General features: G+C 40.0%; 2 protein-coding genes and 3 pseudogenes across 3 annotated transcripts; 2 read left to right on the top strand and 3 right to left on the bottom strand.

Annotated features, from left to right (window-relative positions):
• Nucleotides 1-7,189: 7,189 nt before the first annotated feature.
• LOC149104735 (uncharacterized) lies at nt 7,190-11,978 on the top strand (annotated as a pseudogene). The gene is made up of 5 exons (XR_016201198.1): nt 7,190-7,311; nt 7,670-7,944; nt 8,510-8,572; nt 8,748-8,817; nt 9,324-11,978. The product of XR_016201198.1 is annotated as an uncharacterized LOC149104735 (transcript).
• A 39,695-nt stretch (nt 11,979-51,673) lies between these two features.
• On the bottom strand, nt 51,674-54,040 carry LOC149104734 (uncharacterized). The gene has a single exon (XM_089270875.1). It carries the CDS (start codon nt 53,960-53,962, stop codon nt 52,703-52,705), a length of 1,260 nt encoding a protein of 419 aa, XP_089127001.1. The 5' UTR covers nt 53,963-54,040; the 3' UTR covers nt 51,674-52,702.
• On the top strand, nt 54,026-55,415 carry LOC149104733 (uncharacterized; annotated as a pseudogene).
• A 2-nt stretch (nt 55,416-55,417) lies between these two features.
• Nucleotides 55,418-59,682, bottom strand: LOC149104732 (uncharacterized; annotated as a pseudogene).
• Nucleotides 59,683-62,036: 2,354 nt separating this feature from the next.
• LOC149104731 (uncharacterized) lies at nt 62,037-66,566 on the bottom strand. Its single transcript, XM_089271338.1, has 3 exons — nt 66,428-66,566; nt 62,506-62,768; nt 62,037-62,210 (listed from the first exon to the last, which is right to left on the bottom strand). Exons 1-3 carry the CDS (start codon nt 66,495-66,497, stop codon nt 62,037-62,039), a joined length of 507 nt encoding a protein of 168 aa, XP_089127464.1. The 5' UTR covers nt 66,498-66,566.
• Nucleotides 66,567-72,089: the final 5,523 nt, after the last annotated feature.

The raw sequence follows: 72,089 nt of genomic DNA, 5'->3' as shown, positions 1-72,089 counted from the left end.
CCATGGGTGTACGCTGCTGACGTGTGTGCTAATGTTTACAAATCAAATCTTTTGACATACATTGTTTCCAAAGTAATGGCCGACGTTCTTTTGCCAGAAATGCGAAACTGTCTTCACAGTTGTGTGAAGATGAAACTTTATCGAGTTACTGGTGTGCAGTCGGTTGTCATGAATGAATTTTCGCGCGCTTGTTTTCTCTTGTCATGTAAGACTACACGAACATTTTTTTGTGATGTAGCTCAATAAAAGGACTTCTGTTGTTCCAATGTCTCAATGTTATGTTATAAAACAAATGGTAAACGCCATAGCGTGTACTATTGAGTTATGGATGCACTTGGGAGGTTTGCTAAGCACTCAAGAAGCTACAGTCGCACAAGGCTATCGCCTCGTGCGACTCTTATGCGTCTTTCGTGCTTAGCAACCTCCCGCGTGCATCCATAACTCAATAGTACACGCTATGGCGTTTACCATTTGTTAATTAACCATTTGCCGGAGACAATAAGTTAACTACATGTCTACCCTTTCTATCTTAAGAGTCCCTGTCCATAAAAATGGAAAATAACTCGGCAAGGGTCAAAAATTCGATTTCGCTCATATTTTCATGGTAGATAGGCTAGGGCATGACAAAAACTACTGGATAGTTTTTTTGGCAAAATATCCTTTTATTTCAAAGAAATATGCAAATTACCAAATTCCGTTAAAATCGTCATTTAACGCACCATTTTATTAAGCAAGTTTGAGAGCCTCGCATGCAAAACCACATCATTCTTCCGTCTTTAAAACACTCAAATATTTTTGTGCAATGTTTAAATGTGTACTGGGTTGATTTTAGGGAATGTTGCGTTGTCTTTTTGGGTGCAAAATAATTAAATTTCGAAGACATGTATTTTATTCACTAAAAGTACTTCGTGAATATAATTAATTTTCACTATGTGCGAAACCTTCAAATGGATCAAGCTTCTGGCGGTTGAATTGTAGAAGGATGGTCTACAGATTCCTGTAAAAATTTCTTTGGGGAAATGATTGTGAGCGACGCGAGAGCTTTTCAAAGTACGTCAAAAATGCAAATATTTGACCATCCGTCGTCAAATTTCAATTTACGGGTTAGACGTATATTCTAGCATGCGCCACATGATTTGACCTATGTTAAATTGAAATAGACACAGAGCTGATAATTTCGAAATGTTCTAACCTCATTTGTTGTAAAAGGCAGGTGCAAAACGGATTTGACATGTTTCTCTCACCATTCGTCACACATAAAGCAGAAGTTTGCTTTTGTTTACATAACGTCCGATGTACATCGCCAACTGTCAACTTATTTAACGGTCGAATACCATGAATCTGTGACCCTCTTTCGACACATATGATCACCACTACATCTAAGTCTAAAACGGCTGAGTCATTTGCAGATAGTTGCTTGCTTTGCACTACACCAAAATATTACGTTTGATCATCATGGTTTGATGGCTTGAATCCTTGCTTGCAGCGGTTCCTTGTTCGTCACGCAATGCGGTCATCCCATTTTAGGGGGTAGGGGTAGGACAATTTCTATCCTAATACGTAAGGCTGCGTAAGGCTTGGAATCACTGGGAGCACACAATCGTGTTGTGTAGGAAGAGATTGAATTTAGAAATGAAGAGAATGAATAGTTTACCATTGCCCCTGTTGTTATCTTTTACTCGACCACCGCTACCTACATGCCCTGCGTAATACTGTAACGCTAAACTCATACCTAGGTCTTTTCGCGCTATGCAATTATTTTTGGTTTACATGTAATACAGTGGGCTACCCTCGGGGAAATGGGTGGTGACCGCTTAATGGGGGTAGCCGCTTAAACAGAGGTTGGTGTACCTTGAATATTTGATTTGTCACTGTCGGGCTATAAATTTCTTGATGAACATTCAAGACAATCATGATAGACGTGTGTTTGAATTATCACTCGTCATGCACCTTCAATTTCAGACTCTTATCTGCCATCGCCCTTTCCAAAACAAAGTTCTTAAATTTTGGGTGGCCGCTTAATAGGGGTAAAGACAATAATGAAACCCTTATCGGAATGACCAAATGGTGGCCGCGGAGGTAACCGGTCAATAGGTGTTTTATTTATAATATTTTACTGACGATAATTTTGGACTGTATTGACAACAACATACCAATGCCTCGCCACTAAGCAAACAAAATACGCCAAATAAAATGGCATGGCCAGGGCTTTTTACTCACGTAATTACTAATTAAATTTAGTCTGTTTTTCTCACGAATTAGACACGTTGTGATTCCCTATTTTTATTTCAGCTAGTTCTTCCTTCATTGATCTATAATTTGCTTATGGCGATTGTCTTAAAATTCTAGTGAGTACAGGCACTAGCTTTATCAGCTGTTGTCTGAAACGTCAGAACGTACAACAAACGTGATGTGGACCGACGCCACGTACACTATAGAACACGATTATATAAATATACACATATTATTATATATATGAACAAACAGATGAACAATGATTAAATTGTTTCAGTTATCCCGAGAGTACTCTATACAAAATAGATCAAAATGTGCAGCATATGCCGTGACAGCATTGCGTGACGAACAAATAACGGCTGTAAGATTGTGCTGCGCCGACACGCTTATCAGCAATGGTCTGCAATCGATCAAACGTAATATTTTGGCGAAGCGTAAAGCAAGTAACTATCTACAAATGACTCAGCCGTTTTAGACTTAGATGCAGTGATGTTCATAAGCGCAGAAAGATGGTCACAGATTCATAGTATTCGACCAATAATAGGTTGACAGTAGGCGATGTACATCGGACGTTAACGTTGTGTAAACAAAAGCAAACTTCTGCTTTATGTGCGACGAATGGTGAGAGATCGACTAGAAACACGTCAAATCGGCTTTGGACCTGCCTTTTACAACAAATAAGGCTAGAACATTTCGAAATAATTAGCTCTGTGTCTATTTCAACTTATTATAGGTCAAGTCGTGTGGCACATGCTAAAATATACGTCTAGCCCGTAAATTGAAATTTGACGACGGGTGGTCAAATATTTGCATTTTTGACGTACTTTGAAAAGCTCTCGCGTCGCTCACAATCATTTGCCCAAAGAAATGTTTACAGGAATCTGTTGACCATCCTTCTGCAATTCAACCACCAGAAGCTTGATCCATTTGAAGGTTTTGCACATAGTGAAAATTAATTATATTCAAGAAGTACTTTTAAGTGAATGAAATACATGTCTTCGAAATTTAATTATTTTGCACCCAAAAAGACAACGCAACATTCCCTAAAATCAACCCAGTACACATTTAAACATTGCACAAAAATATTTGAGTGTTTTAAAGACGAAAGAATGATGTGGTTTTGCATGCGAGGCTCTCAAACTTGCTTAATAAAATGGTGCGTCAAATGACGATTTTGACGGAATTTGGTAATTTGCATATTTCTTTGAAATAAAAGGATATTTTACCAAAAAAACTATCCAGTAGTTTTTGTCATGCCCTAGCCTGTCTACCATAAGAATATTAGCGAAATCGAATTTTCGACCCTTGCCGCGAAATTAAGAATTTGTCTGATTTTTACAGGCAGGCACTCTTAAGTGAACGGCTAACCATATAAATCTTCTCGCAAAGCTCTGTTGTGCTAGTTCTTGATCCCAAACAATGTTAAATAGTTTTTAGTAATTCCTATGAAGCGGAAAAAGGTATAATTCGAATGACACGAAGCAGTTTAGAAGCAAAATATTTTATCCGGTGACACTTCCAAAACCGACAACAAACCTCGCTCTATACGCGTTCCGGTATTGGAGAGCAAAACGAAGAGAGACAGGCCTAATTTAATCGCGTTTAGGTAGCAGCAACGCTTTATTGCTGTCCAGTGATAAACTCCGCGAGCGAGCAAGAAGGCGAAAATATTCACTTTCTCGGTGCCCACTGTTTCAACCGAATTTGCATCATTTCTGTTTCGCTCGAATCAACCACCCCACTAAAGAAGTAGACAAGATCATTTTTTCAGTGCAGGAAATAGAAACATCCATTTCAACACAATATCTTGCGCATAGTTGGATTTTAGGGGCGAACAAGTGAGCCATTTGCCCCTTGAGAAGCAATAGAGGTTTATGTCACGGACTTATCGATCGCCTACCGTAGAAGGTCATTTAAAACGATGACTTTACATTCTTTGGCGCCTTCCCAGGTAAAACTTGTCGTTGCATGCTGTTTCGTTTTAGTAGCGCTCGGTAGCTGTACCCGCGAGATGGTACAACTCCCCCTTTTCTCCAACTTGTTTTACAGCGAGTGGTTTGACATTCTTTAAGGTGGCCGAACACAGTTTTCGCACGCGCTTTTGCTGATGCAATTCAGCGCGCGCACAAGGATTGCAAAAAACAAACATGCCGTCAATAGAGCGATCATTTTATCCACTCAACAACTGCAGTGTCTGTGCTATTTTTCTCTATAACTGAACGCGGCGTATTGATGACTTTAGTCTTTTATTACAAAGATATGTTAGAAAAGCTAACGATGCAAAGAACCCAGTAATTTTCAGCTTTTTCTTTCTTTCCGAAAGAACCCAGTTAAATGTAGCGCATGCGTAGTAAGTCAAAAAATTGCGATTTAATGAAAATTGCACTCTCGGAAATAGGCCTATTTCTCGAGAACCACTCATTAGAATTTCACGAAATTTGGCACGACAATACTTTTGGAAATAAGTAACTGGAGTATTAAGAATAATTGAACTTTAACAACGGAAATTCTAGATATTCCAGTGAACCTTCAACAAGGGATAATTAAAGATCTCTGTGTTAAATTATTAGCGAAATGGTGTTAACTTGTAAGAATCGTTATAAGCTTGTTGCATGCAAATTATAATGTAAATTATAATATAATGACTAGATTTTCTGCAAATAAACAAAACCGATTTTAAAGGTCGGTTTATATTTATTCATGTTGCCATGGTAACGGGACATACGTCAGCTTAACCATCAAAAACCCAAAGTTTGTGTTGTTAACTAGCTTGCTGCCATTTTTGACGACCGAGGGATCAAGGGTTTTAGAGAAAAAGGTGAATGAAACACAGGTATCAAAAACTGTGTTTAGCCACCTTAAATTCTTCTTTCAGACAATTCCATACAAAAACGTTGGGACACAAAGCAAGTTCTCCCCTCCCCCCTCCCTCCCCCGCCTCTCATTCACTTACAATGTTGATAATCAGGTGATTTTGTCCCTTTTTTGATGAGAAAAACGCGACATTTTCCAGCATTGATTAGGGGAGATGGGGGATACGTGATCTACTGCAACTGTCCCAACTACTTTTGTCAGGGATTGCAGAAGAGGTTAACAAGCGAGACACGGTAACCTAGCACTGTGTGGTGTTGAACTGTTAAACGAAACTATTTGAGCTACATGTACTGTAAAACCATTGCATTTTTTAGCTGTTCGTCCGTCGCTTATTGCAATTTAATGTTCAGGCTTTTAAAGTAAATGCTGGTAAAGTAAGGAGGGGTTGGAGGTGGGCAGGGACTCCCATTTGATTTCAAAAGGTCAGTGTTGCTCGTCGTCTCGCTTAGGGGTGTAAATCACGGATTTTGGTCTCACTTAGGATGTTCACACTACTTTTTGCGTCAGAGTATCTTTTAGGGTGCTCTCTCGAGAGGAAATAAAAACAGAAAAGTAACAAGGAAAATGTTGTCATTTCCGTTTTAAATGGTATTTTTGGGGGGTCAAATAAAGCTCGAGCCACGCGTCATGGGAAGAACAGACCTCATTTTAAGAACAGATTCAAAAGATGGCGGTGTTTGCTGAGAGGAGGGCTCTTAGTTAAGTCACGATACCTGAACCGAACTATCGCAATGGTCAAATTTCTAATTTTAAGAATCAGTACACAATGGCCGAGTACAAAAGAGCAGTGGACGTTCAGGTGAGAGTCGAGTCGAGATTTCTTACTCAGCGAGAAACAATGAAATTAAATAGTAAATGGTTATTGCGTTCGACTTAAGCTGACAGTGGATGTCTGTTGACTGTCTTTAAGTTGTATTCTCCTGTCTATGTTTGCCACTTAGTTATGGCTGGTTTGCAGGGTCACGCCATCAAAAATAAAAATCATAACCATTCAATAAACTAAGTCAAGAAGCTAGGATATGAAAGATTATTGATGCATAAACAACCTCGTCAAGATTTAGGTCTGTGCAGTTTTTCATTCTCCCGCTATTCGGAGAAGTGTTTCACACAAATTTATTGAGCTTTGTATGGAGTCGCCATGTTTGTGCCCCTCGGAGGGACACAAACATGGCGGCCGTAAAGTAACAGAAACATCTGTCATTGAGTTTTGCCATTGAAACGAAACGTTTTTACTCTAGAGCTCCGACACATTGAAATTAATACTTTTTCTATAGCAACAACTGTTTAGTTAGCAAAAACTTGAGCAATAACTCATCTTTTTAACTATCCGAGAGCCTTATCGGGTCGCCATTTTAATGTCACACAACGCATAAACTTGGAAATTCAAACGTGCCCTACTTCAAAACTAGGAACCCTGTAGAGCTTAAACGCTGCAAAACATCAAGTTATTAAAAGGTCTTACATCTGATGAAACTGAAACTTCAGAAGGATTGGTAATTTCTTATTTTGGAAAATGATGACCACATGAAAAGCGGCAATTGAAATTTACGGCGCTATCTGCCTAGGATTAAAAGTTCCTGAATGTCCAAATCGAGGCAAATGGTACAGAAATGTCCTACCAAAGTCTCTGGAAATTCTGAGAAGTGTTAAATTTCCGAAAAGGGAACCGGCATTCGACTAAGATATTCGAAAAAAATTCTGCGTGCAAAATAAAATGGAACGGAAATCCACGGGAAGAAACCGAGTCGACAAAATTTGGGCATACCAAAGTCTGGAAATTATGAAAAATGTTGTTCCACTCGGGAATTGCCGGTCTGGAAATTCAAACCAAAATTGTGGATGTAGTGGAAAACACCCTCCATCAAAAATACATTTATACAACCGACACTCCGCGGGGGGGTGTGGGGGGGGGGGGTTCTCCGTAACATGAGCTATATAGGTATGTGCGGCCCCTAAGGGTATGGTTTTTGAATCGTTTTGGTAATAAATAGGGTATCGATTTGAGCTGATTTTGGCCCACGCCGAGCTCGCGAGTCCGAGATTCCAGTCATCTCATTTAGCAGCGCAAAAATCCAAGATGGCGGCAACAATGAAGGGCGGATTATTCAAATTTATGCTAAATAATTTCATCTTTCGAAGAGAATTATGGGAAGTCTAAACCTCGTGGCTGAGTTTGACAAAGATGGCTGAGATGCTGGTCAGGTAAGCTTCATTTTGATATGTTTTTGAGCATTTTCCCGCTCAGTTTGGATGAATTATGTCTGTTTTTGTCCTGCAAATTTGTCATCTCAGCGGTGGTCGATATGGCAAGAATTTTTCGAAAATCTTGAATTTAGGAGCAGCAATTGAAAATCTGAAATCATACGTTCCTGCAGACAGGAATGTTGTTTCTTTCAAAAAAGTTTTCGGTCTGGTCGCTCTGCTGGGGTGACAAAATCTTGTACGGCGTGCGTAATTTATGTAGTTTAAGACAGGTATTAATGTGAACTTAACAGAACTTTGGACTTGATGTACTGCAAAAGCTCATTTACCGTATCTGTGCTTTTATTTGGTTATGCAGGTAGACAGGTGTCTCTGATTTTACAATTCCACAATCAAGAATCTTTCAAGAGATGTCTTTTGGGATTAGCCAACAAGTACGTGGGACTTGATTAAAGAGAACTGGAAATGGCAAGGAAAGGAAGACATCGTCGTGTGTCAACAAGAACTGTAAACAAAAGGAGATTTCCAATTGGGGAATACAAATATGGTATGAGAAACTTGAAAGCAAATTACTTGTTGGAGTGCAAGTCATTACGAAAAGAGAAGGAAAAGTTGGATTCTGTTTTGGATGAGGTCAGTCTCATGAATTTATGTGTCTACAGTGCCAGATATATGTAAAGTTAATGTCTTATTTTTCCTGGGACACTGAAGAAGATGGTGTAACTTTTTTTCTCAAGGAACTTGATTGCAACCATATTAAAGTACTGAGCAATTCAGAACTTCCACATGCCCCCCTTCCCCCTTCCCCACCTGAGGCATTCTAATTTTTTGAGTTGTTCCTGCTGGCTGCTGCTGATGTTCAAATGCGGCACTTTATGCTCATAATAGGGATTCAAATGCCCCCATTCCTGGAACTTGGCAAAGCATGATGGACCCATGATGGAAAATTCCCAAGGAGATTTTTAATGAATCATTTTTCAAATGATGTAGACAGCTTTAGCAGGCCTTAATCCTCTAGCCATAACACTACAAAGGACACATTTTCTCTCGTTAAATTCCCCCAACATCTCATTCTTTATCATGATTTTCACACAGCCCAGGCAATTTGGCACTTGATGTGCATATATATTGCAGGACAGCAATGGTCATTTAATTATTTTATCTGAGTTTCTTATTGATGTACTTTTTACTGACCTAGAAACGAGAGGTCAGTGATGCATATTCAAAGGAAAAGACAAAGTTGAACTTGGCATCCAGGAAGGTAAAATATTGAAATGAGAATATATGGATGGCCAATGTCCAATGACCGACTTTTATTTTATAGTGTTTGGTGCTGAAAACATTTGCCAAGATATGTATGTCTAAATAACATGCCTTGGTTGATAACTGATCATTGTGTATAGAATTCTACTCATGTTCTTGCCCTCTGTACACAGCTGAAGAGGATTCAAGAGAAAGAAGCTGCACTATCTTCTACCAAACAACAGCTAGCACCAGAAACAATAAGTAAGGATATATACATTTGTTTTATTATGAACAGCTTGGCAACACTTTTTTTAATATTCATTTATTGTATGTCAAGTTTAGATGTGAGACCTCTTGATGAGCTCTCAGGCTCTGTTTATAGCTATTCTCTCCCTAGTTGCCCTTCAGAAGTGGGGATATAAATGCCAAAATTGGTAATAATGGTTTCCATTGTTTAAACTTGATTTGTTGAAGTTTTGGATATGTAGTATTTTAGTATTTATTCGAAATAGTGTTTCACTGAGGTATTCAGGACTTTCGATCAAGGTGGGCTAACCTCAAGTTGTACGGTTTATTACATGTACAGTAACTTTAATTAAAATCAGATCTATGCATTCACAGTTTCACAACTTACACTGTGACCGAGGTAAATAATAATATTGAGGTCAGTGGTGTTTTTCTCTTGTGTGCCTTAGGTGACTATAAGTTAGAATTTACCGGTTATGGGAAACATTAATTCAATGAATGACATCTTTTGTTCTCCACAGGGAAGAGAAAAATACTTAAAAGGCAGCGTGAACCTACTCAAATCAGTGATACAAATTCAGAAGTACTTTCAGTTCCCAAGACTGAGATTTCAAGCAGACGCAGAAAGAAGGAAACTCTGGAGAGCTGCAAAGAGGTTCATGGAGGCACCTCAGATAACAAAAAGCCTGCCTTGGATGGCATGTGGGTTACTTTAGTAAACAAAGCCTCACCTAAACAGCTTATTGATTATGTTGCAAATTCCAGCAAAGTTGTAAATAAAGTGCTAGGATCAGTTGTTAAATCCTCTGTTGAAAGCTTTGAAATCAGTAATGATAACTCCCTACGCAGTGTAAAAGTACTTTATAGTAATGGTTTGCTTAGTAAGGAAAAGTACAAAGCAATAAGGTCCAATTTGTCCATGTGTTGTAGTACTACTAGCAAGCGAAGAAAAGCAATTCAACTACTTACGATAAAGTCAAGCAGTATATTAAAAGTAACTGGAATGTAGCCAAAGTTCATGATCTATCTGAGTTGTATTATGACTTAGCTGAAAGTGAGAATGTGAATGGGGTTTATAGAGAGCTTACTGATCTTTTACTTGAACTGGCAGACCTCTTTATTTTTATTGATGAATCTTTAGGTGAAAATTCACACCTTATGCATTTTGGTGAGGAGAGGTATCATTTTCATGTGGCATGTGGTGCCGACGGAGCACCTTTTGTTAAGGATGATGAAGCCACAGCGTGGCTTCTATCGTTTATTAACAGTGGAACCCACATTACCAGTGAAAAAGAAAATTTCCTTTTGGCAGGAGCCAACTGCTCAGGAAATCACATTGTCATGAAAAGGTTTGCAAAAAAACTGGTTCATGAATTTCAATCCATCAAATAAAAAACTTTTCATGTAAGAAATTTCAGTGTTAAGTTTTCACTTGAATTGTTTCCATCAGACATGAAATTTTTGGCATCGTATTCTGGAGAACTCAGTAATGCGGCTTTCTTCTTTTCTTCTTTTGGTAATGTAAATGAAACTAACAAACACATTACAAGTGGGTCACTTGGACCTGAGCCAGGAAATACATGGCACCCTTGGGTTTATGCAAAGAGATTAGAAGTGGTTGAGGGTGTGAAACAGCTCAAGGAAAAGCTTGATCAATCATCTTATGTAGAATCAACAAGGAGAACAAAAGTTCTTGATTTTATAAGAGGGAAAGAATCAAGGCAGGAATTCGAACCTTTAATTGGTCCGTATGTTGATCTTGGACTTGCCGAGCCCCTTCATAATGCTAACAATGCATGGCAATTTATCCACAGTACCATACTGCGTTTGAGTCTTGAAAAATCCAACATCCCCTCTTCATGCAAAGATGTTAATGATGTTCCAGAGAATTCGTCTTTTGCCAAGTACCTTTCAGTACTCAAAACAGAAGTTAAGGCTGGAAGGCTAATGAAAAAAGTGACAAAATGGTTCAACAGTGGTCGAAAAAATAGCTTTGACTACAGATTTACAGGCAAAGAAAGTAAGAAACTTAGCTGTAAGTTTATGTACCTAGTTTCAGCTTTGGAGAGTGATGATGATCCACCTGAAACCAAAATGAGACTTTGTGCAATTGCAAATTGTGCTTTAGAGCTGAGGGGGGCAGTTTCACTTTTTTCAAGAGTAAACATAGATGGGGAAGACTTAATGGCATTGAAAGGTCATTGTCAAAGGTTCTTTAATGTTGTTTCCACACTACTTCAAAGTGTTAATCCAACTGTTTAGACAATAGGATATGTTGTACCATGCCACACTGAGTTCTTGTATAAGAAGTATGAAGTTGGTTTAGGCATTAATAGCATGCAAGGCCGAGAAGCTAAGCATGTAAGATTACAACAATATGCCAAGCATGCTAGTCTTGCAACAAGATGGGAGGTTGTTCTAAAGCATGATTTTGTTACAATGTTTTGCTTAGAAGGGCTGACCCACATCACTTTGGCTACACCAAATGTACTGACCAATACATCCCAGCATGTGTCAACAATGACAATCTTTGCTTTTGTGGGTTTCCAAAGGAAACTGATAAAGATAAGTGCAAGATGTGTTCCTCTGATATCTACAGAGAGGTCACTATTACAGCAGGTTTGGGAGAGCTGTCTGAAGGTTTGAAAATGCTCTTAAGCGTCTGTGCAGAATAGATTTCATGTTTCTGTGACAGTGGTTGTAAGATGTTAAGTGACCAAATCACTTAGTCTAGTTTTGCAATAATTGATCGTAATTTACTACCCACATTTTCAGTGCACTGTATGGTCGTTCAGAGATTAGAACAGTGGGTGTCCCATTTACTATTTAATTGCAAACTCAAAGTTGTTCTATTATTGAGCTCTTAAGCATCTGTGCAGAATAGATTTCATGTTTCTGTGACAGTGGTTGTAAGATGTTAAGTGACCAAATCACTCAGTATAGTTTTGCAATAATTTACTACCCACATTTTCAGTGTACTGTATGGTCATGCAGAGATTAGGACAGTGGGTGTCCCATTTACTATTTGATTCCCAACTTACTGTTTTGTGCCTTTTTTCAATTAGCACAAATCATTAATATCACTCTTAAGGTTGACTGTTATTAAAAATGTGTTATTTAACACTGTTTGTAACTTGTCGATTTCCTCATTGGTAATAAAAGGTAATGACAAGTGTGGTGCAGTCTCGTTTTCATTTGTGCAGCCAAACATCTTTACGAATCCAACTCATTCTTACTTAACATAACAGTACAGTTATTAACTGGCATATTCTCTCTAATCATTTTTCATCATATGGAGTTGGAAAAATAATTATATAGATTTTTCATCTGGAATGGCATGGAGAATTCAGATGATGCCTGATGCTGGGGCTCAAGGTTAAGTAAAAATGCAAAGCACTGCATGGATGTTTTTTTTTTTTTTGTGTCTGTTTTTGTTTTAAGCCGGTATTTTGCAGCCTCCTTTGCAGTCATCGTTTGTTTATGCTACCCCCCCCCCCCCCCCCCCCCACTTTGTTGGAAGTGAGCATGTTGTGCCTTGGTAATTCATTGTGTTCTTACCTTTTGAAAAGGGCATTTGTCTTCCCAAGGGGTGGGGGACCCATATAAAACAGATGGAAAATATGGTAGTCCCCCAGGATTCTTCTTACACTAACCATCAACAGAACAGGTATTACAACAATGTTACATAGACCTACAGGTCAATAAAAGCTGAGTCAATGTTTTGTCACAAGTACATTGTGAACATAATGATATCAATTAACTCAACAACCTTCACTGTTCATTCAATTCAAAGTAAACTGAGGCACCCCCAGTCGGTTGTAATGTCCATATCTGGTCTTGACCTGCAGCATTTCCAGTCTTTTAGAGTAGTAAAAGGTGGCAGGGTGAGCTTGATTAATAATGACCCCACTGTAAGAGTTATCTTTTTGCATTTTGAACATCATGTCATCTTCTTTAATGCATTTCGCGTACTTGTTGGCTAACCCCAAAAGAAATCTTTTGAAAGATTCTTCATTGTGGAATTGAATTTCTTCTATGTTCTTAGTATTTTTCGTTAACACGCCACCAGTTTCCTCTGTAAGTGAAGCGGTTTTGAAACAGAGGAACACTTCCAATGGCATATGTCGCTTTAACCTGAAGGTCCAAGGAGCTGAGCCATTTGTTTTTCCCCTCAACTTGCGCACAATGCTTTTGTTCCATTGGACGACTGACCTCGATAACCCTCGATAACATACGGGATGGTTGAGCAAGGTGAAACTTGTACGCTTTCTCCGGGGCAAACGTGTGCTTTTTTACAACAGCTCTAGTCAGTTCTATCAGTTCTCCACCAATCTCCTGAGTTAATTTCTTCTTTGAGCCACTAGACGCACTAACAACCTCGTCAACCATACGATGAACTGCCACAACAAATTCCGCTATCTTATAATTCGACTTGCTGCTGCGCGGTAGACTGCTGAGACCTGGATTGCAGTCTACATTTCCGAAATGATCGAAAATGGAAGCGCGCGAGCTCGGCGTGCCATTTTGGTCATAAATAGGGTATGGGTTTTGCACTCTAGCCTTAATATGCGTATGTTTTTGAGAAGAAGCCACTTTTTCATCATTATCGAAAAGAAAATTAACAAAAGCCGTTCACAAATTATGTTTACAGTAATTTAACATTGGTCTGAACTAGGAAACTAATTAACACGTAGGTCTGAAACAGGGTTTTAAGTTAAGGGTCAGGTCATAAATAGGGTAATGAATGTTGCAGAATTTGGTCATAAATAGGGTAAGGGTTTTGGGAAGCGGGCCGCAGACCCCTACCCAATTTTGCTGGTAGTAATCCCCCTCCCCCCTCCCCTCGGGGGGCGACACTTTTAGAAGTAGAGAATGATTAGTGTTACTTGTTAGAATCAGCAGAGCGACACCTTCTCAAACCCAGCAGGTGTCTTAAGCTTGACTGAGTAATGCGAGGCGTGTCACTGTAGTTACATCATTGTCGTCTTAACGTGGCATCTTCCTTCGTGTTCCATTTCAAAATTTTAGATACGAAGGGGTGAAAGGATTTTACAAGGGACTGGTTCCTAATGTTCTGAGGTAAGATGAATTTTTGACATATACAATAATCCCAAATTACCACTGACAATTACCACAAAGTCTGAGAACATGCATTCTTGTTTGCGTCTCCCCGCGTTGTTGTCAAATCCCAGTAATAGGGACCAGGATTGCAGTTTGGGTCATTCTTGCTGGCTTGACGGTATCGCAGTACAGCATGCATGGTAGGCTTTTGTAGAACACAGTGGAATAGATAATGTATCTACTTTACTCGGGTGTCCGTATTAAGCGGGTTCTCATAACAGACTTAGCGAACACATGTTTTGTCGATGTGTAAATAAATCATAACTTTATTTCTCAGTGCCGATGTATTTAGCTTAACAGAGCTAGTTGAGGACGCTCTAAATTACAATTTATTGTAACAGAAAAAATGGCAAAAAGTATTGAGTATAAGCCTATCTTATCTAAAATTATATACATAAAAATTTATTGAATTAAAATCTATTTCCAAAATATCTATTTAGTCTATGTAACTGAAGAACAAATATGCAAATGTCTCGCACTCAATTTAAACTGAGTCAAGTGCAAGAGCGTCAATACTCATTTATTATAGTAAGTTTAGTGAAATTAAAAGCTTTCAGTTTCTAACAGATTAGAATTGGTGCATAATTATCAAAATCTGCAGTGCTCAGATAACCAGTGTTTGTAAAACGCGGTCAACTTTGTATATGAACTTGTCACTTGAGATACAGAAAAATGTCCGTTGTCGCTATTAAGCGGTCTCTTTATCTTATCTCCTTATCTCCTTGTCATTATTATTGACAGCAGCGGAAAAAAAAATATTAAAAACTTAGTTGAGGTTTGACTGAGCTTCAGAGTTCGCGTGTTTTTTAAAGGCGCAACAATTCAACGACTCTTTCACTTGACGTGGTTAACAATGTTTGAAACAAAAACACCAGTGAAAGAAAGAGCAAAAATAATTAAATGTTACAAGCAACACAGACAACAAAGCAGCAAGATGGAAAAGGAAATAAAAACAAAACAAACAGAGGAAAGAAGCAAACATTAAAACGAGATAACAAGCATGCAAACTAGGAAACAGACATCAAAACAAGCAAAGGAACAAAGAAGAAAGTAACAAACATAAACAAACAAACAAACAAACAAACACGAAAACTGGGAAACACGAAAAAAAGATATTACCAACAAACAAGCCAACTCGAAACTAAATTGTGAAGTCAATAAACAATCAAAGAAGCAACTAGCAACTGTCTGTCATTATTAATATTTTTTTGTTTTTGTTTTTCAGAGTGACTCCAGTTTGTGCGCTTACATTTATGGTGTACGAAAACGTAATTCACGCTCTTCTGCCCTCCAGTTAGCATCGAGGGAATTAATAATGAAATAGAAAAATGCCAGAGCAGTCTGAACGATGCTTTTTACACCTCAAATGTTCCAACTGGACCCTTGGTTTGAGGAAAAGGATTTAGTTGGAAGTGGCCATCGTTCAGGAAAAAATCTAGAAATGGGTGCATACTTTTTAACCGCATTGTGAATATTACGGAACAGCTACAAATGATAAGAAAAGAGGTGAAAAAGTCTCCAGAGACATTGTAATGGAGCTGGAATTTCGTCCGGTTTGATGCAACAACAAGCCTTATTGCTCGAAGCATGTTCTTATTGGTCGTTCGTTGGTTACATGGTTGGTTAACAACTTGAGTGTGGAATGGTCGACTCAGGCTGAATGTTGTCAATCTTGACATTGAACGATCTTTGGAATGCCTCTAAATTAGTATTATTAGTAAAGTGTTGTACATGATATACTTCATTCCGCGCGACATCATTCGAGTGAGTGTAGAGTCACGTGTACTATAGTACTACAGTTTTATAGTAAGAATACAATTGGTAATAAAAAGAAAATCCATTTAAAAAATTCCCGCGCAGCTTGCACTCTCCCCTTCCGTGCCCCTCATCTCCCATGATTTCTACAATATGAAACAGTTTGTGTAGAAATACTTGTACGCCGTAAGCGACGGTCGAACTGAGCCTGCAAAGGTCCAGCATTGAGGCATCACCCCACAATATAATATTGTCTATAATAAACCTTTTTCGCTTGGGTGGTTTGTTTTCCCATAACAGACCACGTGATATTCTCTAGAGAATTGTTCTTTTATCCATCTACAAGTTATTTATTCAAATACACGGGACAATTTGAAAATTTGAAAGGAAGTATTCTCAAGACTTTCATCACATGGTCTGAAATGGGGCAAAAAACCGCCCAGTCGGAAAAGATCTAATGTTAAGCAAATTCCTTCTCTAGTTCCATTTGCTTGTTTTTCGGGTACCCGGGCCTGTTATTAATCGCAAAGAAAAAAAAGACAATGAAAGTAAACGTATACAGCTGTCACTCAATGTCTAGGTTTTACAGTAAGGGCATTTGTAACTGGATTAGTCAGTGCTGCAGTAACGGGCGGGACAATTCCCTGGGTGAAATAAATTGTAAATATAGTAGGAGCCGCAATTCTTTACTTGAATTAAGAATGATATGTCACAACAGGCAGACTTATTAATGCAGAAGTTTCTTGTGACTTTGCCCTCAGCCACTGTAGGATGACTACCACTCAACCAGATAGGATAGGCTGCATGACAACGGTACATCGGTGGACATGTGGTCACCATTTTTGTACCTGCAGCTCCTTGGAAGCGATACCAGCCATTGAGGGTGTTGTCACATTTGTCGTCACATTTGTCGTCACTTTGTCTTTTGTAGTCATATCGTCTTTCTGCATCGGACAGATTTTGGTAATTTCGCCAGTGACATACATCAACTGAAGGAACTACAGAAATGTGTAAATAAATATGTGATAAACACAGAAAGACATTTGAACAAGCACGGAAAAAATCAATGAAGTACGTAATTGAGAATTGATTCATGCTTTAGCGTGGATCATAAAGTTGCTCGATGCGCATTCGAGAGAAGCTCTAGCGTCTTTAATGCTCTCCGATTTTTCATTTAGCGTATGAAATACATGAAAGAACTAAATTTCCATTGGAGTAAATCACGTGAAATACGAAGAGGTGTACTAATAGAACTTTTTTGTATTCTCGTATTGGACTGGAACCGTAACCATTAAAAAATTGTGCTTGAAAATAATCATAACTGTAATATCTACTGAATGAGTATCAGCACCCCCATTCCCCCTTACAATGTTGGAAAATGGTATAATGCAAACTTGTATTGGACTTAAGTGTTATGTCAACATTACACAGGGGTAGGGAGGAGCAAAATGCGAAAAGATTGACGATTTCTAACGCTTGCGACCATGGTTGTAGCTTGGAATGGAGGCTCGTGTTGGGGAATATCATCAAAAGGAGATTAAAGTCATTTGCATTTGAAAATACTCCCCGCCTTAGCCGCAGTCGCAAGCTACAATCATGGACAAAAGTTTTGGGACAGATTTGCACTTTTGGCGCTTTTGCTCACACGCCAGAGGCGAATACAACTTCACCTGCCTAACCTCGCCCCCCACCTCCCATAGAATATTGAAAACTAGTACCTGCAATTTCACCCGATTTTCAACATTGTGTTGAGTGGGGAGGGGGAACAGCAACGCGCTTTTAAAGGATATAGCAGCGTTTTATTTTTTCTTTTTTGTGTCAAACTTTAGTTCTAAAACACAGATAATTCGTTATATTAGATAAGTGTCCCATGGACTTTTGTCAACGATTGTAGTTCCAGTCCAACACCGAGAATACGAAAATGAGGTGTGTCTTACACATAATGGGGGATGGAGCGGATAGCAACTCCTTACGGACAGGTTGTAACTAATTTTAAGCAACGTAAGGATACTCATGTTATGAACCAAATTATATTGCACCTTCACAGGTTGTACCGTTCTTTACGAATCCATCTTTGCACTTGCAATAGTACGATCCATGCGTATTACTGCACACAGAGTTAGCAACGGCAGCACATGGGTCTTTCTGTACATCACACTCATCGATATCTAGGAGATAGAATGTGATATAATTATTATATTTAAGCCAACGGTCAGATATGTGATTTTTTCCGCCGGTTTTCTAACCCAACGGTTTTTGAAACTGACTCTGTGTGTTAAGCATTGTGAGTCATGCTCTGCTATTTTTCCTCACTCGCACCCCGACCGTAGTGCAAGGGAGGAGTAGGTGGACAGAAGCACCCTCTGGGTTTTCGTTGTAGTAAGACATGGAAAGTCATTTTTAGCATAATAATATCTCTTGGCTTGCTTAAAAGTTCCTACTAGATAAGATGTTTTTTTGTTTCTCTTGTTTCGACTGAAGATATCTTTTATACCTACCGTCTTCGCAGTTTTCGCCCTCAAAACCAGGACTGCACACACATCGATATTTCTTACTTGTAAAACCGGACAGACAAGTTGCGTTGTTTTGGCACTTCTCCTGGGGCTTTCCACAATGATTCTAAATCAAAGTAACAAAAATTAGTTAGCTTATTCTTACTAATTTTCGCGAGAATCTGGGAGCTGCGTTTCGCGATTGCAGAAAAACAAATTTCACAAGTACATTTAATTTCACAGCTTTCCCATTGTTTTAATCTCCCAGTTCCTTATCCGAGGATCCCGTCTCCCCAGAAGTAGCCTACAAATGGAAATTTTATGACTGTACTAAAGAGGTTTTTGTGAATTTACAAGCTAAAGACGACGGTGAATCGGAGGAAGAATGCTAATTAGTTGAAAGCAAGACCACATAAAGACTGGATATTTTCAAGGAAAAATAATCAACCGATTACCAAGGAACCCGTGACTAAACATCATTTAAAACTAGCCAAGGATTATTTCTTACGTAATCTGGTATTAAAGTTCCCATATTTTTTCGCGCTCTCAGTTTTTTCGCGAGTATTAATTTTCGTGATTTTTCCCGAATTTTACGACTCGCAAAACCACTCGCGAAATTAACTACGGTAATCAATTTACGAAGTCAGGCAATTGCCTCATGAAGTGTTATTTGACCTTTGTCGACGTACTTGTGCGAAATTTAATGTATTTTTCTTAACATCAAATGCTGAAGTCGCGAAATTAAGAACGCGCAAGGTTAAGTACGAATGAGGTATCTTCGACTGACACAATACAGCTCTTCTTTACTTTTAAAACTGAAATTCTGTTACCCGACAAAAGGCGGGAGAAAATGGAGGTATTATTAAACAAAACCCGAGTGTGATCCAAGTCATTAAATTTGTGATCAAATACTGGGATATTTTGGGCGTATCGCCTAATTCCAATGCAACCAAAATTTACATAAAGCCTATAACGACAACGACTCTTTAGCCTAAAGAGTATTTTGTTGCAGTACAGTATTTTATATCGATCGCAATATTCTAAAATTGATTGGCAGTTAGCTCGAGAGACTTTGTTCAGAAAGCTTCCGGTGTTTATATTTCCTGCATGACTAGGACGATCCTATTCGTGTTTGAAACAAAAGAAGTCGCCTTATAAATTTTTGTTCATCAACAGACTGCAATAATCAGTAAGAAAAAGGTTAAAAATCAGTTGGCCAAACTGTGTCAAGAGCCATGGGATTATTCGTTATATATTTATATACCGGTTGGATATGTATAGGTCAGTATTATCCTGCAATTGTCTTCTCTCTTTCATTTTCTTCGTTTAAACAACAGACTTTCGTCTCCTCCCGCCCCCTCCTCGAAGCCCTTCCTCCCGGCAAAGATGACTTGCGTTCTCTTCTGAGGTCCCGCTTCTTGTTTCTGGCTTCACCCTGCTTGAGTGAGTGAGGGCTTCCCGTGGTAATATACAGTCTAACAAAGTAATTGAAGGCGCAAAGTTAAAAATTTCATAGTTGCTTACTTCGGCGCCACGATAGTAGTAAAGCTGGTCGTCCTTCAGATCCCTGTCATGCTCCATGTGAGTGGAGTTATTCAGCTCACATTCATGTGTTCCGTCAGGCTCTTTGTTCCTAATATTAAGACTGACACAGTTTGCATCCAGGTAGCAACGGTATTCACACTCGTCCAAGTCATTGACAATCATAGTTTTTATCCAGTGGTTCACTAAACGTTTCTCAGCATAGAAATAGTAGGCTGGAAAGTACAGCTCACGTCCTCCATCTAAAAAAAATATAAACATGTTTATCTGAAGAGCTTATAATAAATAGACGAAAATTTAAAACAGGCGTTTAAAGTCTGAAACAAAAATCAATAGGCAAACATTTTAAAAAGAACAGACTTATTGAGGAATGAGTGATGAGGGGTTATTTACATAGTATCTTTTATAAACATGCAGTATATCTTTATTTCGATTTACTCTGATCTCCACGCACAAGATTAATTTTTCGCCAGACCTTTGTCTAAACAAATCGGTGAAACTATAATTTCTTAATGGTTCGTTATTGTTGTGATACCAAAATGTGAAATAACTTTCTGAAAGGGGAGTTAAAAGTGTAGTCGTAATTTTCTCTCCCGCTTGCTAAGTCTTGTAAGGATCCGAGATAACTGCATGATGTATTTCAGAGTTTACCTTTCAGTGTCATCGCTTTTTATGAAGAATTTATGACAAAATCTGATAGTAAATCGAGAAATTTCAGTTTCTAGTGGACCAGAATAATTTCAGGTACTTTTCAATCCCTTTTACATTTTCTTAAAGCCAAAGATAGTATTAAATAGTTGCCTTGAGTAACATTGAGAACATTTTATTTGTAAAAACTAGAGAAAATAAATTTCAAAGTTCAAAGAAATAGTGCAAACGCAGGTAAAATTTTATCATAAGCTTCATTTCACCAGTACTTTCAAGTGTTTTTCGATATGTGCTGTTGTTAGAAATCATTTATTTTTCAGAAGAATTTTAAATTAGTCAAACAGAAGTTTGCAACACGGTGTAAATAATGTCAGTACAATGTGTCTGTCCACATGTTACTCGTACCTCAGGTGAATTCCTGAGGTACGACGCTGATGGTTAAATCGTTTACTTAGTGTTTGAATGAAATTGCAAAAGACTGGACACCTCGAAGCGTAATTTAGTGAAAATTAGCGAAGAACGTAAAAAGGTCTAAAACTTAAAATCGATTTTTAAAGTGCGAGTTTTCGGCCGGTTTGTTTTTTAATCTTTCCCTTGCCGATATCAAACAGAAATTCTCCTCTGTAAGCATCGCATATTTCTCAGTTACTGTCTTGTGAGAATTTGGTGGTATATCAATATAATATCCACGTTGTTTTTGCCACCTGTCTATTCGGACAGCCTATTAATATTCTAACAATAGAGAGTGCTGATCAAGCTTTTCAAATTTAGGTTAAAAAATTAGTAGTCGTGGAACCCGAAATTGCGCTCTACTCCAGAAGAAGGAACCGTCCCCTTGAAATATTAGCTTTTGTGGACTGATACGTCAGATCAAGTCTTATGGAAAATTTCCTTGCTACAAGACCGAAGTTAGATTGCCTTAAATTTGCAAATGGCTAATTAATACAAGACACGACGTCTACGTTGGATTTACATCATCATCGGTTTTAATCTTTGGCAAGTTTTTACAAAATAATTCCCATTTAATTCCATAACAATTTTACTATTACGTTTAGACCCCGGCAAACTTCTCTTTTGAATTTGCGCTTAAACAACTTCTGCTAAGAGTATTGTTATTTCAAATTAGCGGTGGGTAATGATGAGAATCACGACAATTTTAGTCGTTACACTGTGGGTGTAAAATAGGATAAAATTGTGTATTCCTATCCAGTTTTTTTTTTATGCATTTTTCTGATACTTTCACGAGTGTTTCTGTAAATTGGTCCTGAACCACAGAAACATTTTGGAACATTATCATTATCTGGGCCAAGTCTTTTTTCTTAAAGCTTTCGTAAAATCACCAAAAAAATGCTTTACGTAATATATCTAGTTTCAAGTTTCCTTGGGCGCTTGTCACTCCTTAAATTAATTAAGCACTTTAAGACTCTTTCGGTTTCGCACTTTAACACTCCTTAACTTACGCACTTTCAGACTCCTTCAATTGCGTTCTTTAACACTCCTTAAAGTCCGCACTTTAAGACTCCTTAAATAGCACACTTCAAGACTCCTTAAATTTCGCACTGTAAGACTCCTTAAATAGCACACTTCGAGACTCCTAAACTTGCGCACTTCGAGACTCCTGAAATTGCGCGTTTTAAAACTCCTCGAATTGCGCACTTTAAGACTCCTTAAATTGCGCGTTTCAGCCTCCTTAAATTGTGCACTTTAAGACTCTTGACATTGCGCTCTTTAAGACTCCTGAAATTTCGCACTTTTAGACTCCTGAAATTACGCATTTTAAGACGCCTTAAATTGTGCACTTTAGGACTCCTTAACTTGCGCTCTTTAAGACTCCTCAAATAGTACACTTTAAGACTGTTTAAATAGCGCACTTTAAGACTTCTTAAATTACGCACTTTAAGACTACTTAAACAGCGCACTCTACGACTCCTTAAATAGCACGATTTAAGACTCCTTAAATTGTGCAGTTTAAGGCTTCTTATGTTACGCACATTAAGACTCCTGAAATTGCGCAATTTAAGACTCCTAAAATTGCGCAATTTAAGACTCCTTAATTTGCGCAATTAAACACTTCTTAAATTACGTACTTTAAGACTCCTAAAATTGCGCAATTTAAGACTCCTTAATTTGCGCAATTAAACACTTCTTAAATTACGCACTTTAAGACTCCTAAAATTGCACACTTTAACACAACTTAAATAGCGCACTTAAATACCCCTTGAATTGCGCACTTTAAGACTGTTTAAATAGCCCACTTTAAGACTTCTTAAATTGCGCACTTTAAGACTCCTTTAATAGCGCACTTTAAGACTCCTTAAATTGTGCACTTTGAGGCTCCTTAAATTACGCACATTGAGGCTCTTGAAATTTCGCAATTTAAGGCTCCTTAATTTGTGCAACTAAACACTCCTTGAATTACGCACTTTAAGACTCTTAAAATTGTGTACTTTAACAATCCTTAAATTGCGCATTTTAAGGCTCCTTAAATTGTACACAATAAGACTCCTTAAATCCCACACTATAAACCTCATTAAATTGCGCGCTTTAACACTCCTTAAATTTCCTCTTTTTAACATAAATATTCAAGCACCTGACTATTACCCACTGCACGATCTTGAATTCAAGTTAATTTATACTATGTTTTAAATTCCTTTTCCTCGGGAAAAAATGCAAGAAAATGAAGAAAAATCAAAACATTAATTCTCTTTACTCGTGCTATCACAATGTCAACAGCGCTTTCTCGGGTTCTGTGTTTGTATCGCATTATACAAGGAAGGCTTGTACATGAACGAACACCAACCCGAACAAATAAATATCAGATCTGAGTTCTCTTGTCTGCTCAAAAATTTGCCTGGCTTTTGGGTGATTTTTGAGAAACAGCAGCAACTTCCTCTCAAATCTTTGTGAGTTTCGATCTATAGGCCAAAAAATTGCAGAATTGAGCCGTATATACATGTATCACACAGTAAAATCAGGTTTAAAACACAAGATAAGAAAATTAAAGTAATTTGAATTTGGTAAACATGGCTGATGCACGTATCTTATACATGATATGGTATTCAAATGACGCACGTATCTCATACGAGATATTGTTTATTAGACCTAAAAAGATCGAGTGACTGTCCAAGGATTTACAGTACGCACCTCTAGTTAACTGTTAAACACACTTTCCAATGAAGAGGAAAATGCTCAGCTTAACCTTCAATCAAGGAAACATGGTTTCTTTAAACTGTTGTCATTTGCCTTTTTATGCATTAGAGGTAAAGCTAGTTTAAGATTTGTCTGACTTCCTCGTTTTACATGACAATGCGGCACTTTTTTGAATGACCTGGTTATGAAGACAAACGGGTGTAGCATTCTAGCACATCGCTTCCAAATCTACGGCTAATCAGAGATCATAAGCGAATGTCTTGGTTCCCGATTCAACCAGTGGACTACAGACTAACCCTCGATCACGAAGAGAAGTAGATAGGCTTGATTACATATCACTTAATTTTCAAAAATTGGAAGACTATTGTGACAATATCAGTTTATGCTTCGCTTGATTTCCTTTATTCTCGTCATACGTCCGCGCTTGCCAGGATAAATGCAGTACAGATAGATACGGCACTGACTCAGCGTAAGACAGAATGGAAACAATGTGATGCTTATTCGAACATATTAGGCTAAGTATAATTTCCGACTAAAGATTCGTTTCCCAAATTATCAAGAATCCTTTAACAGCCATCTTTAATCAAACTGGGGAACGCTGACTTAGAAATTAAGATAGCATCTATAAAATACAAAGCAGGTAAGGAAGAAATTTTTTTAAAACTCACCCTGCGCCCGAGTTGGACAAGGGATTACTGAAATCCATGACACGAGAACGAAAAGCAGAGAGAAACTCATTCTTAACTTGCGGCGGATGTCTCCACTTAATAAGACTCAGATACAAGTCAATACAGTATTGAGTAATCACCAGTGATGTCTTGTCGAATTAAGCTCCAGCAAAAGCTAACAACGACTAATGAAAGATGGCATGATATGGCTTAAATTTAAAACAGTGCTCAGATAACAGACGTAAACCAATCATGTTACTTATTCACTTGACAAGAGACTGCACTCCACAAAGTACATATAAACTTTCTGCTCTGATTGTGCATTTTTAATGAGTAAATAGAATACGGTTCTTTAGTTAATTTATTTACCTACTCGTAGGTTGGTTACTGAATACATTTGAAGGAGAACCACTCTAGTGAAAGTGTGAGTTTGAGTTGTTTCGTTTTGTTTTGTTTTGCTTTTTATCGAAATAAAAGGCATGGTTAAGGTCGTTACGCTAAGTCACTGTCCTCAAGCGTTGATAGAATAAATTATCTGCAGTTAAACCTCAGATCAATGAAGAAAATAAATTTCTCAAATTTCGGTTTTCCTTCTAAAAAATAACATTCTTTCTTAAACTGAACGCAGCGATGATTCAGTTTCATATTTCCACTATTTAGTCTTGCATCTAGATATTTTATTGTGATACTTTCACTTGTTTGAATGTTATTTTTTTTGAACATCATATATAGTTTATTGAGACGGTAACCTTCGTTAGTGATATCCCTTTTTCATCCCGCGTGTTTGCCCTTAAATTTGTACATTCTACAATGAGAAAGTGTACATGTTGAATACCCAGACATGTGAAAGACTATTGGGAGAGAAAGCTACTCAAGAATCAATAACGTAAACGACGACAGATTTCCTAATCAGAGTTTACACTTCCTACCAATGCCTTAAAAATTTAAATTTATGCAAGTTTGCCCCTTGATATCAAGTTTCTGTTGGTAGTTCCAAGACATCACTTGTTCCATTAAAGTAATTGAAAATTATCCGTCTCATGCAAAAGGCTATAATTCTTTCTTCCCAAAAGTCTTTGGAGTCTCCAGGAAGCAAAGAACGAGAAAGACAGAGATTTTAAAGTACAAGCACTTTAGATTTACGTGTGTTAATGGAGAAGTGTTCATCATGCGACCAGTTGTTTGTTTGCACAGTTTGACGCCGTCGTGTTTCGAGGAGTTTACATTTCTATTTAAAGGCGATTCGCTCAAAGGCTGTTAGAAATACATAATAAAACACGCAACCAAACTTACTAAAGTGCAGTTCTTAGAAGGTCCATTTTCTAAAGGAAATTAACACTCATGTTAATTGAGGTATTTGAAGTTAACATGACCTAAATTAAGGCGAATTGAGGTAAATACGCAACAGATGTATTTAGTTTGCCCACCATCATGTACGTTAATTAAGCTGACTATTCTGCCAAAGCTAAGAGACATTTTATTTTCGCTTTATGAAAAGTGCGAACCTTGTCTGCTAAATAAACGTTTGTTGAACTTAAATCTGCAATATAATTGAAATATCACCAAATACATTTACAACCCTATCACAAATTGGTTAGAATGGCGACTTAAACTAATCCCGAAATTATCGAAATAAAGGCTACTTAGAACTTAATGTTTACAAATACAAGGAAAATAAAGCAGCACTTCCTGTAGAGAAGGTTTCTCTTTCGTGAATTTTCAAGCGCTTAATAGGGAGCTTACGAATCGACGACTTTCGCACGACGGCGCCGTTAGATTGCGTGACATGCTCACTGCGCATGCCTTTCTGAGTACTTGCCAGCTTCGCGCCAAAGTCGACGACGTTGGTGAGAGCGATTTGCCGGCGTCTTGGAAACAGGAGGACGTGAGGTTAGTTTTCAAAGTTTTCTCTCGATACTTCGGGTATTTTTGCCAGATGATTTAAGTATCACATTAGGGGCATGTACTTGACGGTTGATTTTAATTTTTTTTGCCTGTTTTCGTTCAAGAAACGACCTTCTACAGTGCCATGGCGAACGCTATGAGTTCAACCAACACTGAAAGCGGTCAAAGCACGACACGGTATGAATGAAAAGTAAATTGCTGTATGAAAAATCTTTCATTTTAATCACGCTTCAATGAAATATAAGACACTTTCTAGTGCACAATGAATTTGTAAGGACTGAAAAGTTGCTTTTTAGCATTCGTGTCGACAGTTAGAAACAAGGACTAGATAGCTCAACCACAGAGCTTGGCGATTTTTCCTCTGTTGTTTTGAGTGGTCTTATAGCCAGCCTAATCTTTTAGCACACAAATTTTTCTCGACTTACAGCTGCGCTTTCTTTTCTGCCACGCTGGCACATTTTGTTGGACTGTCTTGTATATTTTTTTTCGCGCATAAACGTCGTCGTCTTTACCGCGAATCGTAAATTCAAATTTCTACAGCACGACGACGCGGGACTATAAGGTGACCCAACGGCGCCGTCGTGCGAAAGTCGTCGATTCGTAAGCTCCCTAATGTAAGGAAGAAGATGTCCAGTGAGTCCATGATATGTAGAATGTAGCCTGCTAATCCCGAAATTATGAAAAGCGTTTAATGAACAATTTATGTTTAACATTTGTAAGGAAAATAAAGAAGCTGTTCCAGTAGAGAACCTTTGTTCTCTCTTGAAAGATGAAGAATTTATAAAGTTAGATTAGACGTGTGGAAAACTGAGTGTTCCGCCCATCCTTTATCCTCAGATTGTCGATCAGCTTTGTTTTCTACAAGAAGAACTATGACTTGTATGTATCTTTTTATAGAGCGTTAGCCCTTCAAGTTTCAATAACGATCAGCACAAATTTCTCTACATGATTGAAATACTTATTAAATCATGAGCATTCTCGTTAAGATGTTTTAACTAAGGAAGATGATTACGGTAAAAGTGACATACGTCTGCCTGATATTCAAGCAGTTTCTCCCAACTGCTATATGTGAAAATGTATGTCAGTAAACTACTGAGAACAGCACATGGTTGAGTAAAACTATATTTAAAAAAATGCATGTGGGCAAATTTGAAAGAGAGTTATGAAGTTTTAGCTTCACCACGCTTCTCAAAGCTGGGTTTACGTCGATGGGTTTTCAACACCCTAGTGCCAGTTTTATGCTTTTCTACTTGCGTCGAATGGAAGGAAAAAAGCTTTTAGCGATAATAAAACTTTTGTTTTGACGAGCATGCCACATCTTGCAGAAAAGTTCAGTGCAGGCCTCAAGCTCCGTTTAGTTATATAATGTTAATGAGGTTCATGTTGTTCTATATGATGTTATTTTTTAAACAGGAAAGACCAGGAAAACGCCATTCTTCTTTACTTTGAGAAGCCTCTCAAGTAGGCAGCATTTTTTTTTTACTTCATAGGCACTTTAAAGGCAATGCAGCTTACAAATTTTAGCAAGTAATTTAAGCATGCATGAACATTTGGTTGCTTGCAAGCAAACTTGTGGCTTAGCTCATCTGTTGTTAGGAGACGTTCAAATAAATGGTAAAATTCAGCTAATTTATTGGCAGCTCGTACTCGTCTCAATATATTCGTTCGTTCGTTCATTCGGCGTTCATTCATTTAGAGGAGATGATATTACGGTGGCAGACAAGGTGGACGTACTGAAGAAACACCGCGTACGAAACTTCAAGATCATTTGACGTTTTTTTTGTTTTTTGTTTTCTTTTTGCAACGAAAATGTCAGAGAAAATAGCTTACTGGTCTTGAATTATGACCTGCTAAAAATACCCTTAATCACAGCCTTAGGGGCTAATAATTAAAACTTTTTTATAAGTTGCGACTTTTCATACTTATCAAAAGTTAATTTTGAGAAGATATTTAAAACAGTCGCACAGAAGTTTGCAATACCATGTAAATAATCTGGGTACATTTTTTTTTTATTATTTGTTACTCGAACTTCTGGTGCATTCCTTCTTTATACCACATTGGACACTGATGTTGGGACACTGGGCACCTCGAAGTCGTAATTAAGTGATAATTAGCGAAGAACGTAAATTGAAATCGACTTTTGAAGGTGCGAAACGCGGCATGTTTTTTTTAATCTATCCGTCCCCGAGATCAAGCGTGAATTCTCATTAGTAATCATTATACATTTCTTAGTAATTGTCCTTGGGAGAATTTGGTGTTACATCAATATGATATCGACCTTGTTTTTGCCACCTGTCTTTGCAGGCAGGAAATTAATATTCTGAAAAAAGGTGCCTATTAGCTTTTCAACTTTTGTTTAAAAAATAATAGGTTTGGAGCTCGCGTTTTTCTAAGGTTATAGAAAAAGAAGGAACTGTTCCCTCGAATTATTAGCTTCTGTTTGGTCGACTTATAGGGCTGATTATGTATTAAGAAGAAGTTTCGTGCAACGAGACCGGAAATAGCTTGCCAAGGAAATTGTTGATTATACGAGACACGACATCTACGTTAAATCTGCATCATGAACGTATTTCTTTTAGGTACAGTTGTATGTATGGCAAATTTAAACGAGAGTGGGTCTTCATCTTTGGCAGGTTTGGCATTTAATTTGATAATATTTTTACCCTTGCGTCAAGACCTCTTGCGTCAACCTCCGCTGAGAGAGTTACTATTTCAAAATTAGCGGCAGGTAAACATCACGATCACAGCCATTTTCGTTATTACACTGTAAATAAAAATGTAATAAAACTTGATGTTCCTATTTAGTTTCTTTTTATAGACTTTTTTCTGATACTTTCACGAGCTTATTTTTCGAGTTATTTGTTTCTATCGGATTTGGAAGTAAACCTTACATAAGTACGAGCAGAAAAACCGAACAAGGGAATACTATCACAGATTTCTGTGGCTTGCGCAAACCGGCCTGTATTGCGGGTGGTTTTAAACAAGCGGTAGCAAATTAACTTCCTCTAACATGCAATTTCAATGACAGGCTAAGAAAAGGTAGGGAAGATTATGCTTCTCTTGCTAACAAACCAACTATTTTAATTCAAAGCATGGATTATACACATATGATACAAAGTAAAATTATGTTGACATCACAAGATAAGAAAATTAAAGTAATTATAATTTGATAACTCCAAAAGGTCTAGATAGCAGCAGACATGTAAAGATTTTAAGGAAAACGACCACTTTTTAAAGTTTAAAAGACATGTTTCGACAGAACTTCTGTCATCTTCAGTTGAATGAATGATTACAAAGCAAGTTGAATAATAAGTAGGCAAAAATGCTAATTAAGACAAATAGTATCAACAGAACGTGAAAAGGTGTAAATTAATTTACACCTTTTCACGTTCTGTATATGTAGACAGCATATTAATATTCTGATAAGAAAAGAGGTGCCTATTAGCTTTTCAAGTTTAGTCTAAAAAATAACAGTTAATTCAAGAGCTCACGTTTTTTCTCTTATAGAAAAAAGAAGGAACCGTTCCCTCGAATTGTTAGCTTGTTTGGTCGACATTAGCGTTGAGCAAACATCATGATAAGAGAAGTTTCCCGCAAGAAGACTGAAAATAGATTGCCATGGAATTGAAATTGTTAATTATACGAGATACGACAACAGGTGTCTATAACCCGCTACGCGATCTTGAATTTAAGATAATTTATTATTCAATGTTTTATATATTAGGCAAAAAGGATTAAAAAATCATTAGTATATTTCGATTATCAAAAATATCTCCCCAGTATTATGCCAGCCGCTCTTGTTGGAGTTCTGTGTTTCTATCGGATTATGTAGGTAAGCCTTGTACAGGTGAGTGCACAAAAACAGAACAAATAAATAATAGAACAGATTTCGGCTGCCTGCGCAAATTGGTCTGCATTGCGGGTGGTTTTAAACAAACGGTAGCACCTTCCTCTAACATTCAATTTCATTTACAGGATAAAAATATGCAGGGAAGATTATACTTCTTGTGCTAAGAAACCAACTTTTTTAATAATACAAAGTAAAATTATGTTCACATCACGAGATAAGAAAATTGAAGCAATTTGATAATTTGATAATTGAATTAATCCAAATTCGAAGTTGTTTATAGGATTTAAAAGTATCGAGTTATTGACTAAGGATTTACAGTAGGCACCTCCAGTTAACTGTTGGACACATTTTCCAATGAAGAGGAAAATACTCAGCATCAACCTTCAATCAAGTAAACACAGCCTTTTTTTAAACTGCTGTCATTTCAATTTTAATCTTTTAGAGGCAGTGCTGCTGGTTTAAGATTCGCTGCACCTCCTCGTTTTAGATGCTGACAAATAATACATCATTTTTTTTTTAATGAATTCGGTTACCAGTACAAATGCGTGTAGCATTCTATCACATCGCTTCCAAATCTACTACGGTAATCGGAGGTCATCACCGACCGTATTGGCTCACAATTCAAACAAAGGTTTCAAACTAACCCTTGATCACGAACAGAAGTAAATACGCTTGCTTATTAGATTTCACTAAATTGTCAAAACTGGACATATTATCGTAACATTATCAGCTTATGCTATGGCGTTGGCTCTCCGTAAGACAAAATTGAAAGAATGTGATGCTTCTTCGAACGAATTAGTTATCATTAGTGACAAACCTTCAATTGCAGATCCATTTCCCAAATTATCAAGAATCCTTTAGCAGCCATCTTTAGCCAAACGGAAGAAAACTTAAGTTAAGATACTATCTATAACATACAATGCAGGTAAAGAGGAAAATTTCCACTCACCCTGCGCCCGAGTTGGACAAAGGATTACTGAAATCTATGACACGAAAACGAAAAGCAGAGAAACACTCATTCTTAACCTGCGACGGATGTCTCCACTTAATAACTCTCAGATACAAGTCAATATAGTATTGAATAAGCACCAGTGATCTCTGGTCGAGTTAAGCTCCAACAAAAGCTAACAGCGACTAATGAAAGATGGCATGATATGGCTCACAGTTAAAACAACGCTTTGATGTCAGACGTAAGCCAATCAGATCATTTTTCGCGTGACGGATGACTCAGCAGACCTCAGCACGTATAATTTTTCTGTTCTAATTGCGCATTTGTAATGAGGAAAGAGGATACGGTTATTTAATTAATTTGTTTACCAAGGTTGGCTGAATATGTCTATATGATAGCTATTCTTGTGCAAATGTAAATTTTTTCTTTACTCGAAATAAAAGACATAGGGAAGCTAATTAATTCACTGTCTGCAAGCGATATTAAAAGGGATTTTCTGCAATTAAACCTTGGATCCCAGAAGAAAACAAACTTCAAAAATTCCGGTTTTACTTATCGCAAATAACTACGCGCACGATGACGCAGCTTCCGATTCTCACTATTTATTCTCATCGCATTAAGCTTTTTGATTGGTATACTCTCATTAGTACCATATCCTCACTGCATACGCATTACCTCATCGCATAAGATTAAGTTATGGGAAGAGTCCGCGACTGATGAGGCAGTAGGCATTTAACGAGGATCTGAGCAGATAGGAGCTTGGTCAACCGCCACTAGGGGAGGTGGGCGGGTCGCAAAAGACGACTGTCTTTGTGGAGTACAGGACGAAAAGACCACGCTTCAAGCGGAGAGACGTCCAAATATAAACTCCAAATGGCGCAAAGCATTACCGACGCCACCAGCACGGGCGAAAACGGGGGAATGTGATGGAATAACAGCATATCTTGCAATGAGCTAATTAACTATACAGTGAGAATAGTATGAAGATTGTTTTTGTGAACTGGATGGCTTATCAATTTGGTATCGTTAATGATTTCCCTTTTTCATCCGGCGTGTTGTCCCTGAATTTATTTCATTTTAAATGATAAATTCTCGATGTTGGATACCCAGAGGAGTTATAGAATATTGGGAGTAAAAGGTGCTCAAAATCAATAAGGTTTACGACGCAAGATCTTCTAGTCAGAGCTAACACTTTTTCATAATGGCATAAAATTTTTGCAATTTTGCTCCTTGATATCAGGTGTCTGTTGATAATTCCCAGACAGTACTTGTTCCCTTAAAATAATCCAAAATTATCCCTTTTTCCATTTAACACGACGACCTTGCCCTTTTGTTCCCGAAAGTCTCCAAGAGGCGAAGGAAGCGGAAGATAAAGATTGTCAATTAGACGTAGTTTAGCTAAACCACATGTTGTCAATATAGAAGAAATTGTGATCATTATGCCACCAGTGTTTATATTCACAGTTTGACTTCGTCATTCTTAAAATAGTTCATGTTTTTAGTGAAGAAGAATTCGCGAAAGAGTTGTGAGAGAAACAGAGCACAAGGTTAGGGATAGATTGAGGTGGAGAGAAGATGTTGCGGCCCTATATGCCACGTGGTGAAGCGGACAGTTATTAGTTATGTAGTTTACCCGACAGGTTGATGCCGTTGCCCGGAGTGTGACCGTCACCATGTCAAGGGTGCGAGTTGGGACGTTCAATGTATGTGTGAACCGGTGCAGTCAGTCAGCCATTCACCAAATGCCTGGCACTAAGATGAACCACATCGCTGTAAACGTACTACCACTATAAACCCTTCATCAGACACCCCCATAGAGCGAAGAGGATTCAGGTAATTTAGTTTTTACCTGCAATCATGGACAAAAGTCTTGAGACAAATTTGCGCTCTTGGCGCTTTTGCACACACGCCAGACAACAGTCGCGAGCGACAACAACTTCACCTGCTTGGCCTCTCCCCCCACCCTACCTACAATGTTTAATTTCGCCTGAGTTTTAACATTGTATTTAGCAGGGAGGAGAGAATAGTCAGCGTTTTGCAAGAATTGCAGTGCTTTTTCAAACTTCAGTAAAAAATATAAAAGATAAACACAGACAAGCACGTTGAATTACATCAATATCCCAAGGGCTTTTGTCCACCATTGCAGTTCTTGATTTGTTCTATTACGGTTTTCAGTCTGATAATTTATGGATTTTAAAAAGATATATTACACTGGTTACAAAACGAGCACACGATTCAAAGAGCGAAAAGAACTACCCCCCGCCCCTCCCGAAGAACAAACAAAGAAACAAAAACGAACAAAAGAAAAAAACCTGGGAACCTTTCTCGCAATTTGAAAACCGTTGTCAACGTAGACAGCAAGAAGAGAATCTCGCAATGGAGTCGAAGTTAAAAATTATATTTTACAGTCTTGTTAATGTAAAATTATAACTACATCAGTGATTGACAGGGAGTGGCTCTGCGAGGTACCAGAATTTCCCTTATTTTCCTAAATTCTTTGTTTCAGACCTCGCACCAGTTGACCGTGTACTTAAATTTTATTACGGCCGCCACACAACACAAAATACGAGTGATGAAGATAAGCTTACATTTCTTTCTAAATCTTAAATTTGCTAACCCTGAGAAAAAAGATTACGGCCCATACGATTGATACGGTGTTGTCGTTTTAATTTGGTATACGGTGAAAAAACATCGTCACCGAGTAAATGCTCTTAGAGCGTCTAGTAACATGTAATGAGGGTAAAACTGAATTACCTTGACAAAAAAAAGAAGAAGAAAAAAAAAAAAAAAACGAAAGAAAACGAAAGACACCAAGACTTTTTGTTTTGAATAAGTGCTAATAAGTGGTCTGTAATGGATTTCAAAAATAACCCTTAACTGTCAACTCAAAAGTTAACTTAGCATATACATGCAGGTTCGTGATACTAGAAGCTGTGAATATGATATGTTTTAGAGAATAGTATTTACATGTAAATCTGTTCATTTAGAGGCTGAAATAATGTATTTAAAACCTGAAAAATCTGACTCAGCTATTACTTTTTTCCCTAGAACTCTACAGAATATCTTATAATGGCTTCATTATCAAAAATGTTTCCTGCCACTGCAACATATCCCTATTAAGTGGTCAGGTCAAGGCTTCAGGTGAGGACTGTGCAGAGATTGTTTGATGTCGTTCAAAATGGTGCAGCACTTCCCATGTAAAGATTTTTAGAACAGAGGGCGTTCCAAGAGCAGTGGGTCATGGAATCCATTGCAGGACTTTGTATGCATGACTGGTAACCAGTCTACAATAACAGACAAAAAAGTTGGGACACGAAGCAAGTTCTCCCATCCCATCACTTACGATGTTGATAATCAGGTGATTTTGTCCCTTTTTGTTGAGAAAAACGCGACATTTGCCAACATTGATTAGGGGGGATGGGGAATACGTGATCCAGCTCAGCTGTCCCAACTACGTTTGTCTGGGATTGTCTGAAAGAGATATGCGAAGAATTTTCTAGTAAAGGTAACGCCAACGATTGTCATGGTGTCACAATATTTTAGAATTTTGATTTCGGGTCAATGACGTACACTTTGTCTCTGTAAATTGGAAAGACCTTTTCTGCGTCAATCTGGTTTAAGGCTCGGTGCAGATATTCGTGGAATATAACTCGTAGCCGCCTGTAATAGAACAAAATTTGCGATCTGCTTCAAGCAAAATGGGATTTAGAGCTCTTGTCTATTATTTAGGACATTTTCGAGGATTATTAATTCGCGAAGTAGCAGATCTTTGTATTGTTTCACGGAGTAGTGTTAAATAAGTTGATTGAAGCTTACCCGTGTACAGCATTCAGATATATCACGATTACACGCGACACAACAACTTCCGGGTTCCATGCATTTAATTAACGCGCACGAATAGCCAACAACGGTTAACCATTTGAAAGTCAGCGTTTTGCAACCTAAGCTTTGCGGATCTTCCCAGTTGGCAGAAGGTACACAAATTTCTCACTTTACATCATTTGAAATGCAGGATGGAAGCAATTTGGTGGCAAAATAGTAGAGTTTGACACTTGAAATATGATTAACCATTTTCCGGAGACAATAAGTTAACTACGTGTCTACCCTTTCTATCTTAATTGAACGGTTAACCATATAAACCTTCTCGCAAAGCTCTGTTTTGCTTGTTCTTGATCCCAAACAGTTAAATAGTTTTTAGTTATTCCTATGAAGCGGAAAAGGTATAATTCGAATAACACGAAGAAGTTTGGAACCAAAATGTTTTATCCGGTGACACTTCCAAAGCGGAGAACAAACCTCGCTTTATACGCGTTCCGGTATTGGAGAGGAAAACGAAGAGAGACATGCCGAATTTAATCGCGTTTAGGTAGCAGCAACGCTTTATTGCTGTGCACTGATAAACTCCACGAGACAGCAAGGACAAGGCGAAAATATTTACTTGCTCGGTGCCCACTGTTTCAGCCGAATTTGCATCATTTCTGTTTTGCGCGAATCAACCACCCCTCTAAAGAAGTAGACAAGATCATTTTTTCAGTGCAGGAAATAGAAACAGCCATTTCAACACAATATCTTGCGCATAGATTGATTTTAGGGGCGAACAAGTGAGTCATTTGCCCCTTGAAAAGCAATAGAGGTTTATGTCACGGACTTATCGATCGCCTACCATAGAAGGTCATTTCAAAATATGACTTAATGGTCTTTGGCGCCTACCCAGGTAAAACTTGTCGTTGCATGCTGTTTCTTTTTAGTAGCGCTCGCGAGATAGTACAACTCCCCCTTTTCTCCAACCTGTTTTACAGCGAGTGGTTTGACATACTTTAAATTCTTCTTTCAGACAATTCCTGACAAAAACGTTGGGACACAAAGCAAGTCCTCACTCTCCGGGGGGTACTCCCTTACATGAGCTATATAGGTATGTGGGGCCCCAAAGGGTATGGTTTGTGAGCCGTTTTGGTCATAAGTAGGTATCGATTTAAGCTGATTTTGGCCATTTTGTTCACAAATAGGGTATGGGTTTTGCGCTCTAGCCTTGATATGGGTATGTTTCTAAGAAGAAGCCTGCACCTTTTCATCATTATCGAAAAGAAAATTAACAAAAGCGCTTCACAAATTATGTTTACAGTAATTTAACGTTGGTCTGAACTTGGGAACAAATTAATACGCCGGTCTGAAACAGGGTTTTAAGTTAAGGGTCAGGTCATAAATAGAGTTTCGAATTTTTGGTCAGGTCATAAAAAGGGTAGTGAATATTGCAGGATTTGCTCATAAATATATAGGGTAAGGGGTTTGGGAAGCGGGCCGCACACCCCCAACCAATTTTTCTGGGAGTACTCGCCCGGAGGGCGACACTTTTAGAAGTAGAGAATTATTAGTATTACTTGTCAGAATCAGCAGAGGGACGCTTTTTTAAGCCTAGCATGTGTCTTAAGCTTGACTGGGTAATGCGAGGCGTGTCACTGTAGTTATATCATTGTCGTCTTAACGTGACATCTTCCTCCGTGTTCCATTTCAAAATTATAGATACGAAGGAGTGAAAGGATTTTACAAGGGAATGGTCCCTAATGTTCTGAGGTAAGATGAATTTTTGACATTTGCGATAATCCCAAATTACCACAATTACCACTAAGTCTTAGAACGTGCATTCGTGTTTGCGTCTCTCCGCGCTGATTTCCAATCGTAGTGATAGGGATCAGGATTGCAGTTTTGGTCATTCTTGCCAGTGTGACGGTATCAGTGATTTGTTATTTATTTCTGCGACTCGTATTCAGGAATTGCTGTGCAGCTCAAATCGTGAACCGCAATGTTTACTGCCTGTTGTGTAGCCTTGCATAACTCAAATAAGATACTAGCTGTAAGGTGCGAAACAAAATTGAATTAAAGTAGCACTCAGGTGATAAAGCTTGCGTAATCGTCTGATTCCAAAACCCTAAAACCCAGCGAGAAAAATTGGGAACGAATGACCCAACCGAATGCAAGTACATCAACCTCTGCGCGTTAGAGGTAATTAAGGCATTCACAGACCTTCAGATATAAACTGGTGCTAATAAAATTTCAAACGAGAACTGAAGCTGAGATCCATGCTTAACAACTGTCCAACCAACCTTACACCAAAAGACTTAATAAAACAGTCTTCAGCGACACACGTGTATTTCATACCAACAGAAAAATATTTACTTCCTCCTTCACTGTCACGTACACTTTAGTTCATCCGAATGGCAAATGCATTAATTCCCACTTCTAAAGTTTCATTTAGGGATTTTATTATTATTATTATTATTATTATTATTATTATTATTATTATTATTATTTAATCTAAATGCCTTACGTTGAAGTCCTCTATCTTGCTACATACTATACTCGATTTGTTCTTGGTAGTCTCGCAATGACCTCTTCACACTTTGTAAATAGGCGACTGGTCAGCCTCCTGCCAATCGCAGTACAGCGTGCATGTTAGACTTTTGTAGAGCACAGTGGAACAAACACGCAAAAGTATCTGCATTACTCAGGTGTCCGTATTAACCGGGTTCTCATAATAGACATAACAAGTACATGTTTTATCGATGTGTAAATAAATAATAACTTTATTTCACAGTGCCGATGTATTTAGCTTAACAGAGCTAATTGAGGACGCTCTAAATTACAATTTATTGTAATCAAAAAAATGGCAAAAGGTATTGAGCATAAAGTCTACCTTATCTAAAATTATATACATAAAATTTACAGAATTAAAATCTACTTCCAAAATATCTGTTTAATCTATGTAACTGAAGAACAATATACAAATGTCTCGCACTCAATTTTAAGTTCCCTTGTCAAGTGCAAGAGAGTCAATACTCATTTCGATTCTTATAGTAAGTTTAGTGAAATTAAAAGCTTTCATTTTCTAACAGATTAGAATTGGTACATAATTACGAAAATCTGCAGTGCGCAAATAACCAGTGTCTGTAACACGAGGTTAACTTTGTATACGAACTTGCCACACGGGAAACAGGAAAATGTCCGCTGTCGTTATTAACCGGTCTCCTGGCCTTATCTTATCTCCTTGTCTCCTTGTCATTATCATTGACAGCAGCAAAAAAAAAAAAAAATTAGTTGAGGTTTGACTGAGCTTCAGAGTTCGCGTGTTTTGAAAGGCGCAATAATTCAGCGATTCTTTCACTTGATGTGGTTAACAATGTTTGAAACATAAGCACCAGTGAAAAAAATAGCAAAAATAATTAAATGTTACAAGCAAACACAGACAACCAAGCAGCAAGATGGAAAACGAAATAAAAACAAAACAAAACAAAGGAAACAAGCAAACTTTAAAACAAGAAAACAAACATGAAAACTAGGAAACAGACATCAAAACAAGCAAACGAACCAACAAGCAAAGTAACAAACATAAACAAACAAACAAACAAACCAACAGGAAAACTTAAAGATACGAAAAAAGATATTACCAACAAACAAGCGAACTCGAAACCAAATTGTGATGTCAATATAATAAGCAATCAAAGAAGCAGGTAGCAACTGTCTGTCCTTATTTGGTTCTGTTTTTGTTTTTGTTTTTGAGAGTGACTCCGCTTACCTTTATGGTGTACGAAAACGTAATTCACGCTCTTATGCCGTCCAGTTAGCATCAAGGGAATTAATAATAAAATAGAAAATGCCCGAGCAGTCTGAACGATGTCCTTTATACCTCAAATGTCTCAACTGCACCCTTGGTTTGAGGAAAAGGATTTAGTTGGAAGTGGCCATCGTTCAGGAAAAATCTAGAAATGGATGCACACTTTTTTACCGCAGTTTTAATATTAAAGAACAGCTACAAATGATAAGAAAAGAGGTGAAAAACTCTCAAGAGACATTGTAATGGAGCTGGAATTTCGTCCGGTTTGATGCAGCAACAAGCCTTATTACTTGATGCATATTCTTATCGGTCGTTCCTTGGTCACGTGCTTGATTAACAACTTGAGTTTGGTATGGTCGACTCAGGCTAAATGTTATCAGTCTTGACATTGAACGATCTCTGGAATGCCTCTAAATTAGTATCATTAGTAAAATGTTGTACATGATATACTTCATTCCGCGCGACATCACTCGAGTGAGTGTGGAGTCACGTGTACTATAGTACTACAGTTGTATAGCAAGAATACAGTTGGTAATAAAAAAGAAGAAAAGCCATTAAAAAAATCATGCGCAGCTTGCACTCTCCCCTTTCAAAACGCAAGAACGACAGGGAACAAACAAAAAAATCTAGCTGTAAAGAAGATATTTTGACCGAAAATTGTTAACCTCGTGCCCCTCAACCCCCTATGATTTCTACAACATGAAACAATCTGTGTAGAAATACTTGTACTTGTAAGGCCTAACATTGAGGCATCACCCCATGATATAATATTGTCTTTAATAAACCTTTTTCGCTTGGGCGGTTTGTTTTCCCATTACAGACCACGTGATGTTCTCTAGAGAATTGTTCTTTTATCCATCTAAAAATTATTTATTCACATACACGGGACAATTTGAAAATTTGAAAGGAATGATTCTGAATGATGGTCTGAAATGAGGCAACAAACCGCCCAGTCGGAAAAGGTCTAATGCGAAGTAAATTTCTTCTGTAGTTCCATTTGCTTGGCTTTCGGGTGCCCGGGCTTGTTAGTAATCGCACAGAAAAAAAGACCAATGAAAGTAAACGTATTCAGCTGTCACTCAATGTGTAGGTTTTACAGTAAGGGCATTTATAACTGGATTAGTCGGTGCTGCAGTAACGGGCGGGACAATGCCCTAGGTTACCCAACTCGTAGATGTAGTAGGAGCTGCAGTTCTTTACTTGAATGGGAAATGATTCGTCACAACAGTCATGCTTATTAATACAGACGTTTCTTGTGACTTTACCTTCAGCCACTGTAGGATGACCACCACTCAACCAGATAGGATAGGCCGCACCACAATGGAACGTCGGTGGACATGTGGTCACCATTTTTGTGCCTGCAGCTCCTTGGAAGCGATACCAGCCATTGAGTGTCTTTTCACATTTGGCGTCACCTGGTGTTTTGTGGTCATATTTTCTTTCTACATCGGACAAATTTTGGTAATTTTGCCAGTGACATACATCAACTAAAGGAAATACACAAATGTGTAAATAAATATGTGATAAACACAAAAATACATTTTAACAAGTACGAAAAAAGTAAATCAATGAAATACGTAATTAAGAATTGATTCATGCTTTAGCAATGATCATAGAGTTGCTCGATGCGGAGTCGAGAAAAATTCTAGCGTCTTTAATGCCCTCCGATTTTTCGTTTGGCGTATGAAATACATAAAAGAACTAAATTTCCATTGGTGCAAATCACGTGAAGTAGGAAGAGGTGGACCAATAGAACATTTTCGTATTCCCGGTATTGGACTGGAACCGCAACCATTAAAAAATTGTGTTGGAAAATAATCTTAACCGTTATATCTACAAAATGAGCGTCAACCTCATTCCCCTTTCAATGTTGGAAAATGGTATAATGCAAACTTGTATTGGACTTAAGTGTTATGTCAACATTACACAGGGGTAGGGAGGGGCAAAATGCGAAAAGAATGACGATTTCTAACGCTTGTGACTATGGTTGTAGCTTGGAATGGAGGCTCGTGTGAGGGAATATCATCAAAAGGAGATGAAAGTCATTTGCATTTGAAAATACTCCCCGCATTAGCCGCAGTCGCAAGCTACAATCATGGACAGAAGTCTTGGGACAAATTTGCGCTTTTGGCGCTTTTGCTCACACGCCAGAGGCGAATACAACTTCACCTGCCTAACCTCGCCCCCCACCTCCCATACAGTGTTGAAAACTAGTACTTGCAATTTCACCTGATTTTCAACATTGTGTTGGGTGGGGAGGGGGGACAGCAACGCGCTTTTAAAGGATATAGCAGCGTTTTTTTTTTTTCTTAATTTCAATTCTAAAACACGGATAATTCGTCACATTACATAAGTGTCCCAAGGACTTTTGTCAACGATTGTAATTCCAGTCCAACACCGAGAAAACGAAAATGGCCAATTGAGGTGTGTCTTACACATAATGGGGGATACAGCGGATAGCGGCCAGTTTGTCCTGCATCGTTCCACGAGGCAAGGTCGTTAACCCTGCGCCAAACTCGGAAGACCGAGGAATCACTCTTCATCTAATGCTTAACCTTCGCGTTGTTGGACATGGGTGATCCTAACAGGAGTGCAGGACCCCAGCTGACATAGCTGTAGGGGTCATAGAGACGAACAAACCACCTCGGTTCGGTTAGGTGGTTACCCCATTCAGACTAGCATATTTTAGGAGATCGATTTGTCTTCTGAGGTTTCTCGAGCGACCAATCTTCTCCGTCTATCCATTCGTGTCCCTCGCGCCCAAACATCGAGTTGTTTGTCTCTGTTTTCCGAACAGATCAATTCCGGGTAATACAGTATAATCTGGTTTCAGATGTCTTGTGTAACAGTTGAATATATACAGTGGAACCTCGATTTAACGAAGTCGCTGGGGACCGGCCAAATTTGTTCGTTAAATCGAGGGTTCGTTATTTATATTGAAAACCTCGATATAACGAAATGAGGGGAAACGACCAAAATGTTCGTTATATCGAGGTCATAGTTAATGACTGATTTGTAACACAGGTGACTTCTGTCACGCAATTCAATGCAATTTTCGTCACCCAGAAGTGCCGCGTTTTGAGATGCAATTCATTAAGCATGGTAGCTTTCAGTATCAATTATTTTCACTTTTGAGCAGACGTGCAGCTTTTGTTTACAAAAAAACGACACTTTCAGAGTAGCGATTTAAAAATGTTACAACATAGAGGTTGTACAGAAAACTGTCCATGTAAACAAGGAAACGGGCTTTAGTGTTGTTATGTTGCACTACCCAACATTTCCGGTTTTCAAAGAAGATAGAGCAGAAGTTAATGGATGTCGAAATACTATAGTGCCAATGTCTATGACATATAATAAGCCGTTGACTGAAAGGTTGCTGTCTCTTTACCATAAGGACTACAAGGATTTGTTGACTGTTGATCTGTTCAGCGTTTATCTTCTGTCGCATGTTGACATTGTAATTCGTGATATCGAGGTAGATTTTGCGTTTGGGCTTCCGGATTATGTTCGTTATATCCAAGAATTCGTTATATCGAGGTTCTATTCCATACATTTTACTGTAACTTTGGCCGGGACATAGAATATCGTTCGTTATGTCGAGGACCTCGTTAAATAGAGGTTCGTTAAATCGAGGTTCCACTGAAATATATAATGGCAATGTGTAGACAAATAAACAAACTGACGAGTTGTGAAGTACGAATGAATGAATGTTTTAGCTGAAAGATAGGTCGTAACAGGATTTGTTATATTTGACGCTTGCATATGGTGTTAGACTACGAGTAGTCCCTCTTTCGCTCAGTCCGTCGTGCGTGACCCGAAAGAAAACCGCGAGAAGAAAATAGCCGCGCGAGTTCACGCGGCCGTTTTTTTCTCCCGGTTTATTTACGGTCTCGCTCGACGGACTAAGCGGACTAGGCGGACTAAGCGAAAGAAGAACTACTCGTAGTCTAATACTCGTTGAAAGTATGACTGAGTGGGGTACGAACGCGCGCGCATTAATAAATTTGTATTGCAGTGCATATCAGAAATAGCGATAAATTGGCCTGCCATCAACCAATCACGACGGATCGCGAGTTATGTCACAGTCATATAATGATATCAATAAATCATAATAAATACATGATTAAACGTTCATAATTATCTTTAGTTAATACACACAGGTTTCTGCGTTCCTTTTGATAAGTTAAATTATACTTTTTCAGAGCCAAAAAAGAATAAAATAATAAATGCAACCACACTTCAGAAATCACAATCTATATAGTTCGGTTTCACATGACCTCAGCAAAATTAGAAAGTTCTCGAAATCACTCCCACTAACTAGCGGCAGAAGGGTTTTGTCTCAACAGAGTGTTTCCCTATGGAGTTTTTTTTTTTTTTTTCTTTTTGACTTTGAGGCACACTAATGCAATGACGTCTGAAATATTATAGAAACGAATATTTTCACCCAAATAGTGTTTCGCCGATTGTCCTTAAATGTACACAAAAATCCCTTATGCAGACTTATGTAATTTGCCAAAGTTTCAGTTTCATTGTTGGTTTACACCCGAGTTCTGGCTATCAGCTCCATGGGGGTCTTCTGAGATTAATTTGCGACCAAAGTTTGAGCTGTTTTTCACTGACAACTCTCTCACAGAGATATGATTGGCAGCTAGGCAGGACACAACTCGTACCCAGTGCTTTCTCGTGAGAAGCAAGGGCAATGATAACGAGGTTGTTGAGACATCTAGACATCTAGAGTCAATCAGAGTCATAGTTATATGGCGATGCTATTTACGTGACGTATTAGATGACAGTGGCAATATAAGCCTTTCTAGCAGAAAAAAATTAACACATATTATGCGTCATTATTATATCAAAAAATTAAAATTGAGAAATTAAGATTGAAAACTCTGCTTAAACAATAACATTCTATTGTGAAAGTTTTTATTATTATTATTTTTATTATTTCTGGGATCTCGGTCGCGTCTCTTCCAATATAAGTAAGGCCGGCGCATACTTCTTTTGCTATTTATTAGGCAATATTTTCATCGCGTGCAGTACATAATTGCACTTTTTTCAATATTTTCTTTCTTCCATGATTTCACTCTTACATGTATGCAGTTTCTGAAGTAAAATAGCTCTCGCATTGTTAGCATTATATAAATATCATATTGATTGTCGTATACGTTGCAAGTTGTTTTACGTATTGGGGGTAGAATTCCGAAAAGTTCAATTTTTATTGGTCTTAACTACGAGACCAGCAAGTGCAACGATCTTATGCCCCGCCCCCAAATATAACAGCACGCAATAACATATGTATTAAGGCGTTTCTTGTAACGTCCGTTTACAGCATGTTTCCATTGTTATTCACTTTCATGGGAAGTTAAACTCAGGCTTATATTGCTGGACCCCGATTGTGGAATGTCTTACTTAAAGCTGATTGCTTGAAGACAACTAATTCGTAGCTGGAAATATAACAAACAGGTTTCGTATGGTATAGAGAGAGAAACTGCAGTTAAGACCAGTTAAAAAGCTGAAAATGCTGCAACACACATCTTCAGAAGTGACCGTTACAAAATATGACAAGATTTAAGGACTAAAACTAAAGCGAGGTATTGGTAACCAGTTAGACAACAATGAACAAAAGAAACTAATCCGGTGTGAATTAATATAGAAAGAGTTTTTCACCACCGATGTTTTCATTTAGGGCGCGTTCTTAGTCTTGTAATTCGTAGCTTTCTTCCAAAACAAATGGAAGACTTTTAACTAATGCTTTATGCTCGAATGCTCTGACCAATTTTCAAACCAACAAAAAGTTACATGACTTGAAAATTACTATAATATATTAAAAGCTTCATCATTACTTTAGTTGGCTTAATTTCATGGAAAACAATTCTCGTGAGAGAATTTCGATTATGAAATAATTTAGTTTCGGTTCGGTTCCATTCACAGAGTCAGGTATACAACCAGGGATTTGTTTCATAAATAATGTAGTGGATAATAGCCTGTTACAGCTCCCGGAAGCTAATTTTAAGAAACGTGGATTATCAATATTATTAAAAACACTAAACTCTACCTTCACATTTGTGACCATTCCTTACAAATCCATCTTTGCATTGGCAGTTGTACGATTCATCCGTATTCTTGCACTCAAAGTTGGCAGCAGCATCACATGGGTCGACCTGTGCAGCACATTCGTCGATATCTGACACGAGAAAATGTGATATGAATGTTATATTTATCTACCGTAGGAATACACATATCTTAGTTCCCGTCCAATTCGCATCCCAAGTGACAAGGGCGTGTTAAACAAGCATTCTGTGTCGGGCATGCAACCTCGTTCCAAGGGATTTTCCCCCAGAAGGGGAAAAGCCGTCGAAACGAGCTCGAGTGCCATGAACAGACTTTCAGCCACAATAACATAATTCTTACCTAGCGTTGTCAAAATCGGGATGGTGTCAACCGGTTGAAGACAGTTCCCAGATCTTATCGATGAGAATCCAATTTTGAAAATTTTCCCCAAGGCTGCATAACTGGCGGAGTTTCGCATGAGTAGTATATAGGGGATTAATCAAATACCGTTTCGCAGAGGGAGCTTTATTTCACCTTATCGCAGCCCCCACCATCAAGTCCGGCCCTCACAAGCTCGGCCCGGTTGAGCCTGGGGGCTGCGAAACGGTGAAATTCAGCTCCCTCTTTGAAACAGTGTTTGGTTAATCCCCTATATACTACTTAAAACAACGAGGGCCCCATATTAGAAACAAGCGAGCCCGTTGTTATACCGCCCGAGCCGGGATGACTCGAGCGCCAAAGAAGTGCGGGTGGCTGATGCGGGGCCGGAAAGAAAGCTGCGGAAAGCGTTGTTACCGGGCGTATTGCGGGCAGCACAACTACCAGCTGAAAAAAGGAATGAATTGCGCAATGGTATCTTTGGACGTGTATAACGACAACCTCTGCCTATGGCGGTGCATCGCTGTGCACCGAGGGGCGCGCACAGACCGTTGCACAAAAGAAGCCCGAAGTCTCGCCAAGAGTTTCTACAAACTCAAGACTATTCCAGAAAACGTCGCGAAAACTTCTCTTGATGAGTTGGAAAAGGTCGAAGCCCATCTGAATGAGGGCTTACACGTCGCATCTTGGCTTGGAATTCGTGTCTACGAGCCTGAGCGTCTGGAAAACGGAGAAGTGGTTTGGCACCTCAGAATAAACCCGAACCCCAAACTCAAAAAGATTTTGACGATAGGTGTCTACGAAGGCCATACTTTCTTGAAAAAAGATATCGCAAAGCTGGCAAAAACCTATGCATGCACGCATTGCGGGCAGAGGTTCACACAAGCTTGTCATCTACAACGGCATCACCAAACCTACAGCGTGGGAAAAACGGTAATCTTTTGCCTGGGGACAAAAGTTGAAGCGCCACAGACAGCTTTCGAGAAAGTGATGTACCCAAAAGGCTAAGAATCGAAACAAGCGATTTTGTGGCTGGAGCGGGAAGCGAAGCGACGGGGGATACACATCCACCACGCGATGTGCGGGCACGGGGGCGAGAGATGGCTTCCTCGAGAAGGCGGGAAAATTAAGTCTTCTCCTGTCGACGGGTACCACCACGAAACGAGGACGGTATTACAATACCACGGCTGCCCCTTCCACAGATGCGCAAAATGTTATCCTAACCGACAGGAGGTCATAACAAACGGTAAAACAGCCGAACAACTGTACCAAGCCACACTGAACCGTACCGCATTTCTGCGAAAGAGAGGCTACAAAGTAATCGAGGCCTGGTCTTGCGAAGTTGGGTCTCTTAAGGGGGAACTCCCGAGGAAGCAAACTAAAACTTACCAGCACGCGATCTTGTACGATTTCGAGGCGTATGATGACAAAAATTATAGGAAAGAGCCAACAGGGGCGTTAACGATAGAAAACGCGCTCGTGCCGATCTCCGTGAGCGTCGGGGACACTCTTGAAAGAGAGCCCACCCACATCTGCGAAAGAAACCCCGTGGAGCTGGTCCGCAAGTTCCTGAAAGAGCTGGAGAGATGCGAGAAAAACATCCAGGACCAGGTGAGAGCGGAGTTTGTGCCCGAAGACATGCACCTGCTGACAAAAGACCAGCAGCAAAAAATTAATGAATGGTGCAACCAGGTCCCTGTCGTGGGCTTCAACTCAGGCTCGTACGACCTGAATCTGATCAAAAACGACTTCGCCAGCACTCTCGCCGAAGTATCAAAAAAGTCAGTGGCCAAGAAGGGGAACAAAACCATGTTCCTGCTCACCTGGGGGGCCCGTTTCCTCGATATCATCAACTATCTGGGCCCGGGAACGAGCTACGCGAAATGGGTGAAAGCCTACGGAAGTGAGTCCAAGAAATCCTGGTTCCCTTACGAATGGTTCGACGCGCCCGAAAAGCTCGATTTCCCTGGGCTTCCAGAATACGAGGCCTGGTATTCGAAGCTGAAGGGCGGATACGTTCTCACGCGGAAGGAGTGGGAGGAGTGCAAGCGGCTGTTCAAAGAAAAGGGGATGCGGATCTTCGCAGACTGGCTGCGCTATTACAGCAATCTTGATGTCGTTCCTGGCGTCGAGGCGCTGGAAAAGATAAAAAGCTTCTACACCGAGAGAGGAATCGACATTCTGAAAGACGCGGTGAGCCTGCCAAGGGTGAGTTTGCATTATTTGCTCTGAGTGGCAATCGAGCGCGGCGCTGACCTTTACAGTCCAAGCAAAGAGGCTTACGAAATGCTCAAAGGGGCGGTTATTGGCGGACCGAGCCTGGTTTTCACAAGACGGCACGAGGCCGGTGTCACGAGGATAAGGTCTCATCAGTTCGAAGAACCGCGTCTCTGCAAAAAGATTCTCGGTTTCGACGCCAGCGCTCTCTATCTCTCGACTATGCTCAGAGAAATGCCTTGCGGGAAGGAGAAGGTCGTACACTACGACGATGACCGCCAAGCGGAAGCGGCCGAAGTTCTTATTCGCCGGTTGAAAGCCGGGGAGGGGTTCGGCTTCGCCGAAGTCCGCATAGAGATCCCAGAGCGTTTGCGGCCAATGTTCGAGGAGATGTGCCCTTTCTTTTACAACAAAAGGGTTCCCGCCGAAGCTGTGCCGGAACACATGGAGGAGTACTTGGCGAGAACGCGCAGACAGCGCGGAGACAGGAGAAATCTTGTAGGCGCTCTGTCCGCAGAACGGATGCTGGTGTACGCCCCTCTGCTGCGGTGGTACGTGAACCATGGGGCGGTTGTCACGAGGGTTTCCACAACAATCGACTACGAACCGGGCAAGATCTTTACCTGCTTCGTGGAGCAGGTGACGGAGGCGCGCCGGACAGGAGACGTGGACAGAAGCAAGGCGCTGCTCGCCGAAGTGTTCAAACTGCTCGGAAACAGCGCTTACGGGAAACTGATAGAAGCTCTGGAGCGGTAAACGAACGTGATATACACGAAAGACGAGAAGGTTGTCGACAGAGCGCTGCGGAGTGCGTATTTCGAAGACCTCGACGAGATCGGGCAGGCTTTCTTGGGACAAGTGGAGCGGCCGCACCCCAGGTCTCTTCAAGCTTGAGTGCGAGGGCAGCCGGACGATCGCGCTCTGCTCGAAGTGTTATTATGTCGACGAAGGAGAGGGCGAAAAAAAGAAGTTCAGCAAGAAGGGGATGTCAAAGAAGCAGAACGAGATCACGTGGCAGCGGTTCGAGGAAGCTTTGGAAGGCAGTAAGGATATGGCGACCAACAGAGGTTTCAGGATGCGGGACGGGCAGATGGTCACTTACGAGCAGCGGAAGCTGGGGCTGAGTGCTTATTACGAAAAGCGGTGGGTGCTGCCCGACGGGATACACACCGAACCAATCGAATATCACATCTAGTTCACGTCAGCCGGAGGAAGAGTAGTGTTCGGAGGAACAACCAGCAGCTCTTCACGCACGAAGCCGCGCTTGGGCCCGTCGTGCAGATAGTAGAGAACGGGTTGATCCGGTTTGGAAAAAGATCTTTCAATGCCGAAAACTTTCAAAGACCAGATTGGATCCGTGGCTCTTTTCACACCCCCTTCAAGCTCGCCGGGCTGGTAGAGATAACGAACTTGGACAAGAGAGGGGAGGATTTTTTCGCGTTTTCCAACAGGCCTCGAGTAAGGTGTCGATGGCCGAGCATGAAGAGATTTTTCTTTGATAGCAACGGCGGGTTTCTTGCCGAGAAGGCTTGTGACCTCGTTGTTCAAAGCCGAAACAACTTCAGGAAGTCTTTTCACCCAGGCAGTGGACCGCTTGCCCTCAGGGAGAAGCATTTCCACGGCGTACTGGTGCCCGAACAAGCGCTCCGCCAGGGTGCGGTTGAAACGTTCAACAATGGCCTGGTCGCGGTGAATGTCAACGCGCCCGCGCCGGATATACGTTTTCTGTTTGTCCATCTCTTTTGTGACAGCGCCCATGAATTCGCGCCCGGGATCAACCTGCAGCATTTCAGGCCATTCCAGAGGCGAGCGCTTGTAAATCTTATGAAAGGCCGGGGCGACGTCATCAGAATTTTTCGTAGTCAGGGGTTCGGCCTCTTTGTAGCGGCTCGCCACGTCGACAACAGTCAGCGCGTATTTGAAAACTTTGCGCCCACGGGGGAGCTTGTCGTGCAGCAGAAAAAGAAGGTCCACCTGATGGACCTTGTTGGGCGCGGGAACGTCGAATTTCGGTCGAGGAATTTGCTTCGGCGCGGGTAGGAACATCTGCCAGAGAGCTTGCCTGATGAGCCACTCTTTTGCGGTTTCTTCAGGTACCTTGGCGGCTTCGGCTAATTTTTTTATCGCGGCGATTCCTTTCCAATAGTCCCCGGGGCCGTAGTAAATCTTCGCGAGTTTGGCGTCCATATAAGTAAGGCGTGAAAAAAGTTTAAAGGAACCGCAAGGCTGCGTAGGCCAGAGCGAGAGCGCCGGCGCCCACGAACGCGAGTTCACCCTTTTTCTGCTGCTCGCTTGGCTGATAGAAATCTGAGAACTTGGGCTCCTTGGGGGGGGGGGGGTACCATCTGTTCGTTAGGATGCGCCTGGTGGTAGAGTTTGAAGGCGTAGTCGGTGTTTGTGAAGTTCTGCTTGGCCTGCTCCTTTGTTTGCGCGTTAGTCGCAATCCAGTCGAGAATTTGTGTTCGGTTTAGTTTGTATTTGGCGTAACCGGCTTGGTACGCGTCGAGAGTTTTGTCGCGGCGCTGTTTTTCTTCAAGCGCGGCTTTGCCGCCCCCACCAAGCGCCCTCGCCAGATAATTGCCACTGATAAAAGCCGTGGCGTTGAACACAACTCCACCAATCATGATCGCGATGCTCGCCATTGTATATGTTGTAAAATCTATTTTTAATTGTTCTCGTATGGCGGGAGCGGGGGTTCGTAGGGAAGAGGTGGAGGACATTTCTCCGGTAATGGAAATTCCTCAGTATCAAGATCCTCAAAATCGGAGTCTTGATCCTCAAAATCGGAGTCTTCATGGGTGCAAATCTGAACCGACCAAACAAAATTTATGGCATCAGCGGTATGACGGGTTATCTTGTATGCAAAAAACAACAGCGCAACCGTTGTGAGGGCTTTGATGGTGAAATAAGAATTCGCCATTGGTATTATTATGAGAATGTTTTTTCAAACGCTGTTGGGGAGGATTTTCTGGTCCTCGAGGTACTTTTTGAGCGCAATGCTGCCAGCCATGACGGCCGTGAACTTCGCGTGATTCATAAAGCTGTTGCTGGGATCAGAAGTTAAATTCTCTTTCAAAACCTTTTTTGCGGCCCAGCTGATGCCAGCGGCTAATCCTGTGAGAGTTGCGGCGTCAATGACGGTCTTGACAAGCTTGTTGTCGGACATGGTGCGTTCGATATAAGAAAAGAATGAAAGTTTAAAATAAAATTTATCTGTCTTTCCCGCTTGCTCTTTATTTCGATTTAGCTGCCTTTCTGGGAATTTCAGGCAAAAACTTTGTTTTGGTGATTCCGCACACAGCACACTTCACTTTTAGCAGTCGCCGGTTGCTTTTTGTAGCAACAATTTTTGCTGTTCCTCGGACGTTCGGCGTCACTCGCCCGTCTTTCACGCAGTAGACTTCCATCTGAGTATATTTTCATAAGCTTTTCTCCAAACTGTGTTAATTTAATGTGCCTCTCCCGCGGCTTCAGCTATCCTTCTTCTTCTATTCTTTTATAAAATTCTTCTTCTTCTGCTATTGTTCTTCTTACTTCTTGTTCTATTTGTCTTCGTCTTTTTCTTTTTTTCTTCTGCGCCTTTATCAACAAACATTTCTTTGGAAAGCTGCACCACCTTTTTGGCAGCATTTGCGGTCAATTCGAGCCATAATACGATCATTCCGCCAATTCCGGCTGCATGGATGACAGTATGCGCAATGGTTTGGTCCGGCATCGTGGATGTACATTGCACGCAAATGTTCAAAGCATTTTTTTAATCCTCTTGGCTGTGTCGCAAGAGCAGGTTCTGGCTCGACACTCGCGGGCTCAGGCACGGGCCCCGGCGTTTTGAATTTGTCGAACACGGGCTTGGACATTGCCATGAGCTCTTCACGTTTGTAATAGATCCCGAGCAGTGAAACGCCAAGGCCGCCAATACCAATCCATTGGTTGGCGCTGACGCCGACGCTCTTTGGGCTTTCACCTTCTGTTGTCGGGGATGGCTCGGGGGCTGGCTCGGGGGCAGCTGTGGCGGCTTTTGCTTTATTTTCCGCGTGATAAACCTCGGCCGCTTTCTTCTGTTCTTCCCGGGCCAGCCGCGTTCTTTCGGCAACCATTTTTCCAGCAGCCACACGCTTTGGATTTTTTACGCGCTGCGTGGTTGCAGTCGAAGTTGTCGCTTGCTGTGTGATATCGGGGGCAGGTGCTGCCTGGGTCTCGACCTGAGGCGCCGTGACGGCAGGTGCGCTCTCGGATTGTTCGGTTGACATTCTGAAGCGAACCGTATTCTAAGCAAATGAAAAAAGTTTAATTGTTTAAACTTGTCAGCAAGACCTCAGCAGTTGTTGATGAATGCTGACCGCTTATTCTGCATTTGCTGAGCCGGGTACTTCATCAACGCCCTCAAACGGATAGCCGTGTTCATCGCGAGAAGGGTGGCTCTGCTCCGGCAACTGTGGACTAAAATCAACGTGTTTTGTGGTGATGAACACCGCGTTGGCCGCAGCAAGAAACTGGCCGCACTTCAAAGCAAGGTTGCCGCCCAGATTGGAGAGCTTTTTGTTCAAGATGTAGTCGTTTCTGAGCTCTTTTTGATAAGCGTCGATGTCTTTGATTTTGACGGTCATTCCGACCGCTTTGGTTGCAAGAAAAATAAAGCTGTCGATCAGGCTTTCCGTTGTCTTTGAGCCCACGTACGTCTCGTAGCGTTTGGTGAATTTCTCGACCTCATTGTCCTCAGGCGCCTCACCTGCTCGTGGGTTAGCTGCACTCCGATGACCTCTTTGGCTTTGCCTGTGGACACGAGCACGGCCAGCTGCTCGCGAAGAGCAGGAATGTCAGGTCCGGGGGCGGTTGGAACAAGGCCACCTGCGGGACCACTCGACGGCTCGGGCTCGGTTTGAAGAAGGTTCATAACGTCTGCTAACGCGGCGTCTTCTCCAGCCATTGTGCAAGGCTATATACAACTTTCATTTTTTTATTGAAATAACTTTACCCCGTACGGGTGGCGAAGCGCGAACACAAGATAAGAGAACTTTCACTCTTTCAGCTTTGAAACCAGACCTTTGTACTCATCCGGGGAGAGCTCGCCGGCGTAATCATCGAAGATCGCTTTCGTGGTCCTGGCCGAGGGGGTATAAAAGAGGACGATCGTCGCCACGTTCTCCCGGAAGGAAGATGTTATGCCGGTCAACTTCTGGGTCAGCACCCAAACGCTGATACCCATATGTCGGGCAGAAAAGGCGAGATTCACCAGCTCGCCTGTACGCCCTTTCACATCTTTGGAGACCGCGCAGTCGTCGAGGATTATGAGCGTGTTGGTGCCCTCAGAAAACCATCTCACGAGCTTCAACCACTTTTCTACGATGTGGTGATCGCAGACTATCACATCTATTCTTGGATCGTTTTCGCCAAGCCGGTGGTAGGTCTTGTTGTGCGTGAACGTCGGGCAGATGAGAACGATGTAGTCGAACTTTCCGCGGAAAGGGCTGTAGAGCTGGTCCACCACGAACTTCGATTTGCCTGAATTAGTCGGACCCACGATGAGAGCGTTGAATGGTATCTTGCTCGGGTCCATATTCACATTCAATACTGCACATCTTCTAGCTGGCTGTTCATAAGGTTTAACTGGGAGTCAGAGATGACGAATACGTGGCATTTCACGTCGCCTGAGCCTTCGGTTTTCCGTTCAATTTCCAGCTGGGCACCGTCCGTACTGTTCACAATGCGCGTGCCGCTGCCGTACATGTTTTGGTTAACCATGGTGCGCATATCAATCACAAGCCCGAACTTATCACCGGTGTAAAACTTTGTCATATCCATGTGCTCCGTTTTATTTTTTTCTTTCACAAACAGGTTGCGGGCCTCTTCCCACATGTCCTTGTCTTCGATGCCGCCGTTGTAAAGCATGTTGGGCGAGCCGTTGACCGTGATGCTGACGTTCGTCAGATCGGAGAAGATGAATTTTTCTGAATCTCTGTTGCCCGTAGTATACGGCTCTACAAACAGGAGGAGGAGGGCTTTCAGTGACCTTCTTTGGGCGTTGACTTTGATGGTGAGCTTCGGGTTACTGTCTTTTTTGAAGGGCACCTCTTTGTCATGCATCACGTGGTCGTAAAGGAACTCTTTGCCGCTGGAGTAAACGCTCCGCGCCTCGTCTGCCAGAGTCTTGCTGCGGATCATTTTGTACTCGAGCTGGATGTTGGTCAGCTTGTATTTCAGCTGGGTTAATGTTGTGTCGGAGCCTTTGACCACGTGTATAGCTTCGGCAAGTTTTACGTCGAACTTGAGGTAGTTGTAAAGGGCCTGGGGGTAGAAAACGCTGTGGTCGGTTAAGACCTGATGGTCAAGCCTGATCCGGTACTTTTTTCCGTATACCTCGTTCAGCTTGTTTTCAGCGTCGACGCCCGAGGTTTTCTTGTCTCCCGCGTCTGAGCGGATCTTGCACAGATCCTCGCTCTGAATCCCTTCGAGAATCCTGTTGTCTAGCTCTTCCTGCGAAAGGAAAAGGTCTTCGAAAGTTTTGTAGATGTCGTATCCAACCGTGTCTTGCAGGATTCTTCCCGCAAACGACACGACCAGTCTGTCAACGAGTGCCCGCGTGACGTTCTGGAAGAGGAAGTTGTTGGCGTGCCCTCCAGAGAGGTCGATGTCAAAGACAAGCGCTAGCGAGCCCGGCACCAGAACCTCGTTCTCGTTTAGCTTGGGCACGTAAACGTACAGCGTATTGCCGGGGTTGGCTTCAGAGGGGTTAAAGGTGATTCGTTTGACCGCGCGCTCGACCTTCATGGCGTGTACGGTCTTTTCGCTGTACGTTGGGCGAAGGTTCTCCGGCACCTCTGACATTGTGTATAAAACACCGACGATTATTTCTAATTTGAAAAATAATAGGCTTGAAATATTACCGCTATGGCGGAAGGCCGCGACCAATTTGGTTACAAAGACCCGGCCCTCGACAAGCAGCAACAACGACGACGAACAAGAGGTTGACACAACCCATCCTTTTAAACCACGCGAGACGTCCACTCCCTACGAACCTCGCGACCCCTACCACGAGGGTGAACAAACGAAAATGTCTTCTATGCGGCACGAGCAGTCCGGCCTGCCTGACACTTCTTATGCCGAGACATCATTTTTTGGAGAAGATATCCCTTTGCTTGAAGCGGATCCGGAACGGGAATTTATCATAGACCGGTTAAAAGGCCAATTTTCCAAATTTAAAGAGAGTAGTTTTGCAATTATGAAAGGCACCAAAGGAAAAACCAAGGGTCAAATTGTTACAGCAGGTACGGGTGGAGGTGAGTACCAGATTATGAAAAAAGACGGGACAGACTTCACGAAAAGTTTTTTAGAAAGGTTTGAAGACAAACTTGGGCCTAGAACTACAGTTGTCATTGAAGAAGACCGGGATACTATCAGAGAAAAGAAACAAAGACTGGCAGAAGCTGAAAACCAACTACAACAGGCGGAAACACTGTCTTCGCGAAGAGAGGAAGAAAAGAAAGAAGTTGAAGATCTGAGACGTAAAATCGAGCAAACTGATGCTAAGATCGATACCATTCAGGATGAAAAAGGTTCGAACCTTGAAAGTGAAGCAGAGCTGCGTAGGCTCAAAGAACTGAAAAAGAACTATCAAACCGATCTTGAAAACAAGAAAAAAGAATTGGACTCGCTTACAAAACAAACAAAAAACAGAGAAAAGGAACAAGCCAAGGTTGACAGACTCAGAGCCAGCCTCGCAGCAAAAGAAAGAGAAACAAACGCCATGGAAGAAAGGCTCAACCAAACAAAACCGTTGGACGACCTGAAAGAGCAGGAAAGCAAGCTGCAGCGCCAAAACGAGGAAGACCAGGCAATCATCCAAGATGAGAATGCCTCGCCCTCTGAAAAAGAAGCCGCAGAAGACAGAGTGGCAGAAAGAAACGAGGAGCTCGCGCGTTTGCAAACTTAGATCGCGGAAAGGGAAAGGGGGCGGCCTCTCTTGGAAAGGGTAAAAGAGATCTTCAAAAAACATGGCGTGACCTTGACCGCTATTCTTATCGCCGCCGGTACCACAATCAGAGCTGTCATCGGGGTCCTCACCAGAGGTTTGAAAGCCACCGGCAAAGCTTTGCGAAATGGCCTAAAAGATATTGCCGCGAAACTTGGTTCTCTGCTGCCCGGGATGATTGGCTCGATTGTGAGCTTCCTGTTCAAAGCCGCCGGCCAAGTCGTCGGATTTCTGGCCGAGCATACCTGGCTGCTTATTCTTGCCGCGGTGGCCTTTTTGTTCGAAGAATATTTTAAGAAGCAGCGTTAACTTTACCTCCAAGCCATGAACAGCAACGCCGATAATCCAACTACACCGACAATTACCGCCGTTTTGTTTATTTAATGTTGCGGTGTTTTATCTGGAGCCGTGGGCTCAATTTTTTGCGCCTGTTGAGTTTCGGACGAAGCTGGTTTCCTGTGGGGTTCCGCCCCACGCCCCGGGTCGAGGGGCTTGCCCGTCCTTGATTCGACTGTTGCGGCTTTGTGTATCGGGTTGGACGGATGGCTGTTGGGAGGGTTAATTTTTGACGGGCCGCCTGCCATGAGTTTGAGCCCAGCTTTTTTGGTCTCCGGGTTTACCTCGTTGTTGACCCCCAGTTTCATCCCGGAGACCGCCTGTTTCTGCTTGTTGTTGTAACCGATTGTGCTTGCGGTGTTGATTATCATTTCTGCGGGCATGAGCCAGGCCATGGGGGCTACAGCGAGATTCAGCCTCACTTTCGCTTGATCCACCGCGAGCTGGTACCTTTGCACGCTCGCGGCCAGGTCGGGCTGTGTGATCGCGCTTTCCATTAGCACCAGGAACTCGCTCTGGGCTTCTCTTGCTCGGCCACCAGAACCGAGAATGCTGCCGCGGACGTTGACTTGCGCCCCCAGGATGCAGTAAACGAAAGCCTCGATTGACTGGTTGATTCGCGCCATGCCCGCCTGCGTCAAACCTGATGCTGTGTTTGGCGCGAACCAGTCCGATTGGGTATCAGAAGCGGCCCCGGCTCGATGTAATAAATCATGTCCCCTTTTATAGCTTTCTCGCCTTCATCGCTGAATTTGTTCCATCCCGGGTATTGATAGTCAGTTTTCGACGCGCCGGCGCCGGACACGTAAACATAAACGCTTCCCAGCCCGTGGTTTGGCCCGTACGTGTAGCGGAAATCACTCGACGGATCTATGCCGAAGTCGCTGCATAGCCTTTTGTACGAAGCAACGTCATAATTATTATTGCATTGGTTGAAAGGCGGGTCTCCGGGCAAAGTGCTCATGCTCTGAATACCTCCTAGCTGGAACAAAATGCGCCTGACCGTGAAATACACGTGGAATTTGTAGGAAGCTCTTATCTGCGGGGGGAGATTCATCCCGCTGTCAAAGATTTCGCGAGAAACTCCACACCCCTGTGTCGCGCAGAAAACCGCGAAGTTAAGCTGTTGCGGCCAATATTTCATGTCGGGCCCTCCTAACCAGTGTTTTGATTCGACTGCAGAAGTGTGCCTCAGTTTGGTTCCTCTAAATATTTCTCGGAATTTTGTTGTGAAATATTGGTCAGGCGTGACGTAGATTTGGATTGCGTCGTTGAATATTTTCTTCAAGCTTGGCGCTTTGCCGTCGAAAGGTATCGCAGGGATGGCCAATGAAACTTTTGAACCAAGGGGCGACAGCTGGTAGGGAAAACCCCTGCTGTCTCCCAAACCAAGCGCTTCTTTCATTTCGGCGTTCCAATATTTTCTGTCTGAGCCGAAGACGCTTTGAAACTAGTCTTCGCTTTCTTTGAAGAACACCTCCGCGGTCACGTTATTTTTCTCGTCGACGCTTCCTTGCGAAACGAACCGGCTTTTGTCCGCTTTGGGGAAGCGGTTTAAAAAGTTTGTCCACGCCTTTTTCTTCCCCGCCTCCGCTTTTTTTAACGCAGGACCATTCCACAAATTGGCCATATTATTTGAACAAAATTTTATTTGTTGAATATAAAAATGGTTGTTCTCACTATTGTCACGCAACAGAACGGAGGGACAATATCTTTTGGAAAATCGATACCGAAAGTGCATTTCATGAAACTCATATCTTGCAGTTTGTACAACAGCTGGGACACTTTGACAAGGGAAGGTTCAGCCACCTTGGGAGATAAAAACAAAGATAAAGCTTTGGCAGTTAGTAAATTACTCCCAGGGCATTATAGTTTAGAAAGATTGTCAAAAGAAATAGACGGTCTGTTCGCCAAATATCAATATAAAGAGTTGCAAACAGCAATAAACCAACCTGTTGGCCAGCTTGTAATCAGAAATTTCGGGGCTGGGGCAAAACCTATTGAAATTGATCACGATTTAACCGATTTACTTGGTATTGGGTGAAAGTTGTTGCCTATAACCTTTGTAAAACGGCTTACATATCCAACAACATATTTTATTCCTTGTACTTTGATCGACACAGAACGGAATCTGTTCAATGGCAAAAGGTCAGATGTCTTAGCCTTGTTTGACGTGAAAGGGAAGCCTTATGAAAAAGTAAGCTACCAGGCATCTCCGCAACAGGTTTTACGAGACTGTTCTACAGACGAGTTCATAAATAGCATCACCATTAGTGTCAAAGATGAAAATGGCGAACTCTTTGATGTCAAGGGCTTCCCTCTTCTTTTTGAATTAGAGTTAAATTAAATTTATATATATATATATACACAATGTCTTCGGCGAATCTGTTGCCTCCAAGCGCGCCGCCTGACGAGTGTCTCTATCCAGCTGTGGCGGAGCCTTCTCAAAATTTCCGCTTGCAGAAGGTCAACGAGATTTCCAACACTTTGGCCGGTGAGGTCCACCACTATCGCCTCGTCACTAAAAAATACAAACGCACGAGAAATTTCGTTAATTGGGGCGCCGCCGGCTCCAGCGTTCTCTCGGCAGCGTTTTCCAGCGCAAGTTTTGGCTCCGCTCTGTCTGTGGTTGGCCTGCCGGAATCTGTTCCTCTTGGCGGTGCTGGTGGATGCTTCGCTCTTGTTTCGTCGGGGCTTATAATCGCCAGCAAAAAGCTCGACTCGAAAATAAAGAAGCATCAAGAGATCACCACGCTCGCCGTTGCCAAGCGGGACACCGTCAACAGACTTCTCTCAAACGCTTTGAACAACAACGAGGTGTCTTCCCACGAGTTTGACACCATCCTTTCCGAGTTTCAGCAGTATAACTTTCTGAAAGATCAGGTCCTAGCAAGGATGCTTCGCCAACCATCAACGAGAAAGCTTCCTGATGTTGATGTCAAGAAAATGGAGGAAGACATCCGCGGCAGAGTTGAAGCGGAAATGATAAAAAAAATTACGAACCCTCCTGCTTCGAACTGAGTTTTAGAAACAGACGGTTTCATTTACATGTAATAAGAACATGATTGTCTGCTTCCACTTGGTCGCGTTTCTCGCTCACGAGTATTTCACATCTGAGTGGCAAAAAGAGGCTCGCGATATTACGCGCGAAGTCGTCGCTGCGATGGTTGAGGCGGATGAGGTTTTTAATAATAACGCTCCCCGCCAAAAGGGAACCACTCGTGCCAATCGTAACCGTTCCATGAACATACTTCCAAAAAATTCTTGTAATCGTGGTCGGCTTCTATAAGATGTTTTGGCTCCTTCGGCGGCCTAACCGAGGCATTATGAACAGTTCCCTCATTTTCGAAACAGGGGAAACAGCAACCCTCGAAATAACAGTTCGGATATTCGAAGCAAATTACCATTCGCACAATTTGCTGCTTGAATTCGCATAATGGTAGTTTTAAGATATTCTCGTGGACCCTGCCCCACCCCATTTCCTTTTTTTCCTTTATTTTTATCGCGATGTACTCCTTGAGAATCATCTCACGAAGCTCTGGGGGGAGGTTTTGAATGGCCTCGGAAAGCCAGCACCTTTCTTTCCGGCCCGGCATCAGCCACCCGCACTTGTTTGGCGCTCGAGTCATCCCGGCTCGGGCGGTATAACAACGGGCTCGCTTGTAACTAATATGGGGCCCTCGTTGTTGTAAGTAGTATATAGGGGATTAACCAAATACTGTTTCAAAGAGGGAGCTGAATTTCACCGTTTCGCAGCCCCCAGGCTCAACCGGCCCGAGCTTGTGAGGGCCGGACTTGATGGTGGGGGCTGCGATAAGGTGAAATAAAGCTCCCTCTGCGAAACGGTATTTGGTTAATCCCCTATATACTACTGCGTGTGTGTGGTTTGTTTCAGACGTGGAGTAATACTATAAGTTCATGCATGTATATATACTAATAGTAGGCCTGCCAAACGATAAGGTGATCGTTCAATACAGATTTATCTATCAAACATCGGGTGAATTTGCTCACAGAAATTTCATTCCAGAGCTAGTGAAAGGTACATACAAGTTCAAAATAGATTATTGGTCATCATGTATGCGTTTTGTATCATCCGTTGGATTGTCAGTTCAGACTAACTTAATGTGAATGACCGCATTTAATATAGAGATATTTGCCATTGTAATGTAGCTTTTCTTTGGAATTCCTGCATGTTTGGTTTCTTGTCCAAACATTAACAGACGTAAATGTATTGGTTTAGAATAATTGTGTTAGAAAGGCAAATAGAGAAATGCGCTCTTCCCTAAGTCACAGATTTTCTCGCGAAGCTTTTTTTCTGATTTAACTAGCCGATTGAAACAGACACACTAAATCAAAAACGCCAAATCTTATCTTTTTTCTACCGGCACTGTCTCTAAATCTACTTTGTAGTGTTAGTAGTAAGTAACTAAGGTGTCGTTTTGTAAAGTACTTCACGTAATTTTAAGAAGGCAGGTAAGCTCAATTAGTGAATTGTGAGCTTTGTATTGTAATGTAAGTCATGTTTTGTTTAGCAATGTAATGTAAGTAACGCTGTGAGTGACTGTTAGTAAGTGACCGCTAGCAACATAATTGCAAGTAACGCTCTAAGTGACTGTTTAGTAAGTGACCGTTGGTATAAGTAAAAATAAATACTAGAGATTACTAGTGATTAATCTAATAAGTACAGTAATATAATAAGTAGAAAGATGTCGAGTAATGTAAGTAGAGTAATGTAATGTAAGTTTAGTCCTGTACGAATGTTTCTTTAAATAATAATAATAATAATAATGACTATAATAATAATGATAAAAAATAAGGGAAATTCTGTAAATTAAAACACATAGAATGTATGTTTAGATTTGTCAAAAAATGTAACTAGGGCCAGTGTTATTGTAATTACTTATGTTATCGTTTGTGTCTTTGTATTAATATAAGTTACTTGAATGTAAAGTATAAGCGTTCATTGTAATTACTCACGCTCATGTTAGTAGGATAGTTTTAATGAAAGGTATGTGTTTGTTAAGTTTTTGTGTGTGTGTGCAAAAGCAATAAAAATGTGAACAAAAAAAAAAAAAGAAAAAAAAAAAGAGAGAGAGATATGGGTCTGCAGCCAGCGCTATTTTGAACGGGAGTTATAACTTGTCATTGACGCAAATGCTGTTTAAAAAAAAAAAAACGATGGTTTCTTCAGCTTTATTGGAGTTGTAAACTGGGTCACATTGATTGTGAGCTTTGAAGGGAACATTTAACAGTTTACGAGGAAGACTGAAATAACTAACATCCATAATCTCCTCTTGGTCTGCCTCCTTAGCTACATGCCTGGCGTGGCTTCCTTGCTGACCCCCTTGTCATGAACATTTGGCTGACATATACTAAATGCATCACATCCGCCACTCCAAATAAAGCGAATGACACACGGTTCAACATCGTTCAACTTTTGTTGATCAACAAATGTTGAGCATTGTTACGACTTCTTGAAACGTTGTTGCAAATTGTTGAATACTCACGCAACTTTTGTTCAGCAAAACTACACATTTTGGCGCGAAGTTGAATGGCGGACGAGGAAATGTTGCTGTCGCTTTGTGCTTCGAGCGTTGTCGCCGTTAATATGAAGCGTCGACAAAAAAAAACGAAAACTATCACCTGAACTAGCAAGGATTTACTCACTCGCTGTTCCAAGTTTTGCTGCAATCTCTAACAGAGCTTTGTCTCTCGTGTCACGGTTTTTGTGATCCTTCGATCTTATATCGTACATGCACAGAAAAGTCTCGTACAGATTGATCAGTTGACTGGTGTCATCAAAACTCCATTCGAACTCGGCTGATTCCCACTCTTCGGCCGCCATGTTAATATTTCCACGAAGGCAAGTGACCCCCAGCTCGAAAACGATTAGTTGAAGGCATTTAACAAGCGGCAACTTGTTGAACGGAATAGAGCCAAGCCCTATTTTCTTTTAACAACGTTCAACAACTTTGAACATGTTGAACGGCACATTTCTGTTTTTCAACGTTCAGCGTCACATGATACACTGTTCAACATTTGTTGAACAGCAGCTGCAACATTCGTTAATTGCTCAACAAATGTTGAACCATGTATCATTGGCTTAAAGTATATTATACACAGACATGAAACAAACCTGCGCAATTTTGTCCATCTCCAGTGTATCCGTCTTTACAAGAGCAGTTGTACCCTCCCTTGGTGTTGTTGCAGTTGGCGTTCACGTGGCAATTGTGAGAACCTCTCTCGCATTCATCAATATCTAAAGTTAAGGTAAAACATGTTTCATAGGATCCACTGAATCGGAGAAGCAACTAAGTGCCTTTAATTCGTCAGATAACCTCTAAAAAGTATAAAATTTGGAATATCAGTTAAACTTGGTTTTACGAGGCAATTTATCTGTTAATTTTTAACGAAATACTGTCTCTAAGTGATGGAGAATTTGTCTAGGGAAAGCACCGGAAAATTCGTTTAACAGAGTCAAAAATTATGGTGAACTATTTTTCTAAAAATATGCGAGTTTTAATGTTAACATATAAAGAACGGGATGTTCAAACTTTTAACTTCTACCACAGAACGTTTGATGATCAACGAAATTTACGCTAAATGATAGTTACAACACAAGGGTATGTTAGGAGTAGCATAGTTACCATTCTCACAGTGTTCGCCCTCAAACCCAGTAGTACACGAACATCGATATCCTTTCTGTGTAAAACCGGACTGACAAGTTGAATTGTTCTCGCACTTCCGTCCGATCTTTCCGCACTTGTTCTGAAACGCAGAAAAGAAATATATTTGCTTATAATTAATCTAATGCTCTTTCGTTGTTAGAATAAATATATGAACTACTGTTCAAGATATAGGTTTATTTCACAACTGGAATTGAGATTCTTATCAGCCGACTTTAGCCGAGTTAACCCGGAAGTAAGAAAAGTAATTTATGCACAAATATTAAGATCTTAGTTTTCGTGGAGAGCTTTTATGCCCATTATCCTTGGTATAAATTGGCCTATTAAACAACTGAAGGCGAAAAGTTAAACAAAACACAAAAATGATAGTCACTTACTTCGGCGCCACGATAGTAGTAAAGCGGGTTGTCCTCCAGATCCCCGTCATGCTCCAGGTGAGTAGAGTTATTCAGGTCACATTCGTGTGTTCCACTGTCATGATCTTTGTTCTTGATATTAAGACTGGCACAGTTTGCATCCAGGTAGCAACGGTATTCACACTCGTCCAAGTCCTTGACAATCATGGTTTTTATCCAGTGGTTCACTAAACGTTTCTCAGCATAGAAATAGTAGGCTGGAAAGTACAGCTCCCGTCCTCCATCTGAAAAAATATAAGCATGTTTATTTAAAGAGCTTATAATAAATAAAATAAATTCTGAAACAAGTACATAGGACAAGTACAAACATGCAGTATATCTTTATTTCGATTTACTCCCAACGCACAAGATTATTTTTTTTTTTTAGCCAAACTACAATTTCTAACCACTTCGTTATCGTTCTCATACCAAATAAGGAATAACTTCCTTAAAAGGAAGCCAAGAGTGTAGTCCCAATTTTCTTGTCGGCTTCCTTAGTCATGATTCGAGATAACTGCATGATGTACTTCAGGGTTTACCTTTCAGTGTCATCGCTTTTTATGAAGAATGTATGACAAAATCTGATAGTAAATTGAGAAATTTCAGTTTCTAGTGGACCAGAATAATTTTAGGTACTTTTCAGTCCCTTTTACATTTTCTTAAAGCTAAAGATAGTATTAAATAGTTGCCTTGAGTAACATTGAGAACATTTTAGTTATGGGAACTGCAGAAGATAAATTTAAAAGTTCAAAGAAATAATGCAAACGCAGATAAAATTTTATCATAAGTTTCATTTCACCAGTACTTTCAAGTGTTTTCTCTACATATGCTGATGTTAGACATGATTTATTTTTCAGAAGAATTTTAAAACAGTCAAACCGAAGTTTGAAACACGATGTAAATAATCTCAGTACAAAGTGTTTGTCCACAAGTTACTCGAACCTTAGGTGAATTCCTTCTTAAAGATCCGACGCTGATGGTTAAATCGTTTACCTAGTGTTTGATTGAAATTGCAAACTACAAATATTTTGAAGACTGGACATCTCGAAGTCGTAATTTAGTGATAATTAGCGGAGAACGTAAAAAGGTATGAAACTTAAATCGACTTTTTAAAGTTGTAGTAGCGGCTTGTTTTTTAATCTTTCCCTCGCCGAGATCAATCATAAATTCTCCTAGCTAAGCATCACACATTTCTCAGTTACTGTCTTTGTGAGAATTTGGTGGTAAATCAATATAATATCCACGTTGTTTTTGCCACCTGCCCATTCAGACAGCATATTAATATTCTGACAATAGAGAGTGCTGATCAAGCTTTTCAAGTTTAGTTAAGAAAAAAATAATAGTGTGGAACCCGAAATTTCGCTGTATGGCAGAAGAATGAATCCTGCTCTCCAAATATCAGCTTTTGTGGACTGATAGGTGTGATTAGGTCTAATGGAAAATTTCCGTGCTACAAGAACGAAATTAGATTGCCACGGAAATGACTAATTAATACGAGACACGACAACTATGTTGGATTTACATCATGAACTTATTTTTAGTCTCTGTTTTAGTCAAAACGTTTCTGGTTGAGGGAAATTTATACAGGGTTTTAATCTTTGGCAAGTTTTTACAAAACAATTTACATTTAATTCGATAATATTTTTACTATAACGTCAAACCCCTGCAAACTTCTCTTTAGGATTTTCGCTTAAACAACCTCCGCTAAGAGTATTGTTATTCTAAATTAGCGGTGGGTAATGATGAGCATCACCGCCAAAAAATGCCTTATGTAATTTGTCTATTTTCAAGTTCCTTGCGCGCTCAACACTCCTTAAATTAAGCACTTTAGGACTCTTTCAGTAGGGCATTTCAACACTCCTTAACTCACGCACTTTAAGATCCCTTAAATTGCGCACTTTAAAACTCCTTAAATAGCGCACTTTAAGATTCCTGAAATTGCACACTTTAACAATTCTTAAGTAGCGCACTTTACGACTCCTTAAATTGCGCACTTTAAGACTCCTTAAATAGCGCACTTTAAGACTCCTGAAATTGCACACTTTAACAATTCTTACATAGCGCACTTTAAGACTCCTTAAACTGCGCAATGTAAGGTTTTAGAAATTACACAAGTTAAGATTCTTACAATTTCGCACTTAGGCACTCCTTAAATTACGCATTTTCAGACTCCTGAAATTGCGCACTTTAAGACGCCTTAAATCGCGTATTTTAAGACTCCTTAAATCGCTCAGTTTATCACTCCTTAAATTGTGCACTTTATTAAGACTCCTTAAGTTGCGAACTTTAAGACCCTCTTAATAAAACACTTTAAGACTCCTAAAATTGTGCACTTTAAGGCTTTTTTTCAATTGCGCACTTTAAAACTCCTTAAATTACGCACTTTAGGAATCATTAAATTACGCAGTTTAAGACTCCTTATATTACTTACTTTAAGACTGCTTAAATAGCCCACTTTAAAGTGCACCATTTAATGAGTCTTAAAGCGCGCAATCTAAATTGTACACTTTAAGACTCCTTAAATTACGCACTTTAAGACTCTTCAAATTGCGCAATTTAAGACTCCTAAAATTTTACAATTAAACACTCCTGAAATTACGCACTTTAAGACTCGTGCACTTTAACACTCCTTAAATTGCGCGCTTTAACACTCCTTGAGTTTCCTCTTGTTATAGCATATGTTAAAGCAGCTGAGTATTACCTACGGCGTAATCTTGAATTCAAGTTAATTTATACTAAGTTTTAAATTCCTTTTCATTGGGAAAAACTGCAAGAGAAGGAAGAAAAATCATTCGTCTGTTTCGATTATCAAAATATGAATTCTGTCAACAGCGTTTTCTCGAGTTCTGTGATTGCATGGGATTATACAAGAAAGGCTTTTACAAGAACCAACACCAAACCGAACAAATAAATAGTAGATCAGAGTTCTGTTGTCTGCTCAAATTTGCCTGGGTTGGGGGCGGTTTTTGACAAACAGTAGCAACTTCCGCTTAGATCATTGTGAGTTTCGACTTACAGGCCAAAATAATGCAGAGTTGATGATTCTACTCGCTCTAGAAAACAGACCGTTTTAATGAAAAGCACGAGCCATGTATACGTGTACCACAAAGTAAAGTCAAGTTTAAAACATAAGACAAGAAAATTGAAGTAATTTGAATTTGGTAAACATGGTTGATGCCCGTATCTCATACAGGATATTTTTTTGTGGACTTAAAAAGATCGAGTGACTGTCCAAGGATTTACAGTAAGCACCTCCAGTGAAATGTTAGACACTTTTTCCACTGACGGGGAAAATACTCAGCATCAACCTTTAATCAAGTAAACATGGTTTCTTCAAACCGTTTTCATTTGCCTTTTTATGTATTAGGGGTAAAGATACTTTAAGACTCGCCTCACTTCCTCGTTTTACATGCTGACAGTGCGGCACTTTTCGGAATAAACTGGTTATGAAGACAAACGCGTGTAGATTTCTATCACATTGCTTCCAAATCTGCGGCTAATCAGAGATCATCAGCGAATGTCTTGGTTCCCGATTCAACCAGAAAACTACAGACTAACCCTCGATCACGAAAAGAAGTAGATAGGCTTGCTTACATATCATTTAATTTTCAAAAATTGTACAGACTATTGTGACAATATCAGTTGATGCTACTCTTGATTTTCTTTCTTCTCGTCACATGTCTGCGCTTGACAAGATTAAGACAGTACAAAGACTTAGGGTATGGAAAGAATGTGATGCTTCTTCGAACAAATTAGGCATAATTTCCGACTAAAGATTCGTTGCCCAAATTATCAAGAATCCTTTAACAGCCATCTTTAACCCAACTGGGGAACGCTGACTTAGAAATTAAGATAGTATCTATGAAATGCAAAGCAGGTAAAGAGGAAATTTTTTTAAACTCACCCTGCGCCCGAGTTGGACAAGGGATTACTGAAATCCATGACACGAGAACGAAAAGCAGAGAGAAACTCATTCTTAACCTGCGGCGGATGTCTCCACTTAATAACTCTCAGATACAAGTCAATACAGTATTGAATAATCCCCAGTGATGTCTTGTCGAATTAAGCTCCAACAAAAGCTAACAACGACTAATGAAAGATGGCACGATATGGCTTAAAGTTAAAACAGTGCTCAGATAACAGTCGTAAACCAATCATGTTACTTATTCGCCTGACTGCACTCCACAAAGTACATATAAACTTTCTGGTCTAATTGTGCATTTTTAATGAGTAAATAGAATACGGTTCTTTAATTAATTTATTTACCTACATGTAGGTTGGTTAAACGCATTTGAAGGAGAACCACTCTAGTAAAAGTTTGAATTTTAGTTTTTCTTTTTTTTTCTTTTTTTCTTTTTTTTTTTTTTCGAAATAAAAGGCATGGTTAAGGTCGTTAAGCTAATCCACTGTTCTCAAGCGTTCATAATATAGATTTTCTGCAGTTAAGCCTTAGATCAATGACGAAAATAAATTCTCAAATTTCGATTTTCGTTCTAAGAAATAGCATTCTTTCTTACACTAAACGCAGCGATGATTCAGTTTCAGATTCCCGCTATTTAGTTTTGCATCAAGACATTTTATTGTTATACTTTCATTTGTTTGAATGTTATTTTTTTGAACATCATATATAGTTTATTAAGACGGTCTCCTTCGTTAATGATATCCCTTTTTCATCCCGCGTGTTTGCCTTTAAATTTGTACATTCTACAATGAGAAACTGTAGATGTTGAATAAAAAGACATGTGAAATTAAAGACTATTGGGAGAGAAAGTTGCTCAAGAATCAATAAGGTACACGACGAAAGATTTCCTAATCAGAGCTTACACTTCCTACCAATGCCTTAAAACTTTAAATTTATGCAATTTTGCCCCGTGATATCAAGTTTCTGTTGATAGTTTCAAGACATCACTTGTTCCATTAAAATAATTGAAAATTATTCCTTGTCTCATGCAAAAGATTATGATTTCTTGTTCCCAAAAATATTTGGAGTCTCCAAAAAGCAAAGAACGAGAAAGATAAAGATTTTGAAGTGGAAGCCATTAAGCTTTACGTGTGTTAACGGAAAAGTGTTCATCGCTCGACCAGTTGTTTGTTTGTACAGTTTTACACCGTCATCTTTCGAGGAGTTTACATTTCTGTTGACGGACGATTCGCCAAAAGGCTGTTAGAAATACATAATAAAACGCGCAACCAAACTTACTATAAAATGCAGTTCTTAGAAGGGCGACTTTCTAGAGGAAATAAACAATCGTTTTAAACAAGGCATTTGAAGTTAACGTGACCTAAATTAAGGCAAATTGATGTAATTACCCAAGAGATATGTTTAGTTTGCCCACCACTATGTGCGGTAATCAAGCTGACTGTTCTACCAAAGCTAAGAGACGTTTTATTTTCGCATTATGAAAAGTGCGAACCTTGTCTGCTAAATAAAAGTTGGCTCAATTTAAATCTGCAATGTAATTGAAATATCACCGAATATATTTATAACCCTATGACAAATTCGTTAGAATTATGACTTAAACTAATCCCGAGATCCTCGAAATAAGGGTTACTTGGAATTTAATCTTTACATATACAAGGAAAGTAAAGCAGCACTTCCAGTAGACAAGGTTCCTCTTTCGTGAATTTTCAAGCGGTCAATTAGATGCAAGGAAGAAGATCTCCAGTGAATCGATGACATGTAGCTTGCTAATCCCGAAATTATGAAAAGTGTTTAATCAACAATTTATGTTTAACATTTATAAGGAAAATAAAGAAGCTGTTCCAGTACAGAACGTTCTTTCTTTCTTCTTTCTTGAAAGCTGAAGAATTTGTAAAGTGAGATTAGACGAGTGGAAAACTGAGAGTTCGGCCCATCCTTTATTCTTAGATTGTCGATCAGCTTTGTTGTCTACACGAAGAGCTGTGACTTGTCTGTATCTTTTTATCGAGCGTTTGTGCTTCAAGTTTCAATAACGATCAGCACAAATTTCTCTACATAATTGAAATACTTATTAAATCATGAGCATTCTCGTTAAGATTTTTAACTAAAGAAGATGATTACGGTAAAAGTGACATATATCTGCTTGATATGCAAGCACTTTCTCCCAACTGCTATATGTGAAAATGTATGTCAGTAAAGTACTGAGAAGAATAGCATGGTTGAGTGAAAATATGTTACAAAAAATGCACGTTGGGCAAATTTGAAAGAGAGTTATGAAGTTTCAGCTTCACCACGCTTCACAAAGCTGGCTTTACGTCGGTGGGTTTTCAACACCCTAGTGCTAGTTTTATGCTTTTCTACTTGCGCCGAATAAAAGGAAAAAAAGCTTTTAGCGATAATAAAGCTTTTGTTTTGACGAGCATGCCACATCTTGCAGAAAAGTTCATTACAGGCCTCGAGCTCCATCTGGTTATGTAATGTGAATGACGTTCATGTTTTTTTCTATATGAAGTTTTTTTTAAACAGGAAAGGCGAGGAATATGCCATTCTTCTTTACCGCAATTATTTTTTACTTCATAGGCACTTTAAAGGCAACGGAGCTTGCAAATTTTAGGATGTAATTTATGCATGCATAAACATTTGGTTGCTTGCAAGCAAACTTGTGGCTTAGCTCATCAGTCGTTAGGAGACGTTCATATTAATTGTAAAATTCAGCTAATTTATTGGTAGCAAAGCCAGTTGCCTGTGATATAAATGGACATTTGGACCTGTTGGAAAAGCTGGACTCTACTCAGAGATACGAGCGTCTCATGCAGTGCACGCAAGCTTGTCCTCAGCTCGTACTCGTCTCAATATATTCGTTCATTCGTTCGTTCACTCGGCATTCATTCGTTTAGCAGAGATAATATTACGGTGGCAAACAAGGTGGACGTACTAAAGAAACGCCGCCTACGAAAACTACAAGATCATTTGACGTTTTTTTTTTTTTTTTTTTTTTTTTTTGCTAGGAAAATGTCGGAGAAAATTGCTTACTGGCCTTGAATTATGACCTGCTAAAAACACCCTTAATCACAGCTTTAGGGGTTAATAATTAAAATTTTGTTAAAAGTTGCGACTTTTCATACTGATTACAATTTAATTTTGAGAAGTTATAAAAACAGTCGCACAAAAGTTTGCAATACCATGTAAATAATCTCGGTACATTTTTCTTTACCATTTGTTACTCAAACTTCTAATGCATTAACACGTTGGACACTGATGTTCGGACACTGGGCACCTCCAAGTCGTAATTTTAATTAGTAGTAATTAGCGAAGAACGTAAATTGAAAGTGCGAGGGTTGGCATGTTTTTTTAATCTATCCGTCTCCGAGATCAAGCGTAAATTGTCATTAGTAATCATCATACATTTCTAAGTAATTGTCCTTGTAAGAATCTGGTGTTACGTCAATATAATATCCATGTTGTCCTTGCCACCTGTCTATGCAGACAGCATATTAATATTCTCATAAGGAAAGAGGTGCCTATTAGCTTTTCAAGTTTAGTCTAAAAAATAACAGTTAATTCAAGAGCTCGAGTTTTTTCTCTCATAGAAAAAAGAAGGAACCGTTCCCTCGAATTATTAGCTTCTGCTTGGTCGACATTAGCGGTGGGTAAACATCATGATCAGAGAAGTTTCGCACAACAAGACCGAAAATAGATTGCCATGGAATTGATATTGTTAATTATACGGGACACGACAACTACGCTAAATCTCCATCATAAACGCATTTTTAGTTACATTCATATTCCAAAAGTCACTGGTTGTAGCAAATTCAGAAGAACTGAAGTGAGTCTCAATCTTTGGCAGGTTTTTACAAAACAATTAGCGTTTAATTTGATAAGACCCCTGTAAACCTCTCTTCAGAATTTACGCTTAATTTAAACAACCTCAGCTGAGAAAAAGTGATTATTTAAAAATTAGCGGTATATAATAACATTTGGTGTTCCTACTTAGTTTTTTTTTTTATATAATTTTTAATTTACTGATACTTTCACGAGTATTTCTGTTAACTTGGTAGGAATACAGAAAAGTTTTTCTTCTTCTTCTACAATATAAAAAAGCAGGTGACTGTAACCCGCTGCGCGATCTTGAATTTCAGATGATTTATAATTCAATGTTTTATATTCCTTTTCGAAGGGAAAAAATCGCCAAAAAGGGGCGAAAAATCATTCGTATATTTCGATTACGAAAAATATCTCTCCAGTATTATGTCAGCAGCTTTTGTTGGAGTTTTGTGTTTCTATCGGATTATGCAGGTAAGCCTTCTACAGGTAAGTGCACAAAACCGAACAAATAAATAATAGAACAGATTTCGGCTGCCTGCGCAAATTGGTCTCCATTGCGGGTGGTTTTAAACAAACGGCAGCACCTTCCTCTAACATGCAACTTGTTTTACAGGATAAAAATATGCAGGGAAGATTATACTTCTTGTGCTAAGAAAACAACTTTTTTAATAATACAAAGTAAAATTATGTTCACATCACGAGGTAAGAAAATTGAAGCAATTTGATAATTTGATAATTGAATTAATCCAAATTCGTCGTTGTTTATACGATTTAAAAGTATCGAGTTATTGACCAAGGATTTACAGTAAGCACCTCCAGTTAGCTGTTGGACCCATTTTCCAATAAAGAGGAAAATATTCAGCATCAACCTTTAATCAAGTAAACACAGCCTTTTTTTAAACTGCTGTCATTTTTAATTTTTATTTTTTAGAGGCAGACCTGCTGGTTTAAGATTCGCTGCCTTTCCTCGTTTTAGATGCTGACAAATAATACATCATTTTTTTTTTTTTTAATGAATTCCGTTTCGAGTACAAATGCGTGTAGCATTCTATCACATGGCTTCCAAATCTACTACGGTAATCGGAGATCATCACCGCAACCGTATTGGCTCACAATTCAAACAAAGATTTCAAACTAACCCTTGATCACGAACAGAAGTAAATACGTCTGCTTATAAGATTTCACTAAATCGTCAAAACTGGACATATTATCGTAACATTATCAGCTTATGCTATGGCGTTGGCTCTCCATAAGACAAAATTGAAAGAATGTGATGCTTCTTCGAACGAATTAGTTATCATTAGTAACAAACCTTCAATTATAGATCCATTTCCCAAATTATCAAGAATCCTTTAACAGCCATCTTTAGCCAAACTGAAGAAAACTTCAGTTAAGATACTATCTAGAGCATACAATGCAGGTAAAGAGGAAAATTTCCACTCACCCTGCGCTCGAGTTCACGTAGGGGCCAAACCACGCCCCAAATGTTTCTTCAGTTCTTGGGTATTCACATAATTTCGCATTACTTAAAAAGTAGACTCTTTCTACACCAAACTTGGCAGATGAGCAGGAAACCTATTGCGAATTATATTTACGTGAAAAATGTCGGTAAATGTCAAAGTTGTGACGTCACAGTGATGATGTCATGTTTTTTCTCACTTTTGAAGTTTTTAATATGCATACTTCTTAAAATGTGTTCGAAAGAGCACATCAAAGGGAGTTGAAACCTCAAAAAATTTTGTCCATATCACAAAAATTAAATGAAATATGGCAATTTTAAATATGAAAAATAACTCTGCAAAATATGGGGTCCCCCCCT

Source organism: Orbicella faveolata, unplaced genomic scaffold, assembly GCF_042242905.1.
Source record: "Orbicella faveolata isolate gen_17 unplaced genomic scaffold, um_ofav_v1 contig_34, whole genome shotgun sequence".
Classification (NCBI taxonomy): domain Eukaryota; kingdom Metazoa; phylum Cnidaria; class Anthozoa; order Scleractinia; family Merulinidae; genus Orbicella; species Orbicella faveolata.
The sequence above is the reverse complement of the archived record's forward strand: the minus strand, read 5'-3'. Positions and strand labels throughout refer to the sequence as shown.

Bases quoted from the DNA above. Each gene is read 5' to 3' on its own strand.
- LOC149104734 (XM_089270875.1), bottom strand. From the start codon at position 53,962: ATGTCAGAGGTGCCGGAGAACCTTCGCCCAACGTACAGCGAAAAGACC.
- LOC149104731 (XM_089271338.1), bottom strand. From the start codon at position 66,497: ATGAGTTTCTCTCTGCTTTTCGTTCTCGTGTCATGGATTTCAGTAATC. The intron at 62,769-66,427 runs GTGAGTTTAAAA...ATATTTTTTCAG, and splicing joins TTGTCCAACTCGGGCGCAGG to ATGGAGGACGGGAGCTGTAC. The intron at 62,211-62,505 runs GTAAGTGACTAT...TCTGCGTTTCAG, and splicing joins ACTACTATCGTGGCGCCGAA to AACAAGTGCGGAAAGATCGG.